The sequence below is a fragment of the Arachis ipaensis genome, chromosome B8, assembly GCF_059453495.1.
Source record: "Arachis ipaensis isolate K30076 ecotype BB chromosome B8, ASM5945349v1, whole genome shotgun sequence".
Lineage (NCBI taxonomy): Eukaryota > Viridiplantae > Streptophyta > Magnoliopsida > Fabales > Fabaceae > Arachis > Arachis ipaensis.
This window is the reverse complement of record NC_142443.1, coordinates 40,763,936-40,836,024: the sequence shown is the minus strand read 5'-3', so window position 1 is coordinate 40,836,024 and position 72,089 is coordinate 40,763,936. Positions and strand designations below refer to the sequence as shown.

General features: G+C 37.7%; 1 protein-coding gene and 2 non-coding genes across 3 annotated transcripts; 1 reads left to right on the top strand and 2 right to left on the bottom strand.

Annotated features, from left to right (window-relative positions):
* Window positions 1-16,569: 16,569 nt before the first annotated feature.
* On the bottom strand, window positions 16,570-16,677 carry LOC148547795 (small nucleolar RNA R71). Its single transcript, XR_015897990.1, has one exon. It is a non-coding gene; the product is annotated as a small nucleolar RNA R71 (small nucleolar RNA).
* A 21,639-nt stretch (window positions 16,678-38,316) lies between these two features.
* LOC148547794 (uncharacterized) lies at window positions 38,317-38,757 on the bottom strand. The gene has a single exon (XM_088495540.1). The coding sequence runs from the start codon at window positions 38,755-38,757 to the stop codon at window positions 38,317-38,319; it is 441 nt and encodes a 146-aa protein (XP_088351666.1).
* Window positions 38,758-46,148: 7,391 nt separating this feature from the next.
* Window positions 46,149-46,256, top strand: LOC148547793 (small nucleolar RNA R71). Its single transcript, XR_015898863.1, has one exon. It is a non-coding gene; the product is annotated as a small nucleolar RNA R71 (small nucleolar RNA).
* Window positions 46,257-72,089: the final 25,833 nt, after the last annotated feature.

Here is a 72,089-nt window from a genome sequence, read left to right as displayed (position 1 = left end):
CCACCTTCGTCCAGCCATAATTCAAACCTTATACCCATGCATTGTAAATCTTTGCGAGCTTTAAGATTGTCTTTTGATTTGTCGCTATCATTTAAGACAGTGAATACAACAGTGACATAGACATTTCTCTTTATATGCATCACATCAAGGTTATGACACAACATCTGATCCTTCCAGTATAGGAGGTCAAAGAAAACACTCTTCTTTTTCCAATGCGAGTCATATTCATCCGCATCCTGACCGTTGCATCTTTTTTTGGCTGTCACAATTGAAATCTTACCAAACGAAACATGCACATTTGACTGTTGCCTCAATACATCTATTCTGGATAACTTATTGGGTGGATCTCTACCTTCAACTTGCCCATCATATCTATTCCAGTCTAGTCTGTATTTGTCTCTCTGATTCAAAAAGCGGCGATGGCCCATGAAACATAAATTTTGACTGTCTTTCAGCCGATGAGGCTTAGCATCCAAGTTACACATAGGACACGCTAATCCACTGTGCTTATTCCAACCAGATAGGTTTTCCAATCCTGGAAAGTCGCTGATAGTCCACATTAGTGCCATACACATCTTGAAAGTGTTTCCCTCTTTGGCATCATACCTTTCAAGCCGTCCCATAATTGCTTCAACTCATCTACCAAAGGCTACAAGTAAACATCTATGTCGTTACTTGGCTTTTTCGGCCCAAGAATAAGCGTGGATAGAATGAAAGATGTCTGTTTCATGCAAAGCCAAAGTGGAAGATTATACGGAATAAGAATCACAGGCCAGATGGAATACTTTGTGCTCATATTCCCAAAAGGATTAAATCCATCGTCACCAAGGCTAGGTGAACATTGCACGGATTTTTTGAAAAATTAGTATACTTTGCATCAAACATTTTTCATGATTCAGCGTCCCTTGGATGCCTCAGCAAACCATCGTTATTACGCGCCTCTTTATGCCATAACATGTTAGTTGATGTCTTGCTGCACATGAATAACCGTTGCAGTCGTGGTATGAGAGGAAAGTAACGAACAGTCTTGGCTGTTATAGGTTTTCCATTTCTCTTTACAGGTACCTTGAGCCTAACAATAGAGCCCTTTTTGGTCTTCTGCTTCCATCTTAAACACCCACATCGCTTGTGTCTGGTCAAGTTTTCATCATCTCCTTGATACATCATGTAATCATTTGGACAAGCATCTATCTTATTGTATTCAATTTCCAACTTTCTTATTGTCTTCCTAGCTTCATATACCGTCTTTAGAAGTTTTTCTTATTCGAATGTGTTCTGCAGTAAATCAAGAATCATGGACATTGCCTTGTCACTCACACTGCACATACACTTAATATGATAAAGTTTCACTAAGAACAGTAATTTGGAGTACTTTGAGCATCTGGGATATAACTCATGCTCTCCATGTGCAAGTAGATTGTTAAAATTAATACATACATCTTTTAAAATTAATGTATTATTAGAACCATTCTATTCAAATTTTAAATTATAGTAATCAAATTTAAAATATAATGTTTCCATTTTTATTTTAAATAAAATAATAATTTCAAATCAATAAATATTATTTTACAATCAGCCACTTCCTAATGTAGTATAAAAGATCCAAAATGGTATCAATTGGATTTCTCAATTATTAGTTTATTATCAGAAAGTATATATTATCTTATTCTATACCATTTTTAAATATAATTTAACATATGATAAATAACATAAAAAAAGGTGATTCATCTCTATCATTATATATAACATGTATTTCAATTAATTTAATAGGTAAAGATTTAATTCTACTATATAACAAAAAATATTACAGCTTAAACAAATGGCATTGTAATAAAACTCTGGCCCACAAAACAAAAAGTATAGCTACTAATTGAAAAAATAATTACAACTTTCCCCAATACCCCTACCTTTCGTGAATTTCATTTCAATTTTCGACCTTTTAATCATTTTCACGGTATCTATTCTGATTGAAAATGATTACTAGATACACGAGTTGATAAAAAAAAGATTATAAAATCATTACATTGTTATTATACGTAACAATCAAGATAAAAATTTATATATATTTGTAAATTTATTTATTTTTTAATCAAATTAATAATTCAATGCATATATAAAAATTAAAATATAAAGAAATCTTATTCTCGCATCATTTTACTTGTTAAAAATTTTTTCTTTTAAATTTATAATCAATATCTTAAATCATCTTTAGTTTCATTATTCTTTCAGAATTTTTATTTTTATTTTCATCATTTTTTTACCATTCTCCAAACACATATTAATCATTATAATTTTTATTATGCGGAATAAAGAAAGGAAAAGTACTATATGTACTCCGTAGAATAAGAGAAAATGATGACAACATAAGTAGAAGTTATGTGTAAAAAAAATAACGTTATGGAAAAAATAGGAAAATTAACTGATAATTACATTTTTGAATAAAGAGTTATACTCAACCATAAGAAACCACTTCAATGTATCAAAAAATATTTTTGACATGTAATAAGACATAAGGTACCCTTTAGAACTAGAATGATATGGTAGATATCACCTCATTTGATACTTTTTAAATTAGAAAAAGTGTGACTACTAGTACATAAATATAATTAAATTGCACAATATGGAAATAATAATCTTTTTAAGATTTTAAGAAGATATTATTAAAAATTCTTAACCATCAAACCAATTAAGAAATGGACTATTGAACCGAACCAGGATTTGACCGGTTTGGGTAAAAAACTTTCCCAAACGACATCGTTTTGTTCAAAAGGTATTTGCATCGTCAACATTACTCCCTGAGTCTTCCTTGTAGCTCGCTTCCTGAAACCTAAAGAAACCCTAGCCTCCAAACTCCAGAGGCTGACACGGCAACCATAGCCTCCACTCAATCACTCACCATCATTTAATCGTTAATCCTAAAGTCCTCCCTATTCTCGGGATTCAACAACTCATCCTCAACATTCATCAGCCACCCACACATGAATTTGTTCCAGCACTGGGCGATTTACTCTCCTTGGGCAGAGCTCACCGTCCTCACCGGTATTTTTACTGACATAGGGTGCCGTCGCCGGTCTTCTCTACCACGCACACTCTTCTTCTCGCCAAGGAATCTCTGATTGAGATCTTCTCCCCGCAACAAGCTCTGGTCCTGGCGTCTCTCTCCTGAAACTCTCGCTCTATCCCTACGAGGTCACTATAAACTGCGTTCTCCGCGATAACACTCTCGTCGAGCTCACTCTGTCACCGCATTGACTCTCGAAATCTCTCCGATAAGCCAGTTCTTCTTTAGTTGCATGTTTATTTTCTAGTGAATTTTATAAATTATGAGCTCAGGTTGTGTTCTGAAATTGGTTCCTGAAGGTATTATATTAGTTGAAATATTATAAAATCCTAATTAATGCTTGATTCTGGTAAGATTGAAGGTGTCTCTGGTTGTTAGTTTTGATTTAACCAACTTACCCTTTCCCCTTCCAAAAATTAATGGGGAATTCTTGGTGCTGGTTAAGGTTAGTTTATTTTCAGTGTACTCCTGATTCTTTTTGGGATTAATTTTTGCCAAAAGATTGTTTACAGAAGAAATAAATTATGCATCTTTAATTTTAAAGAAAGAATACATGAATTAAAAAAGCTTAGTTGTCCGGATAAGTGGTTGTTGGTTTATTTAATGAATCTGAGAATGTTAAGTGAAATAATCTTATAATTCGGATAATTTTATAAATTTTACTTGTAATCAAATTTTGGCCTCTGATATTTGTCTTTTTAAATTTGATTGATGCATTGTATTTATAGTTTATTATAAAATCTCAATTGGAATTATACTTTTAAGTTGCATTTTTTATAAGTTATATCAGAATATGTATATATTTTTTTATACTTATATATAAGTTGTTTTATAATTTTGTTATACTTGGCCCTTTTTTTCCATAATTTTGGTTTCTTATTTTATTTGGTTTAAATGTTATTAGAAAATTAAAGTATAATACACAATACATGAAGAAATTTTAATATGTATCTTTAATTACAAGACATATACAATACCGATTTATTATAATATTAATAAATTCATATATTTTTATAAATTGTTAAGTCTTGGGTAGAAGGGGTTAAAAAAATTTAAAATTATATAAATTTATTTTTTTTATTCATTAGGTTTTATGTGCATATATGGTCTGTAATTTAAATGTGTTTTTAAAAACTATCTACGTATGTATATTTTTTGTGTTGGTATTTAAAAATTGATTAATGTTCCATAAATTAATAAATTAACAAAATATATAAAAAGATCAAATAATAAAGGAAACAACTATAAAATGGACTATCAAAAATATATGAGTGTGAGATAAAATTTAGGCTAACCTGGTTGAAGATCCATTCAACCTATTGTGGTCGACACCTTCTAGATAGTCTTGTTATGAAGTGTTTGATGTGGAAAATGAGGCCTTCAAGTACTTGATAACAAAACAAAAAATATCAAGGTGTGAAACTAAAAAAATTCTTTTGAAAAATTAACTCATGAACCACAACAAAAGAATACAGCACCGAGGTACATTGGAGGTGCCTATGACTGAATTAAAAAATTAACCTTAAAGGTAAGGATATAGAATTAAATAAAAAGAAAATTAAATTTAATTATAAATACTCTTTGAAGAAGGACACAACAGATTCAGCATCAGATAGGTCTGTAATGCTTGAGAAATAATATACTGATGATAATGTGTAATCATGCAGCTTAATAGTTATTACCAGGTTTATTACTTTGAAGTAACGTATGTATAGAGCATTTAGCAGCAAAGGTTATTATAACTGATGAGTTAAAAAAGGAATTCAAACTATCGAATCCTTTATCTTCTATTTTTAAGCACATTTAGGCTGAAAAATCTTAATTTTTGTATCCTATAATATTGCTGAAAGTTTTAAATAATATTTTCAAATTAAGTCATAAAAAAATTAAGATAATTAAAAATCAAAATTAAAGGAACACATGTGCTTCTAGTTGTTGATTTAAATTTATGAAAAATAAAAAATTATTTAATTCAAATGGTTCCATTAAATGAATAGGTCAATTTTAGATTAGCATTTTTCTTCCCAAATCTCAACAGTTTGCGTGCTCACCAGACCCCCCAATATTAGCGTAAGTCTGAAATCATTTCCTAAAGAAAATGTCAATCTCATCTCTCATTCAAACTGTTTGTTAATCTAAGCCCCAACCTTCTCAACGCAGAACCACTCTGCAGCTCCTACCATCAAACCAACCATAAACCTCCATCCATCCTCTGCAATAATCTTGCTCATTAATATCTCTCTACTGGTAGCGCTTTGTTAATCCCCCTTTCTCACCATCTAACTATTATACTGTTTCTCTGGGTTAATTTTCTCGAATACAGTTGGGTTTTGCAGCGGTCAAATGCGAAATTCTGCGAAAATTACTTCAACTGCTTATTACACTTGCTGAACTTGAGTTAGTGGATCTTATTATATCTTATTTGTGTTGAATACTTTATGTTTATACTTGTTTGTGTCTTTGTAGTGGTGAATTGGAGAGCCATGAGGAGTAGCAACTGAATCTGGTTATTCATCTTGTTGGTGGTATCAAGGTAAGTTTGGTGTGTATTATTGGTGTTGTTTACGATATATATTTTTTTACGCTAAACTAAAGAATTTTTTTGGGGTTCCCTCTTTTGCTAGAAGATTGTTACTCTTTGTCGATAACTGTCCTATAATTTTGATGAACTTGTGGTCAGATGCAAAACGTTATTAATCTTGAGTAAAATTAACTTGAAATATGTTATTGGAAAAGTTTTCTAGAGTTGATATTTGGTCACTGTGATCAGTCTCTTCTCGAAGGAATAAATTTGTCATCTTTATTTTTCATGAAAAAATACATTTTTTGAGTTAACTCGGTTGTCGGGATAATTAGCTATCGGCTAATTTAATGAAACTGAGATTGCTTTGTGTGACTAAACTAAATTTTAGATAATTTTTTAAGTTTTACTCGTACATAAATTTTGACCTATTATCTTTGTTTGTAGAAATTTGACTCATGGGTTGTATTTAGATTTGAATATAAAATTTTTTATGGAAATAATAGTTTAAGTTGTAATTTTTAATTAATATAATTCACCAAATGTTTCTGTTTTTTGTATAGTTATTTAAGTTTTAATTTCATAATTTTATTATACTTTGGTTATGAAAACTAGCTAAAGAGAAAAATCATTAATATACGGTTGTGCATTCATTGAAAATATACCTATATTAATAAGATATTTTTTTCAAAAAAATCTAATACTAAATTTAAATTACTTTCTGTTATATTATAAATTGATATCCTTTTTGGTATATCTGATAAATGGTTAAACTACTTAAACCAATTTTACTTCCTCGAATGGTTAGTGTAATGCTTATTTAAATGAATGTCGTGGTTTGAATTTTGCGTTGTGTATGTAAATAACTATTGATTAGTGACAAATTTTTAATTTGAATTCAATTTCAGTGAGAGTTAATTCGAACTGAAAAATATCATGGAAAAGATAAATAATGCTAGTTCTAAAACTCGCTTAAGTTTGGAGGAAGAGGTGATAGAAAACAGATATGATGATGATTTTATCTTAGTTGGTCGATATTAGTTTATTGTGTTACCTTACTTTTTTGTGGTTTGCACTTTCAGTTGATCTTAGTTGAGTTAGGTATCTTTTTCCAGATTTTGACAAAGTGTTAAACAACTTAATGTACAACAGAGTCAATTAAGATAAACCAAGAATAGTACATGTTGGTTTTTTTTTTCAGTATCTATTTGTAGCTGTTGAGTGTTAACTGGTTCATGCTACTTGTATGATAAAATGAACATTTTTTTTTGGATTTTTTTTGGAACATGAACTTTTTTTATAGACTTACAGTAGACAAAACCAAAATGATATACGTGCATATTTAGAGCATCAAACAAAGATAGGAGTAGTTGGGCCATCAGTGTAATGAAGCATTGAAGTGAATAAAACAAATAGATTAACATGCTAAATCTTGCCCCAACACTGAGAAATGATTTTCAATGCTAGAATTCGAAGAGAGGGATCATGTTTTCCAATTTTACTGTGACACAAAATCGATGCATACATAAAATATATTAAATTAAAGAAAACAAAAATAAAAATAAAAACCTTTCTTAAAGAAACTAGCACTGAGTACTATTTATTTATTGTTTATTTTATTGTAAAAGTTATAATATTACAATGTCCTATCTGTATAAATGAATTGTCCCATTTTGTTCTTTATGGTAGAAGAAGTCTCACAATTTTACTAGCTTTTTTTCAACAATGATGTATTAACTATATTCAATAAAAAGAATTGCCAAATTAAAACTAATTGTAGCATTGCTCACTACCATGTAATGGTTTACAATTATATTATCAAAACTTATTGCAAGAAAAATTAAGTTAACCTCGAATAAAGAAATAAATAAAGGAAAAATATGAGAGATCAGATTTTGGGTTCCAAATAGAAGAAATAGAGCAATAAACAACAAATACCCTTTGAATATGAACTTGTATTAGGCAAAACCTAGTAATTAATCAATTATTATTGTTACTTTGTTGTGAAAGCTTCTTTTGGAGCTTAGCTAAGAGGTCTTGAATCTCTTTGTACAGAAGCATCGCTTGGTTTCTCAACCCTTCATTCTCATTTAATAAGCTTTGTTCTCTTTGTAAAGTTTCAAGTTTCTCATCTTAATCTGTATCTTTACCATAGCCATCTTTATCCTCTCACTACAAGGTTTTTGTTTATTTGTGGTGGTTTTTTTTCCTTATTTGTGGAGGTTTATAACCCCACTAAATGGTTTGTGGGGGTTTCTAAAACTTCCAAAATTTTAGATGCCACGAGGTCTTTTGTAGGAGTTTTGAAAAACCCCCACAATCTATTTAGTGGAGGTTTTGTGTGTGTTTAGTGGGGGGTTTTATATTGGACTTTTGTGACGGTTTTAAATCACTTTTGTGGCAGTTCAAAACCCCCACAAATTAATTTTTTTAATTTAACAAAAATTAACTATTTTGTGAGATTTTCAAACCTCCACAAATCCTGTAATTATTTATTTATTTTTAATTTCAAATCATTCATTAATATTTTCTCATTTACATACTCTCAAATTAGAATTTATTTTTTATATCAAAATTTAAAAACTAAATCTTTTATAACACAATTCTTCAATATAAGACATAACTCTATATAAAAAAATTCTCAATATCAATGGTTCCAAACATAATTGCATATGGTATTGTTCTACATAACTATTACTGTTTTTCTTTAAAAAGTAAAATAAAACAACAGCTTCAATATTTCAATATCATCTAATTACATAAAAGTCTCAAATAGTTGTCCTCAGATATCCATTACTATCACCAGCTGATCTCCTAGCATCAAAGGGAGTAGTAGGCTCGCTTTCAACATTATTAGCCTATATGTAAAAATAAGATGTTATTAGTAATTTTCTATTTTTCATTCAGAGAAAATATTCAATCAGTGAAAGCTCCATTCAGTCGCAGCCCTGAACTAATGAAGAGGAAATTATATATGTACACTTGTTTATCTTTTGGCATAAGATGACCAAAATCAAAGGAAGATATCATTTTGAATCAAGAATGGAAAAAAGATGTCACCAAAGTAGAGATAACACTCACATCTAACATTATGCCCAACCCATGAATTCTAAGTACGAAGATAGCAAAAATGAATAAATTCTCAAAAATAAGAATCTATAAATTCAGTCATGTCAAACCCAATTCTAAGCTTATCCATCTACTTAACAAAGAATATACAAATTCATAATGCGTCATGCACAACAAAATATATATACTTTAACAATTTGCACCGCCACATATTCATTCTTTTCAAGCTGCTCACAACTACATTATACATAAACATAAATGCACTATAAACATACTGTGTAAACTCATGAAGAATATCTCTATGCCTAGTCAACTTTTGAGTTATAGAAGTAGCTGGCCCAGCAGATGCAGCACATCTGCTCATTGAATCATTTATCTCGGTTATAATTTAATGTGTTGAATTAATTTGGTCATGCTCATGTAAACTTGAATTACCAGGGAGCCAGTCTTTTCGTAAATTTACCATCCAATCAATCCTTTCCTCTGATCCTTGCATCTTATGCTAGATTTGCTAATGCCACAATTCAAAATGCGTAAGTACAAATCCTATAAAACTTTGATTAATTGAAAAATAACATAATAGATAGATACAAAGTCACGCAAATTTAATCATGTATATGTACTTATTATACGTTATTGTAGTCAACTTTGTATGCCTGGAACACTTGATCCAGCAAAAGCAAGGGGCAAAATAGTCATGTGCCTTCGAGGTGGGAAAATAAGATCGGTTGCTGAGGGCCAAGAAGCTTTATCTGTAGGTGCAGTTGGAGTGGTCATGGAAAATGACGCTTAAAGTGGAAACACAGTTCTAGCTGAGCCTCATGTTTTGTCCACTACAAATGTGCCCAAAAATAATCAGAACAAAAATGTTCATGATTATTACAACAGTACCACATAAGTAATAATTACGCATATATATAATAACTTAACAAATTCTAAGTAACATTTTGAAACACTATAGTTGCAAGTAAATTTTTGTTCGATACTTCAACTTATAGTTACATAAAAATGTTTCAGGAGCCCTACTATTAACATGTCTGCAGCAAGAACATTGCTTGGAACAAAGCCAGCTCCAGTTATAGCCGCATTCTCATCTAGAGGTCCAAATCCAATTCAACCATCAATACTCAAGGTTTATATATAGTCATTGATGCTCCTTATGACATATTATTCAAAATTTTATTTTATGTTCTAACCACATTCCCTGCTTTGTGTTTCATCCTGATATAACTGCAGCAGGGGTGAACATACTAGCTTCATATTCCTTAGCAGCAAGTGCATCTAACTTGCCATCAGAAACACGCCGTGGGTTCTGGTTCAATGTGCTACAAGAAACTTCCATGTCATGCCCTCATATCTCTGGTGTTGCTGGTAGGATGAATCATTTGTCATGTCCTATAGTTAGTAGGTGTGTGCCCACACTTCAGACATGATCACAATATGCAAAGTTCAAGATTACAATAATTTTATTTTTATAAATAAGATAAAAAATAAAATAAAATTGTACAGATTCATGTCAACCCAACAAACAAGAATAGATACTAACTAAACTTCTAATTACATAGACTTCACTTATCAAATTGCCCAAACTAAGTTACCAAGTATATATGTTAGGAATTAAAGAAGTGTATGTATACATATAATTAGCACTCAATTGTATGGAGATGGGATTGTGTCATTTAAGTTTTACATCTTTCCTTTCTTTAGGAATATAAGAAAAAGAATGCTTACCAAGTAATCAGCATACTGGGACAGTGTATGAACCCATTGAACATATATTGCTGCAGCATCTTCACTTGTCTTGTTCTTTCAAGATTGACACAAAGAATACCAGGACCAACTTTTCCACCATGTTTGACATCATTATTGGATGTATGTGAACTAGATGAAGTATCATCTAACTTCCTCTTACCATGCTGAGCGCCCAGGCACTTTGCAACAGCAACAATTCCTTGACTATTAAAGCCACTTCTATTTATAATAACACTGCACATTTAAATTACCATGATTAGAGAAACATAGATAATTAATCTAAGAATAGATACTAATAATTAATCTAACACTAAAGTAAGTACCTTATAAAACTTGTTATGGTAATAACATAAGCTATGCAAGTCCCATACAAGGTCAAATATTGAAGGAAGCCAGCCAACCATGTCCTTTTACTACCTAAACTAACACTAAACTTAGTTAGAAGCTATAACTATGATTATGATGATGGCATTGTTCAGTTGAAACCGGATCTGAAGTTTTGTAACAATCTGAAAGGAGGAATGAAGAGATATAAGTGACAGTTGCAAATAGAAGCAATGAAACTGGGTCTGCAATCCATCCTAATTGAGAAGTGCTCCATGCTAGGGATAGAACACTAGCACCAATCACAGCAGTGGTAATATGAACCACTGCACTTCTTAGAGTTCCTGGTATATTAGAATTTGATGCAAAAAAGAACAAATAGAAATTTCAAAATTTTTTCAAACTCAAGAACCTAAGTTAGAAAATTGGAATGGTTATAACATAATGGTCCTATGGTTATATTTAATTCGGTAAAACAGTTTTCTCTGTTCTCAGCATATAACAAACATGCAGATTAAACATCCATTCAAGATCTCATGAATGGAACCAGTAGATTACACAAACCTAAGAATATGTTATAAGCAAATTATATAAGAAGAAAAATTACTAATAGAATATACTACGTGAGTCATTACTGAATCAAATAATATGGAGAAGAAGAAGAAGAAGAATACCAATGCCAGCTCGAAGGAGATCTGAAATAGTAGCTCGATTCACAAGCTTTTGACGCGGCAAGTTAGGCGCCAGCACAAAGGAAAAGCCTCAAAGGAACACTGCCAAGGTAGCGCCTAATGATGACAGGTCATCTTAGCCTAGTTTCACTAGCCTTTTTCCTTTATTTTTATTGGGTTTTATGCACTTTCTTGAGCCATAAGTAAGCCATTTGGGTAGAATTTCATGTTTCCCTTAGATTCAATCAACCACCCTTTAATTGACACAAAATCATGAGGTTTAAGCAAAAATTAATTGGTTTTTAAATGAATTATAAGCTTTGTGAATTTTTTGATACTTTGATTGGTTGTTTTGATTACTTGTAGGTGAAGAAAAGAAAGAAACAAGGGAAGCGTGGCCTATGGAAGGAAAAAGCGTGGCCCATGACCATTGAATCTTGGCATTAGCATCATGAACGGTCATGCATTGATGCTTATGCATGCATACAATTATTAAGTGACCGAATGAATGAAATGAAAGCATGCATGGAACAATTAATTACTAATGCTAATGAATAAAGGCGTTAAATGAATGAATGATTTAAAGTTAAAGCATTAGCATTACTAATTAAAGCCATGCATTTCTAATGCAATTGGCAATTCATGCTTTACGTTAATGCATTAATAAAAGCATGCATTTCATTACTAATGCCCTGGAGGTGAGGCCAACGTTTGCGCCAACGTTTGCCTCAAACTTGAAGTCAAACATTGGCACAATTACTACACCAGGGGAGGCCAACGTTTGCGCCAACGTTTGCCTCAAACGTGAGGTCAAACGTTGGCGCCATAGAAGCAAAGAAGAGCACCTCTGTTTGATGCATTGGATGAGCCATGTTTGCGCCAACGTTTGCCTCAAACGTTAGGCCAAACGTTGGCCAAAGGAGTAGCATGGGAGAAGCCACGTTTGAGCTCACGTTTGATGTGATGAGCGGATAATTTATACGCTTTTTGGCATTGTTTTTAGTATGTTTTTAGTAGGATCTAGTTATTTTTAGGGATGTTTTCATTAGTTTTTATGTTAAATTCACATTTCTGGACTTTACTATGAGTTTGTGTGTTTTTCTGTGATTTCAGGTATTTTCTGGCTGAAATTGAGGGACTTGAGCAGAAATCAGATTCAGAGGTTGAAAAAGGACTGCTGATGTTGTTGGATTCTGACCTCCCTGCACTCAAAGTGAATTTTCTGGAGCTACAGAACTCCAAATGGCGCGCTTCCAATTGCGTTGGAAAGTAGACATCCAGGGCTTTCCAGCAATATATAATAGTCTATACTTTGGCCAAGAATTGACGACGTAAACTGGCGTTCAACGCCAGCCTTCTGCCCAAATCTGGCGTCCAGCGCCAGAAAAGGATCCAAAACCAGAGTTGAACGCCCAAACTGGCACAAATACTGGCGTTCAGCTCCACAAATGGCCTCTGCACGTGCAACACTTAGGCTCAGCCCAAACACACACCAAGTGGGCCCCGGAAGTGGATTTATTCATCAATTACTTACTCATGTAAACCCTAGTGACTAGTTTATTATAAATAGGACCTCTTACTATTGTATTAGACGTCTTTTTGACCATCTTTGGTCTCAGTTTTTCATCTTAGGAGACTATTGATCTCGTTTAGGGGGCTGGCCATCTCAGCCATGCCTGGACCTTTCACTTATGTATTTTTAACGGTAGAGTTTCTACACTCCATAGATTAAGGTGTGGAGCTCTGTTGTTCCTCAAAGATCAATGCAAGTACTACTGTTTTCTATTCAATTCATCTTATTTCGCTTCTAAGATATCCATTCGCACCCAAGAACGTGATGAAGGTGATGATTATGTGTGACGCTCATCACCATCTCCCCTATGAACACGTGCCTGACAAACACTTCCGTTCTACATGAAATAAGCTAGAATGAATATCTCTTAGATCTCCTAACAGGAATCTTCGTGGCGTAAGCTAGAATGATGGCGGCATTCAAGAGAATCCGGAAGGTCTAAACCTTGTCTGTGGTATTCTGAGTAGGATTCAATGATTGAATGACTGTGACGAGCTTCAAACTCGCGAGTGCTGGGCGTTAGTGACAGACGCAAAAGGAGGGTGAATCCTATTCCAGCATGATCGAGAACCGACAGATGAATAGCCGTGCCGTGACAGGGTGCGTGAGCATATTATTCACTGAGAGGAGGGGATGTAGCCACTGACAACGGTGATGCCCTTGCATACAGCCAGCCATGGAAAGGAGTAAGACCGATTGGATGAAGATAGCAGGAAAGCAGAGGTTCAGAGGAACGAAAAGCATCTCCATTCGCTTATCTGAAATTCTCACCAATGAATTACATAAGTATCTCTATCCCTATTCTATTATTTATTATTCGAAAACTCCATGATTATTTTATATCCGCCTGACTGAGATTTACAAGGTGACCATAGCTTGCTTCATACCAACAATCTCCGTGGGATTCGACCCTTACTCACGTAAGGTATTACTTGGACGACCCAGTGCACTTGCTGGTTAGTTGTATCGAAGTTGTGACAATTATGAATTAAGATCAAAGCACCAAGCTTTGGAGCCATTACCAGGGATTGTTCGAGCCTGGACATCACAATTTCGTGCACCAAGTTTTTGGCGCCGTTGCTGGGGATTGTTTGAGTTTTCGGCAAGCTTTTGGTCCGGTAATATCAGTGCCAGATTCCCTTTTGATCCGGCAACAGCACCAAGTTTTTGGCGCCGTTGCCGGGGATTGTTCGAGTTTGGACAACTGACGGTTCATCTAGTTGCTCAGATTAGGTAATTTTCTTTTTATTTTATTTCCAAAAAAAATCAAAAATATTTCTAAAATTTTCTCATCTGTTTTCGAAAAAAAAGTAAAAATGTTTTCAAAATAAAAATGTTTTCAAAAATAAAAATTTTATTCAGAATTTTTAAGAATGAATTCTAGTGTTTCATGAAGCATGTTGAAGCCTGGCTGGCTGTAAAGCCATGTCTATTCCTTTGGTAATGAGTATGTCAGGCATGTCATATCTGAATTACATGCTGAAGCTTGGCTGGCCATTGGCCATGTCTAGTGTTTTGGACCGGAGCTTTCATTGAAAGCTTGACTGGCTAGTGAGCCATGTCTAATTCCTGGACTGAAGCTTTAGACTAAGAATGCAAGATTCCTGGAATTCATATTAAAAATTTTGGAATCCTGATTTTTTCTTTTTCATATAATTTTCGAAAAAATCCAAAAAAATTAGAAAATCATAAAAATCAAAAATATTTTTCTGTTTCTTGTTTGAGTCTTGAGTCATATCATAAGTTTGGTGTCACTTGCATATGCATCTAGCATTTTTCGAAAATATCATGCATTCATGGTGTTCTTCATGATCTTCAAGTTGTTCTTGGTAAGTCTTCTTGTTTGATCTTGATGATTTTTTGTTTTGTGTCTTTTCATGTTTATCATATGCATTCTTGAATTCTTAGTGTCTAAGCATTAAAGAATTCTAAGTTTGGTGTCTTGCATGTTTTCTTTGCATTAAAAGTTTTTCAAAATTGTGTCTATGATGTTCATCTTGGCATTCAAAGTGTTCTTGGTGTTCATCTTAACATTCATAGCATTCTTGCATGCATCACATGTTTTGATCTAAAAATTTCATGCATTGCATAATTTTCATGTTTTTCATAAAAATTTCAAAAATCAAAAAAATATCTTTCCCTTTTTCTCTCATCAAATTCGAAAATTTGGATTGACTTTTTCAAAAATTTTTAAAATCAAATTGTTTCTCATGAGTCAAACCAAATTTTCAATTTGAAAATCTTATCTTTTTCAAAATTCTTAGTTATTTTCGAAAATTCCAAAAATATTTTTCAAAAATATTTTTCTTATTTTTATATCAAATTTTCGAAAATAACATAATCAATTAATGTTTTGATTCAAAAATTTGAAGTTTGTTACTTGCTTGTTAAGAAAGATTCAAACTTTAAGTTCTAGAATCATATCTTGTGATTTCTTATGAATCAAGTCATTAATTGTGATTTTAAAAATCAAATCTTTTTCAAAAACTAATTTCTATCATATCTTTTCAAAAATATCTTCTTATCTTATCTTTTTCAAAAATATCTTTTCAAAATATCTTTTCTAACTTCCTAACTTCTTATCTTTTCAAAATTTGTTTCAACTAACTAACTAACTTTTTGTTTGTTTCTTAACTTTTTCAAAACCACCTAACTAACTCTCTCTCTCTCATTTTCGAAAATATCTTCCCTCTTTTTCAAAAATTTCTTTTTAATTAACTAATTATTTTTATTTTCTATTTTTGATTTCAAAAATTTTCGAAAATTACTAACATTTTTCAAAAACCATTTTCGAAAATCACTAACTCTTTTTCAAAATAATTTTCGAAAATTATCCCTCCCCCATCTCATTCTATTTATTCATTCATATCCTAACATCTCATCTCACCTCTCTTCCATCCTCACAGTTGTGTTTCTTCCATTATATTACATTCTTTATCTCCCCCCTTCTATCTGTGTTCGAATTTCTTCCTCTTTTCTTCTACTCACATAAGGGAACCTCTATACTGTGGTATAAAGGATCTCTATTATTATTATTATTTTTCTGTGCCTTCTTCTTTGTCATATGAGCAGGAGCAAGGATAAGAACATTCTTGTGGAAGCAGATCCAGAACCTGAAAGGACTCTGAAGAGAAAATTAAGAGAAGCTAAAATACAACAATCCAGAGATAACCTTTCAGAAATTTTCGAACAGGAAAAGGAGATGGCAGCCGAAAATAATAATAATGTAAGGAAGATGCTTGGTGACTTTACTGCACCTAATTCCAATTTACATGGAAGAAGCATCTCCATTCTCGCCATTGGAGCAAACAACTTTGAGCTGAAACCTCAGTTAGTTTCTCTGATGCAGCAGAACTGCAAGTTTCATGGACTTCCATCTGAAGATCCTTTTCAGTTCTTAACTGAATTCTTGCAGATATGTGATACTGTTAAGACTAATGGAGTAGATCCTGAAGTCTACAGGCTCATGCTTTTCCCTTTTGCTGTAAGAGACAGAGCTAGATTATGGTTGGATTCTCAACCTAAAGACAGCCTGAACTCTTGGGATAAGCTGGTCACGGCTTTCTTGGCCAAGTACTTTCCTCCTCAAAAGCTGAGCAAGCTTAGAGCTGATGTTCAAACCTTCAGGCAGAAAGAAGGTGAATCCCTCTATGAAGCTTGGGAAAGATACAAACAGTTGACCAAAAAGTGTCCTTCTGACATGCTTTCAGAATGGACCATCCTGGATATATTCTATGATGGTTTATCTGAGCTATCAAAGATGTCACTGGACACCTCTGCAGGTGGATCCATTCACCTAAAGAAAACGCCTGCAGAAGCTCAAGAACTCATTGACATGGTTGCTAATAACCAGTTCATGTACACTTCTGAAAGGAATCCTGTAAGCAATGGGACGCCTATGAAGAAGGGAGTTCTTGAAGTTGATACTCTGAATGCCATACTGGCTCAGAACAAAATATTGACTCAGCAAGTCAATATGATTTCTCAGAGTCTGCATGGAATGCAAGCTGCATCCAACAGTACTCAAGAGGCATCTTCTGAAGAAGAAGCCTATGATCCTGAGAACCCTGCAATAGCAGAGGTGAACTACTTAGGTGAACCTTATGGAAACACCTATAACTCAACATGGAGAAATCATCCAAATTTCTCATGGAAGGATTAAAAGCCCCAACAAGGCTTTAATAATGGTGGAAGAAACAGGTTTAAAAATAATAAACCTTTTCCATCATCAACTCAGCAACAGACAGAGAACTCTGAACAAAATGCTTCTAATTTAGCAAATCTAGTCTCTGATCTATCTAAAGCCACTGTAAGTTTCATGAATGAAACAAGGTCTTCCATTAGAAATTTGGAAGCACAAGTGGGCTAGCTGAGTAAAAGGATCACTGAAATCCCTCCTAGTACTCTCCCAAGCAATACAGAAGAGAACCCAAAAGGAGAGTGCAAGGCCATTGACATAAGCGCCATGGCCGAACCTGTGAGGAGAGGAGAGGACATGAATCCCAAGGAGGAAGACCTCCTGGGACGTCCAGTGGTCAATAAGGAGCTTCCCTCTGAGGAACCAAAGGAATCTGAGACTCATCTAGAGACCATAGAGATTCCATTGAACCTCCTTATGCCCTTCATGAGCTCTGATGAGTATTCCTCTTCTGAAGAGAATGAGGATGTTACTGAAGAGCAAACTGCCAAGTTTCTTGGTGCAATCATGAAGCTGAATGCCAAATTGTTTGGCATTGATACTTGGGAAGTTGAACCTCCCTTGTTCATCAATGAACTAAGTGATCTGGATCAACTGACATTGCCTCAGAAGAGACAGGATCCTAGAAAGTTCATAATCCCTTGTACCATAGGCACCATGATCTTTAAGGCTCTGTGTGACCTTGGTTCAGGGATAAACCTCATGCCCCTCTCTGTAATAGAGAAACTGGGAATCTATGGGGTGCAAGCTGCTAAAATCTCACTAGAGATGGCAGACAGCTCAAGAAAACAGGCTTATGGACAAGTAGAAGACATATTAGTAAAGGTTGAGGGCCTTTACATCCCTGCTGATTTCATAGTCCTGGATACTGGAAAGGAAGAGGATGAATCCATCATCCTAGGAAGACCTTTCCTGGCCACAGCAAGAGCTGTGATTGATGTTGACAGAGGTGAAATAGTCCTTTAATGGAATGAGAACTCCCTTGTATTCAAAACTCAAGGATCTCCCTCTGCAACCATGGAGAGGAAGCAGAAAAAGCTTCTCTCCAAGCAGAGTCAACCAGAGCCCCCACAGTCAAACTCTAAGTTTGGCGTTGGGAGGCCACAACCAAACTTTAAGTTTGGTGTTGAACTCCCATATCCAAACTCTAAGTTTGGTGTTGGAGAGTCTCAACAAAGCTCTGCACATCTGTGAGGCTCCATGAGAGCTCACTGTCAAGCTATTGACATTAAAGAAGCGCTTGTTGGGAGGCAACCCAATGTTTATCTAATTCTTATTTTTATTATTTTTCATGTTTTCTTAGGTTCATGATCATGTGGAGTCACAAAATAAATATAAAAATTGAAAACAGAATCAAAAACAGCAGAAGAAAAATTACACCCTGGAGGAGCATCTGTCTGGCGTTCAGCGCCAGAACAGAGCATGGTTCTGGCGCTGAACGCCCAAAATGGGCAGCTTCTGGGCGCTGAACGCCAGAACAGGCATGGTTCTGGCGTTCAACGCCAGAAATGGCACACAGATGGGCGTTGAACGCCCAAAATGGCCACCAACCTGGCGCTGAACGCACAGAGTTGGGTACAAAGGCATTTTTACATGCCTAATGGGTGCAGGGATGTAATTCCTTGAACACCTCAGGATCTGTGGACCCCACAGGATCCACTCAGGATCTGTGGACCCCATAGGATCCCCACCTACCTCCACTCACTTCTTCTCACCACTCTCTTTCACACAAGCCCACAAACACTCTTCCCTAAAAACCCCTCACCAATCACCTCAATCTCTCTTCCCCACTAAACCTTCACCACTCACATCCATCTCCTCTTCCCCATAAACCTACCTCATAAACTCCACCTACCATCAAAATTCAAAACCAATTTCCCACCCAAACCCACCCATATGGCCGAACCTTAACCCCCCCTCCCTTCCCTATATAAAGACCTCCATTCTTCATCAATTTCACACAACACACCCCTTTACACTCCTCTTGGCCGAAACCTCATCTCCCTCTCCCTCTCCATATTTCTTCTTCTTCTTCTATTCTTTTGTTTATTGCTCGAGGGCGAGCAATATTCTAAGTTTGGTGTGGTAAAAGCATAGCTTTTTTTGTTTTTCCATTACCATTGATGGCACCTAAGATCGGAGAATCCTCTAGAAGAGGGAAAGGGAAGACAAAAGCTTCCACATCCGAGTCATGGGAGATGGAAAGGTTCATCTCCAAAGCCCATCAAGACCACTTCTATGATGTTGTAGCCAAGAAAAAGGTGATCCCTGAGGTCCCTTTTAAACTCAAAAGAAATGAGTATCCGGAGATCCGACATGAAATTCAAAGAAGAGGTTGGGAAGTTCTAACAAATCCCATCCAACAAGTCGGCATCCTAATGGTTCAAGAGTTCTATGCCAATGCATGGATCACCAAGAACCATGATCAAAGTAAGAACCCGGATCCAAAGAACTATGTTACAATGGTTCGGGAGAAATACTTAGATTTTAGTCCGGAGAATGTGAGGTTGGCATTCAACTTGCCATACATGGAAGAGAACGCACGCCCCTACACAAGGAGAGTCAACTTTGATCAAAGGTTGGACCAAGTCCTTATGGACATATGTGTAGAAGGAGCTCAATGGAAGATTGACTCCAAAGGCAAGCCGATTCAACTAAGAAGATTGGACCTCAAGCCTATAGCTAGAGGATGGTTGGAGTTTATTCAATGCTCAATCATTCCCACTAGCAACCGGTCTGAAGTTACTATAGACCGGGCCATCATGATCCATAGCATCATGATTGGAGAAGAGGTGGAAGTTCATGAGATTATACCTCAAGAACTCTACAAGGTGGCTGACAAGTCCTCCACTATGGCAAGGTTAGCCTTCCCTCACCTCATTTGCCACCTATGCAATTCAGCTGGGATTGACATAGAGGGAGATATCCTCATTAAAGAGGATAAGCCCATCACTAAGAAAAAGATGGAGCAAGCAAGAGAGCCCACTCATGGAGCTCAAGAGGCGTATGAAGCTCATCACCATGAGATTCCGGAAATGCCTCAAATGCACTTTCCTCCACAAAACTATTGGGAGCACATCAACACCTCCCTAGAAGAATTGAGTTCCAATATGGGACAACTAAGGGTGGAACATCAAGAGCACTCCATCATGCTGCATGAAATAAGAGAAGATCAAAAGGCAATGAGGGAGGAGCAACAAAGACAAGGAAGAGACATAGAAGAGCTCAAGGACATCATTGGTTCCTCAAGAAGGAAACGCCACCATCACTAAGGTGGATTCATTCCTTGTTCTTGCTTTCTCTGTTTTTCGTTTTCTATATTATGTGCTTATCAATGTTTGTGCCTTTATTACATGATCATTAGTAGTTAGTAACTTTGTCTTAAAGATATGAATGTCCTATGAATCCATCACCTCTCTTAAATGAAAAATGTTTTAATTCAAAAGAACAAGAAGTACATGAGTTTCGAATTTATCCTTGAACTTAGCTTAATTATATTGATGTGGTGACAATGCTTCTTGTTTTCTGAATGTATGCTTGAACAGTGCATATGTCTTTTGAAGTTGTTGTTTAAGAATGTTAAATATGTTGGTTCTTGAAAGAATGATGACTAGGAGACATGTTATTTGATAATCTGAAAAATCATAAAAATGATTCTTGAAGCAAGAAAAAGCAGCAAAGAACAAAGCTTGCAGAAAAAAAAAATAGGCGAAAAAAATAGAAAAGAAAAAGAAAAAGCAAGCAGAAAAAGCCAAAGCTCTTAAAACCAAGAGGCAAGAGCAAAAAGCCAATAACCCTTAAAACCAAAAGGCAAGGGCAATTAAAAAGGATCCCAAGGCTTTGAGCATCAGTGGATAGGAGGGCCTAAAGGAATAAAATCCTGGTCTAAGCGGCTAAACCAAGCTGTCCCTAACCATGTGCTTGTGGCGTGTAGGTGTCAAGTGAAAACTTGAGACTGAGCGGTTAAAGTCAAGGTCCAAAGCAAAAAAAGAGTGTGCTTAAGAACCCTGGATATCTCTAATTGGGGACTTTAGCAAAGCTGAGTCACAATCTGAAAAGGTTCACCCAATTATGTGTCTGTGGCATTTATGTATCCGGTGGTAATACTGGAAAACAAAGTGCTTAGGGCCACGGCCAAGACTCATAAAGAAGCTGTGTTCAAGAATCATCATACTGAACTAGGAGAGTCAATAACACTATTCGAAATCTGAAGTTCCTATAGATGCCAATCATTCTAAACTTCAATGGATAAAGTGAGATGCCAAAACTATTCAAGAGGCAAAAAGCTATAAGTCCCGCTCATATGATTGAAGCTCTGTTTCATTCATAGTTTGGAATTTATAGTATATTCTCTTCTTTTTATCCTATTTGATTTTCAGTTGCTTGGGGACAAGCAACAATTTAAGTTTGGTGTTGTGATGAGCGGATAATTTATACGCTTTTTGGCATTGTTTTTAGTATGTTTTTAGTAGGATCTAGTTACTTTTAGGGATGTTTTCATTAGTTTTTATGTTAAATTCACATTTCTGGACTTTACTATGAGTTTGTGTGTTTTTCTGTGATTTCAGGTATTTTCTGGCTGAAATTGAGGGACTTGAGCAGAAATCAGATTCAGAGGTTGAAAAAGGACTGCTGATGCTGTTGGATTCTGACCTCCCTGCACTCAAAGTGGATTTTCTGGAGCTACAGAACTCCAAATGGCGCGCTTTCAATTGCGTTGGAAAGTAGACATCCAGGGCTTTCCAGAAATATATAATAGTTTATACTTTGGCCAAGAATTGACGACGTAAACTGGCGTTCAACGCCAGCCTTTTGCCCAAATCTGGCGTCCAGCGCCAGAAAAGGATCCAAAACCAGAGTTGAACGCCCAAACTGGCACAAATACTGGCGTTCAGCTCCACAAATGGCCTCTGCACGTGCAACACTTAGGCTCAGCCCAAACACACACCAAGTGGGCCCCGGAAGTGGATTTATTCATCAATTACTTACTCATGTAAACCCTAGTGACTAGTTTATTATAAATAGGACCTCTTACTATTGTATTAGACGTCTTTTTGACCATCTTTGGTCTCAGTTTTTCATCTTAGGAGACTATTGATCTCGTTTAGGGGCTGGCCATCTCGGCCATGCCTGGACCTTTCACTTATGTATTTTTAACGGTAGAGTTTCTACACTCCATAGATTAAGGTGTGGAGCTCTGCTGTTCCTCAAAGATCAATGCAAGTACTACTGTTTTCTATTCAATTCATCTTATTTCGCTTCTAAGATATCCATTCGCACCCAAGAACGTGATGAAGGTGATGATTATGTGTGACGCTCATCACCATCTCCCCTATGAACACGTGCCTGACAAACACTTCCGTTCTACATGAAATAAGCTAGAATGAATATCTCTTAGATCTCCTAACAGGAATCTTCGTGGCGTAAGCTAGAATGATGGTGGCATTCAAGAGAATCCAGAAGGTCTAAACCTTGTCTGTGGTATTCTGAGTAGGATTCAATGATTGAATGACTGTGACGAGCTTCAAACTCGCGAGTGCTGGGCGTTAGTGACAGACGCAAAAGGAGGGTGAATCCTATTCCAGCATGATCGAGAACCGACAGATGAATAGCCGTGCCGTGACAGGGTGCGTGAGCATATTATTCACTGAGAGGAGGGGATGTAGCCACTGACAACGGTGATGCCCTTTCATACAGCCAGCCATGGAAAGGAGTAAGACCGATTGGATGAAGATAGCAGGAAAGCAGAGGTTCAGAGGAACGAAAAGCATCTCCATTCGCTTATCTGAAATTCTCACCAATGAATTACATAAGTATCTCTATCCCTATTCTATTATTTATTATTCGAAAACTCCATGATTATTTTATATCCGCCTGACTGAGATTTACAAGGTGACCATAGCTTGCTTCATACCAACAATCTCCGTGGGATTCGACCCTTACTCACGTAAGGTATTACTTGGACGACCCAGTGCACTTGCTGGTTAGTTGTATCGAAGTTGTGACAATTATGAATTAAGATCAAAGCACCAAGCTTTGGAGCCATTACCAGGGATTGTTTGAGCCTGGACATCACAATTTCGTGCACCAACCTCAAACACTGGCTCAAACGTGGATGACAGCATTTGGCCGAGCTGCATAATATCACACACGAAGACGTTTGAGTCAACGTTTGCCTCAAACGTTGGCTCAAACGTGAATGGTTCATGGCCCGGTTCACAAGTGGACTTCTTCCCAACACCAAGAGCAATCAACGGAGGCTACTACCAACCCAATTCCATCAAGGCCAAGGCCCACATTCAAGGCTTGAAGATTATTAGAAGAGAGTGTATAAATAGATTAGAATTTAAGTTTTTCGAGGAGTTTTTCTTTTGAGAGTTTTCTTTAAGAATTTTCATAGTATTCACAGTAGAGAGCTTTTGAGTTTTGGGCTATTTGGAGATTCTGAGTCTTGGGAAGGAGAATTGAATTCTCTTTCTCTTAGTTTCTTGTTTTAATTTTCATTTACTCTTTGTTTGAATCTTGGGTGTTAGAGAATTGAAGGAATTCTGTTTCAATCTCACCCTAAGATCCCTCTGTTTCATTTACTGCACTTTCTGAGAAATTTATATTTGCATTCCTTTCTTCTACTGCTGGATCTTTACTTTTCTTGCAATTGAATTCTCAATTTGGATCTAGGAAGGCATTGAGATCTAGACTTGGTTATCTAGTCTCTTGGGTCCTGAGATCTACCTTTTTCAATTTCAATTTCCTTGTTTCGTTGCTACACCAAGCTTATTTTCATTTTCATTTGAGATCCGGTTTAATTGAATCCATCTTTTACATTTCTGTTTGTTGAATTTTACTTTTCCTTGTTTAATTTCTGCAAATCCACTTCCCAATTCCCTTTATAATTCAAGCAATTTACATTTCTTGCACTTTAAGATTCTGCAATTTACATTTCTTGCGTTCTAAGTTTCTGCCATTTAATTTCTTGTTCTTTAAGATTCAGCTCTTTTTCTCTTTGTTCCCTTTAATTTCCTGTAAATCACCCACTCCCCTTTACATTCTATGAAATTTAATTCCTGTCCACACAATTTCACACAATCAACGCTTGTTTGCTTGACTAATTCAACCACTAAACTAAAGTTGCTCAATCCTTCAATCCTTGTGGGATCGACCTCACTCCCGTGAGTTTTATTACTTGATGCGACCCGATGCACTTGCCGGTGAGTTTTGTGTCGGATCGTTTTCCGCACATCACCTAACTTGGAGTTTCTCAAGTTAGGTGCTAAGACAAGCAGCAATGCCAAAGCAATTCGGCCAACCTCAAGTTAGGCGCCACCTCCATGAAGTTAGGCACCAGCTATAGGAATCAAAGTGGTCCTCATTCATCCATCAAGACCTACATGAGATGTTAATTGATTTTGATTTAACTTTTATTTTCTTTATAAATAAAAAAAGATATTATTTAGTTTTAGAAAATATATTTTACATTAATTAAGATTAGATATAAAAGGAAAAAGAATCAGCCCTTCGAACTCTTCTCTTCTCTTCTACCTCATTCTGCACTTTACAGTTTTACAAAACCCTAGTTTTCTCTCAGAACCATGAGCAACTAAACCTCCACTGTTAAGATTAGGAGCTCTGTTTATTCTATGGATTAATACTATTACTTTTCTATTTTAATTCATGTATTGATTTCAACTTCAAGAATTGTTTTCGTTCTTTATCTTATGAATCTGGGTGGAACGGAAGTATTACCCTTATTCTAATTAAGTTCTTAAAAAATATGGAAAAGCTCTTTGCTTGAACAACAGCTTGAAAACAATTTCTCCTAAATCTCTAATTATCTGGACTTAATGGGATACGTGATATATAATCCTCTTATATTTGGGTAATTAGGATTTCTGTGGCACATAAACTAGTTTTGAACTTAACCCACTAATTGGAATCAAGTGACCAAGGAATTGGGGGTTGATGAAGGTTAGCAAAGACTAAAAAGGTCTAAGGAATTAGGGTTTAGTCACATATAGTTTGTCATAAATTGAATCTTGCATGATTAAAATAGTTGGTAAGAAAAGTCAATCTGGAAGATAGATATCTCTGAAACCTTAACTGTTTTCTCCATATATTATTCACATCAATCTACTGCTTGCTTTCTGATCTTCTGAATTTACTGTTTGTAGCAATTGAACTCTCAACACTCTTTTCTGTTAGTCTAACTAAGTCAATCCCTTAACCATTTTTGCTTAATCCATCAATCCTCATGGGATTGACCCTCATTCATTTGAGGTACTACTTGGTACGACCCAGTGCACTTGCCGATTAGTTTGTGGGTTATAAATTTTGCACCAAGTTTTTGGTGCCATTGCCGGGGATTGACTGTGACTGACAACTATTAGTTGTTTGATTGCTTAGATTAGGCATTTTAGCTTTAATTTTATTTAATTTTCCCTTTAATTTTCGAAACTTTTAGATACTATTTTTTCTTAATTTCTGAAATTAAGTTTGGTGTTACCTAGTTAATTTTATTTTAATTTTCTTATTCATCTCTTTTTATATATTTCAAAATTTCTAGCATTATTTTTAGTTTAATTTTCGAAAATATCTTACCTTGATTGTTTAGTATTTTATTTTATTTCTTTACACAGGTTACCTCACTGGGAATTCTCTACACTCTGATGTAGAGAATCCCACTTTTCTTATTTTCTGTCTGTTTATGAGCAGGAACAAAGACAAAAAATCTCTTATAGATTTTGATCCTGAACCTGAAAGGACTTTGAGGCGGCACTTGCAACAAGCTAGACTTTACAAGGCTAGTGAAAATCTGAGTGAGACTTTTGAAAAAGAAGCTGCAGAGTTCGCCATGGATCACAATCGTGCTGTCAATGCCAATGTGGCAAATCTGAATGAGAATGAACAAAGAAGAGTGCTTGACTCATACATTGGTCCCAATCTAGATCTCTATGGGAAGAGTGTTGTGGTGCCTCCTATAGCTGCAAAAAATTTTGAATTGAAGCCTCAATTAGTCACTCTTATGCAGCAAAATTACCAGTATCACAAACTCCCGCAGGAAGATCCAAATCAATTTATTTCTAATTTCCTGCAGATTTGTGATACTGTAAAAACAAATAGAGTAAACCCTGAGGTTTACAAACTCATGCTCTTTCCATTTGCTGTGAGGGATAGAGCAAAGTTGTGGCTAGATTCTCAACCCAAAGAGAGCCTGGATACTTGAGATAAGGTAGTCACTGGATTTTTGTCTAAATTCTTCCCACCACAGAAGCTGACTAAGTTAAGGGTGGAGGTTCAGACCTTCAGGCAGAGAGATGGTGAGACCCTCTATGAACTCATCTAATAGGAATCCTATGAACTCTCGGACTCCTCAGAAGAAAGGCGTTTTGGAAGTAGAGGCTTTGGATGCTCTTCTTGCTCAGAACAAAGTTATGTCTCAGTAGATTAACATGATTACTCAACACTTGAGTGGCATGCATGTTTCAGCTGTTAATGCTCAAAATACCCCTCAAGAGGCTCCTTATGACATGACTGGTAGCTTTATGCAAGGTGAGAATTATGATTATGCTCAATTTTCCTCTGAACAGGTCAACTACATGGGGAATGCTCCTAGAAACCCCAATAATGATCCTTAGGCCAAGACCTATAATCAGAAATGGAGAAATCATCTAAATTTGGGATGGAGAGAGCAACCTCAGAGGTCACAGAATTTTAACAATAATTCTCAGGGTGGTTTTTAGCAGAATAATTATAATAACCACCAGTTTCAGTCTCATCAACAATAACCACCTCAGCAGTCGAATTCTCAACCCCAGAAGAACACTGATTTGGAAGCACTACTGGCTAGTTTTATGCAGGAGACTAGAGCTTCACTCAGAAACTTGGAGGTGTAAGTAGGCCAGTTGAGAAAGCAAGTACTTGAGAGGCCTCCAAATACACTTCCTGGCGATACAGTGGTATACCTAAGATAAGATTGCAAGGCTATTCAGTTGAGAAGTGGTAAAGTAGCTGGTTCTGAGACTAAAGTCAATGAGGAGCTAGTTGAAAAAGAAGCTCCAGAGGAGAAGAAAGAGGAGGTGGAGCACATCCCTCCTAGGCGTGCAGATAATCTATTAGTCCCAGTCTCTCTTGACACTCATCCTACATTTCCTAAATCTCCTGAGTACAAGCCTAGAGACTTCAGAAGGCTTCCAAAGACAAGAAATTTTTTAGATTTTTAGAAGTCTTCAAGAAGCTTCAAATCAACATTCTTTTTTGCTGAGGCTCTTGAGCAAATGCCTCTCTATGCTAAATTCATGAAAGAACTGTTGACTAACAAGAGGAATTGGAAGGAAAATGAGACAGTGGTGTTGACCAAGGAATGCAGTGCTATTATTCAACATAACCTTCCTGAGAAGATGCAAGATCTAGGAAGCTTTGTAATTCCTTGCACCATTGGAGATGTCATTATTCAGAGAGATTTGTGTGATCTTGGAGCTAGCATCGACCTCATGCCACTTTCAGTGATGAAAATGCTCCAAATTGAGGAGGTAAAATTCACTCGTATTTCTCTTTAACTTGCTGATCTTTCTATTAAAATTCTTGTGGGGGTTGTTGAGGATTTACTTGTAAAAGTGGGACCATTTATTTTTCCTGTTGATTTTGTCATATTGGATATAGAAGAGGATAAAAGTCCTCTATTATTCTTGGAAGACCCTTTTTATCTACAGGTAGAGCTCTGATTGATGTGTAAAAGGGTGAATTAACCTTAAGGGTCAATGAAGAATAGGTGGTCCTTAATGTGTTTAAAGCTATTAAACACCCTAATGATTCTGAGGGGTGTATGAGAGTTGATGTTGTTGAACCACTTGTTCAAGAGGTACTAGAAGCTGAGGTACTTGATGATATTCTGGATCCTCTTTCTGAGGATGATTTACTTGAGATTGATGATTCACCACCTCAGAAGGACACGGTAAGCATGCCTAAGGTGGAGGGAGAAGTTCCCAAGCTTGAGCTAAAGCCCTTGCCTCCTTCTTTGAAATATGTGTTCCTAGATGAAAATGATTCATATCCAGTGATTATTAGCTCTTCCTTGAAGCCTGATGAGGAAGAGGCATTGATTACAGTGCTCAAGAGTCGTAAAATAGCTCTTGGGTAGACCATTGGTGATTTAAAGGGGATTAGTCCAACTAAGTGTATGCACAAGATCCTTCTTGAAAATGATGCTAAACCGGTTGTGCAACCACAAAGGAGGCTAAATCCAACCATGAAAGAAGTGGTCCAAAAAGACGTAATGAAACTATGGGAAGCCGACATTATATACCCTATTTCTGATAGCCCTTGGGTGAGTCCTGTATAGGTAATTCCCAAGAAAGGAGGGATAATAGTGATAAAAAATGACAAGAATGAGCTAATTCCTACAAGGACCGTCACAGGATGGAGAATGTGCATAGATTACAAGAGGCTCAACACTGCTACAAGGAAGGATCACTTCCCCCTGCCTTTCATTGATTAGATGCTTGAGAGGTTAGCTAGTCATGCTTTTTATTATTTTCTAGATGGATATTCGGGATATAACCAAATTACAGTGGACCCTCAAGATCAAGAAAAGACGGCATTTACATGTCCTTTTGGAGTATTTGCTTACTGAAAAATGTCGTTTGGACTCTGTAATGCCCCATCAACTTTTCAGAGGTGTATGCTTTTAATTTTTTCTGATATGGTTGAAAAGTTTATTGAGGTATTTATGGATGATTTTTCTATTTTTGGTAATTCTTTTGAATCCTGCCTTAAGCATTTATCTCTGGTCTTGAAATGGTGCCAAGAATCAAACCTTGTTTTAAATTGGGAGAAATGTCATTTTATGGTTACAGAAGGTATCGTTCTTGGACACCAGATTTCAAGCAAGGGAATTGAGGTTGATAGAGCCAAGGTAGAGGTAATTGAAAAATTACCACCACCAACTACTATTAAGGCAGTCAGGAGTTTCTTAGGTCATGCAGGATTTTACAGAAGATTTATAAAGAATTTTTCTAAAATTGCTAAACCATTGAGCAACCTATTGGTTGCTGATGTTCCTTTCATATTTGATTTTGACTGTCTGCATGCCTTTGAAACTCTAAAAGCAAACCTTACCTCTGCCCCCATCATAGCTCCTCCTGACTGGGATTTGCCATTTGAATTAATGTGTGATGCTAGTGATTATGCTATAGGAGCTGTTTTAGGGCAGAGGCAAGGCAAGATTATGCATGTCATTTACTATGCTAGTCGTGTATTAAATGGTGCTCAAAAGAATTACACAACTACAGAAAAAGAATTATTAGCTGTTGTATATGTTGTTGATAAGTTTAGGTTCTGTTTAATTGGTTCTAAGATTATTGTTTATACTGATCATACTACTTTGAAGTAAATTCTAACCAAACAGGATTCTAAACTAAGATTAATCAGATGGGTGCTGCTCCTTCAGGAGTTTGATATTGAGATCAAAGATAGGAGAGGGTCAAAAAATCAAATGGCTGACCACCTTTCCAGAATTGAACCTGAAGAAGGAGTACAACCATCTACAGATGTGACTGAGACATTCTCAGATGAGCAACTTTTTGTCATTCAGTAGGCTCCATGGTTTGCAGACATTGCAAATTACAAAGCCATGAAGTTCATCCTAAAAGAGTGTAGTAAACAATAAGTGAAGAAACTACTGACTGATGCAAAGTACTAATTTTTGGAGGAACCATATCTTTTTAGAAGATGCTCAGATGGTATAATCTGTAGGTGTGTCTCAGATGAGGAAACACAGCAGATTCTTTGGCACTGTCATGGCTCTGATTATTGAGGCCACTTTAGTGGTGAAAAGATAGCTACAAAGGTCCTTCAGAGTGGTTTTTACTCGCTGACTCTCTTCCAAGACTCAAGAACATTTGTGAAAAACTGTGATAGATGTGAGAGAGCTAAGAATCTCCCTGCCAACCATGAGATGCCACAGCAGGGGATTCTTGAGATTGAGCTATTTGATGTGTGGGGTATCAACTTCTTGGGCCTTTTCCACCCTCATACTCCAATAATTATATCTTGGTGGTAGTTGATTATATGTCCAAGTGGGTGGAAGCTGTGTCTCTACCCACTAATGATGCCAAAGTGGTGATGAGCTTTCTTTAGAGATATATTTTTAGCCAGTTTGGTGTCCCAAGGACACTCATTAGTGATGGTGGAAGTCACTTCTGTAACAGACAGCTGGACTTCCTTCTACAGAGGTATGGAGTCTGACATAAAGTGGCAACCCCCTATCACCCTCAGACAAGTGGACAAGTTGAGGTTTCTAACAGAGAACTCAAGAGGATTCTAGAGAAGACTGTCAATATCTTAAGGAAGGATTGGCCTAGGAAGCTTGATGATGCTCTCTGGGCATACCGGACATCATACAAGACTCCTATTGGAATGTCCCCTTATCAGTTAGTCTATGGTAAAGCCTGTCACTTGCCAGTTGAGTTGGAGCATAGAGTATACTGGGCAATTAAGTTTCTGAACTTTGATGCTCAAGCTGCAGGAATAAAGAAGATGCTTCAGTTGAATGAGCTTGATGAATTCAGATATTTGGCCTATGAGAATGCCAAGCTTTATAAGGAGAGAACTAAGATATGGCATGACAAGAAGATTGCCATCAGAGTCTTTGAGCCAATTCAGAGAGTGCTTCTGTTCAATTCAAGGCTCAAACTCTTTCTTGGGAAGCTGAAATCCCAGAGGTCAGGATCGTTTGTGGTAACTAGAGCATCACTGTATGGTCATGTGGAAATTTAGGAAGAGAATTTTGATAGAAGTTTTACAGTTAATGGCCAGAGGTTGAAGCACATCTTGGAGGAGAGATTGATCACCAAAGGTCCACTCATCTGCTAAACTAGCAAAACTGACCGTCAAGCTAGTGACATTAAAGAAGCTCTTGTCGGGAGGCAACCCGATGTTTTCGTATCCTTCAGTTCGATTTCTTTTGCTTTATTTTTTCTTAGTTTTTTTTATTTTATTTGAGTTTCTATTTTTTTCCTTTCTTTTACGTGTATTTGGATCATTCAGAGTGTTTAGAACAGAAATAGGTCCATGAAGACAGAGTTTCGGACACCCTGGAGAAGCTTGGTTCGGATTGGGTGGCGCCTAACTTCAAAACCTCAAGTTAGGCACCACATTCAAGCTAATTTTGAAGATGCTTACTGGAGGGGTGGCGCCTAACTTCACCCCTTGAAGTTAGGCGCCAATGATGCGTACAATTGGGTATTATTCTTTGGAGGGGTGGCGCCTAACTTGGCTCCATCAAGTTAGGCGCCACATGAGGCATGCAAATTGGAATTACTCCCTGCCTGGTCCGTGCCTAACTCCATCATCTCAAGTTAGGCGCCACACCAAGCCTTAGATTTACAACACATTCGGGAGGCATGAAGTTAGGCGCCATTACACCTCAAGTTAGGCGCCATGAAGGAGTGCACCCACAAGGAGTAAGGCGCCACTAAACCCCAAGTTAGGCACTGAGTGAGATGCAAGAGCTGAAGTTAGGCACCGTATTTATGAAGTTAGGCACCAGGTCTGGCACCAACATGAAGGCGCCATGTACTTGGAGTTAGGTGCCACACTCCCCACTTGACTTCTTCCAAGACCGAATCACACTACTCCTGAAGCAAATCTCTTTTGATTCGGTCCCCACCCCTTCCAATCAATTCCAAGATACCCCCTCTTACCCAGATATCCCTTGTCCCTTTCATTCATTCCCAATTCATCCCGTGACCCAAGCCCTTCCCCATACACATCCATGAACTAGCCCTTTCCCCAAAGATCCCTCCCCTTCCCAACTCCAACCTGTGACACCATCCCCTTCCCAATACATACCCGTGCCCAACCCTCTTTTCCCCAACAAAACCTCAGCCCAACCCTCTATATAAAGCCCCGCATTCACCCTTTTAACCACATAGCAACACTCTTCACTCCCCCCTCTCTATACACTCAACACATCACAACACACTCTCTGAAACTCCCTCTTTTCTCAACCAACAACAACCATAACCCCTCACCTCAAACCCCAACCATATCCATCCCTTTAAACCCCCACCCCACCATACAAGCCCCTTCTTATATTCGACTGTGCTCCCCTCTCCTCTCCTTGTCCGTTCCTTCTTCTGTCTTTATTTATTTCAAAAAAAAAAAAAAAAACAGAGAAGAAATTTTTAAATTTGATTTTTATTTCATTATTTTCAATTTTCCTTCTTCCTTTCTTCTCTATCTTCCTCTTGGTAATTTTCTAATTTGCTCGGAGACGAGCAAAAGTTTTAAGTTTGGTGTTGTCGCTTTGCTTGTTTGTTTTCTCTGTTTTCTGTAATGGCACCCAAAACTATTGCATCCTCAAAGAAGAGGAAAGGCAAAGAGCCAGCCACCAGTTCTCATGATACCCACAGGTTCGATCCAAGCTCCATGAGGAATACTTTTAGATCAGACCTACAAGAAGGATGTGACTCTAGAAGTGAGATTTGCACTGCAACTGAATGAATATCCAGAAACTCAATTTCAAATTGAGAAAAGAGGGTGGCATTTTCTGTGCACCCCGCACACTGAGGTTGGGCAACTGATGGTCCAAGAATTCTATGAAAATCTCTAGGTCACGTACAAGGACGTTGAGGGGGTCAATGAAAAGAATTATCAGAGCTATGTAAGAGGAAAATTCATTGATTTTAGTCCAAGAAACGTCCGCCGGGCTCTCCATCTGTCAGGTCCAGATCATATGTCTGCCTGTTACAGTGAGAGGATGCATAGAGACCAGGAACTAGACCAAGTCATTGAAGAAATATGCATTTCCAGTTCTTAGTGGAGAATAGGTGTAGAGGGGAAGCCGAACCAACTAAAGAGCATTGATCTTCTTCCTTTAGTTAGGGGATGGTTAGACTTCATCTAAAGGTCTATCATGCCAACTAGCAACCGGTCCGAATGCACTGTGGACCGGGCTGTCATGATTTACTGTATCATGAAGGGAGAAGTGGTGGAGGTAGAGAAAATTATTCCAAAACAGATTTACAACATTGCCTCTAATCCTCTTAAGAAGGCTAGGCTTGGTTTTTCACATCTGATTTACCGCCTGCGTGAAGTAGCAGGGGTAAATGTGGAGAATGACTTTCTCATTCCTGTTGAAAGACCAATTACCAAGAAGACCATGGAGACTCATAGGGAACAGCACAGGGTCCCCAGAGAAGAGCAAGTTGAGGAGGAAGCTCAATAAGACCAGCCACCATTGCCTCAGAGACACTACTTCCCACCTCAAGAATACTGGCAGTAGCTCACTTCCTCTATTGAGCAGATAAAGATCACGCAGGATAACCGCTGGCAGCAGTACACTGCATCTATTGAGCAGATGAGGGTGACATAAGACAACCGTTGGGAGCATCTCACCACCACCCTTGATCAGATGGGAGCTGCTCAGGACTCTCAGTGCTAGGAGATTACCCAGCTGAGACAAGATTATAGCCGCCTCAGAGGACCATATGGATCATAGCCAAAGGAGAAAGATCCTCATCTTGGAGACTGAAGTGGCTTAGTTCCTTTCACTTCCTATTTTATTTTTCCATTACTATGTTATATTCCTATTTTCTGCTGTTTTGTCATAGTTTCTGCATGATCCTTTGTTATTTCAATTCCTAAGTTCTAGTTTGATTTGCTATTTTAATTCTATTATTTGCTTTTAATTCTGAAAGGTGTCTCATATCACTCACTGAGCTTGAATTCAAAAGAAAAAGAAAAAGATGTATTGCATGAGAAATAGAATTTATATCAAAGAGTAGTCTTATTTACTTAATGTGGTGGTATTCTTTGTGATTCTGAATGCATGACATGAACTGTGCATATTTGAATTTGAATCAAAGGATGTTGATGTATAAAGAACAGGAATTTAGAGAACTATTATGAATTCTATGAAGTAAACAAAAGCTTAATCCTTAAAGCAAAAGATACAGCAAAAAGAAAAATAAAAGCAAGGTCCAAGGTTCTAAGCATCAATGACTAGGCAGGTCAGACATGATTAAAAGTTCAAGGAGTTGTTTCCTTAGTCATATGCTTGTGGTGTAAATATGTCAAGTAATCCTTGAGACAGAGCATTAAGAGTCAAGATCAAGTGCATTTATCAGAGTGTGCCAAAGGTTTTGAGCACCACTGTCTGGGAGTAACTAAAAGAAAAATCAGAACTTAAAGAGAGTTTTCCAGTTAAGTGCTTGTGGTGTTTTTTTGTCAAGTGAAGCTTGAGACAAAGCATTTAAAGTCACGACTAGGATCAGGGTGCAAAGCACCAAAGAAAAGAGAATTAAAGGAAATTTGCTGTATTCAAGGATTAAACTGAAGTGTAACAGATTAGAGAATTCATAATATTATCCGAATTCTAATTCCGAATGATAGTGACATTCCTCTGATTCAAAGGAGAGTGAGATGCCAAAACTATTCAGGATTACAGTGTGTAAACCCCACTTTAAGAAGAGACATGATCTTAGTCGAACACTCACTTCTCATGCAAATTCACATCCTAAACCTATATTAGTTTTGGTTGCTTGAAGACAAGCAACAATTCAAGTTTGGTGTTGTGATGCGTGAGCATCTTTCATATCTTTTTCTCGTGAATTTTCATTCAAATTGTTGAGTTTAATCAAGATTTAAATATCTTTTAGCCACTATGGATGCTACTTTGAGTTGTGTGCAATTCTGTTTATTTCAGGTAGCATTCGGATGGATTTGATGGAGTTTCCGTAGAAAAAGAGAAGAAAGCGATTGATGCTGTCAACCCTGACCTCCCTATACTCTAATATGTATAACTCAAGCTACAGAGGTCCAATTGACGTGATTTTAGTGGCATTGGAAAGCTAACTTCTAGAGCTTTCCAAAAATGTATAATAGTCTATACTTCTTCTCCAGCAATCTGGCAAGGGTGGCGCCTAACTTGGGATTCTCCAAGTTAGGCGCCAAGACAAACTCCACACATCAAGTGCATGCTGCATAGGTGGCGCCTAACTTGGGTTTCACCAAGTTAGGCACCAGGACAAAGGAAAAGCCTCAAAGGAACACTACCAAGGTGGCGCCTGACTTGGAGTTTCTCAAGTTAGGCACCAGTACAAGCAGCAACGCTAAAGCAATTTGGCCAACCTCAAGTTAGGCGCCACCTCCTGAAGTTAGGCGCCAGCTATAGGAATCAAAGTGGTCTCCATTCATCCATCAAGACCTGCACGAGATATTAATTGATTTTGATTTAACTTTTATTTTATTTATAAAAAGGAAAATATATTATTTAGTTTTAGAAAATATATTTTACATTAATTAGGATTAGATATAAAAGGGAAAAGAATCAGCCTTTCAGGCTCTTCTCTTCTCTTCTCTTCTACCTCATTCTGCACTTTACAGTTTTACAGAACCCTAGTTTTCTCTCTGAACCATGAGCAACTAAACCTCCACTATTAAGGTTAGGAGCTCTATTTATTCTATGGATTAATACTATTACTTTTCTATTTTAATTCATGTATTGATTTTAACTTTAAGAATTGTTTTCGTTCTTTATCTTATGAATCTGGGTGGAACGGAAGTATGACCCTTGTTCTAATTGAGTTCTTGTAAAACTTGGAAAAGCTCTTTGCTTGAACAACAGCTTGAAAATAATTTCTCCTAAATCTCTAATTATCTAGACTTAATGGGATATGTGACCTATAATCCTATTATATTTGGGTAATTAGGATTTCTGTGGCACATAAACTAGTTTTGAACTTAAGCCCCTAATTAGAATCAAGTGACCAAGGAATTGGCGGTTGATGAAGGTTAGAAGAGACTAAAAAGGTCTAAGGAATTAGGGTTTAGTCACATATAGTTTGTCATTAATTGAATTTTGCATGATTAAAATAGTTAGTAAGAAAATTCAATTCGGAAGATAGATATCTCTGAAACTTTAACTGTTTTCTCCATATATTATTCACATCAATTTACTACTTGCTTTCTGATCTTCTGAATTTACTGTTTGATGCAATTGAACTCTCAACACTCTTTTCTGTTAGTCTAACTAAGCCAATCACTTAACATTATTGCTTAATCCATCAATCCTCATGGGATCGACCCTCATTCACTTGAGGTACTACTTGGGACGACCCGGTGCACTTGCCAGTTAGTTTGTGGGTTATAAATTTCGCACCAACTATTCACACTTTCCCATATGTGAAGAGAGTTGGAAGCACGTAAAAAAAGCTATGAAGGAACATGCATACGACATGATTAAGGTACATCTTTTAGTTTCAACATATTAAGCAAATTTAGTATTCAATTTTTTTTAGGTAAGAACTTTTGCATGGGTAAATTATATTGCTGGTTAAGTTTCCATATTTCATTTTTCCATGTTTATGTCAGCATTTCTATATCATACGTAACTGCGACTTCTTGTACTAGATTTGAGTGTTATACTTTTTCAATTTAAAGTAGCCTATTTTGGTTGTGGATATTCTTCAAATTACCAGTATTATGCTTGTTAGTTGGTTTTGGTTAATGACAATGGCAACTAATTGCAGCGGGTCTTTCACTATGAGGACGATGCCATAGGAAAAATAAAGCGCGAAATTATGCAAAGGATATGAAAGAACTGGAAGGATATAAGACACAACTTTTATTATAAGTATTACAAAGAAACAAGGACTTTTGAGAAAAATCTTAAGCATCACCCGTCAGGAATAGAAGAAAATCACTAGAAATGGTTCCTTGAATATCGCCAAAAGGAAGAAATAAAAGTAAGCCTTGGTATTTTTCATTATTTCCATAAAAATATACATGTGTATATATATTATACTACTTATATTTTATATTCAACATCCCATTCTCATTTATATTTGTTCTGTTATTTGTTCATAAAAAAAGTGTAAAAAAAAACACTTTAAATCGGAGCAAGCAACTTTACACACATACTGGGGGCTCCAAAATATTGGTAAGAAAAAAAGACGAAGTGGTAATAAGTAATTAATTGCATTGAGATTTTGATTAATCTTCCTGAATATGGTGTTATTATTTACATAATTGTGTCGACATCAATGTTATAGGAAAAAGACCAAAAAAGGCCCGTTGGTAGAAGAGAGTTGTTTATCATCACTCATAAGGAAAAAAATGGCACGTATGTCCATCCCGATGCGCCTGTTGTTAGTCTAAGTAATGCCCGGAAATTTTAAACTTAGCTTACTATATATATCATGCTAATTTTAAATCATGCCTTTCCAATTCTTGTATATTTGTAGGAAGTAATTGTGAATGTTGAGAGGCAGGATGAATCCTCTAAGCACCTTTCACAAAATGATTCGCTAGCATAAGTTCTTGCAAAGGAGGAACCAGGACGATTTTGTGTCTTAGGTGCTGGACCATGTTCCACCCAAGTATTTGCTAACACTGCTGGACAACCGTCGGGTTTTGATGAGCCAAATGAAGAGTATGAGAGGAGGATTGCAGAATTAACAACTAAGATAGAAGAAGAGCAGGCGAAGAGACAGTCGATAGAGGTGTTGGGATATATAATCCAACAGCAAGGAGGTAACTTGCCAGCTGACGTTGCTGCAGCGCTAGATTATTTGGGCAGTACACCAACCTCGTCGCGCGCAAGACCATCTTCATCTAGCAATCATGAACTGCAACAAAAATAATGACTTTCAATCAATGTTATTAGATTCTATTGAATTTAAGTTGGTTTAGTGCTTTATGTTTATTTTCTTTAAATTATCAAATTTTATTTTATATTGAATGATGCACTTATGACAATCTCATTATATATGTTATGTTTGCATATATATAATTCTGTTTGCTATGTTATTTAGTGATTTTATTTGGTTGGAAGTTCTTTGAATTAATCGATAACTAAAAAATTAAAGTTGAATAAACATACTATTTTAAAAGAGGAAAATAATAAAAAAGGTAAAATTTTAATGGAAACTGAATTTGGTGGCCGTTTCTAACTGCTGTAAAATAGGCATATTGTTCGTTTCCCCGGCATTTGCGGCGGTTAAACGGCTATCGTTTTCAATTCTCTGCCATTTAGCGGCGGTTTGTAACCACCACAAAATTAATATACCTTTTTCGAACCCCCTATGACAGTTGGTGCAAACCGCTACAAAACCATTTTTATTTCGCGACGTTTAAACCGCCGCTAACCGTTTATCCGTGGCCTATTTTCCAATAAGTTGTTAACCGCTGCAATATGTTTGGCGACAGTTGAAAACCGCCGTAATATGGCCCCAGAACCACCGTAATCTGCCGGTAGCGTTGTAGTGACCTCTTCATATTGGAGTCTTTTGCCTGGTACTCTCCATTTATTTGGGAGGTTACTATTTGAGAATCACTGAAAACTACCACTTTGGTCGCTCTCACTTCTTTGGCGAGTTTCAGTCCTGCAATCAGGGCTTCACACTTAGCTTGATTATTGGAAGCAGGGAATTCAAACTTCAAGAAAAGCTCTATTTGTGTCCCCTCTTCATTAACCAATATGATTCCTGCACCACTCCCGACTTTATTGGAGAATCCATCTACATAAAGATTCCAGGTCGTGGAGTTTTCATTTTGTCTCCTGTGTACTCTGCTATGAAATCGGTGAGACATTGAGCTTTAATTACTGTCCAAGTTTCATACCTTAGGTAGAACTCGAATAGTTCTATGGCCCACTGTACCATCCGTCTTGCTATATCTGTCTTCTGTAGGATCTGTTTCATGGGTTGATTCGTCTGGACTCTTATGGTGTGCGCCTGAAAGTAAGGTTGGAGTCTCCTAGATGCCACAATTAAGGCATACGCAAATTTCTGTATTTTTTGATACCTTAATTTTTGGTCCTTGTAAGACTTTGCTAGTGAAATAAATAGGATGTTGCCTAACCTCATCTTCTCGTATCAGTGCTGACGCCACTACCTTCTCAGCGACAGCTAAGTACAACACGAGCTCTTCTCCTGTTTCTGGCCAGGTAAGGATGGGTGGTTGACTTAAGAATTTCTTGAATTTTTAAAAGGCTTCTTCACATTCAGAAGTCCACTGGAATTGGCATCCTTTTCTAAGTAGTGGAAAAAATGGCAAGGATCTTAAGGCTGACCCTGCCAAAAATCTTGACAAAGCTGCAAGTCGGCCGTTCAGCTGTTGGACTTCTTTTAAAAAATTCGGACTCCTTATTTCTAGGATTGCTCTGGACGTATCGGGGTTAGCCTCAATTCCCCTTTGTTGTGCATTAAAGCAAAGTGCTTGGTGGGAGACAACCCACCGCGGTATGATCGTTCTTTTCTTCACTTTTAGTTTTTCTTCTTTCATAACTCTTCTCTTTATTAGTGCTTTCGTGCTCTTTCATTTACATGTCTTTATATTTCATCAAAGAAAAAAAAATTTTTTTGCCACGCGACGCGATTGCATCAGCGACGCATCCGCGTCGTAAAGGGGGTGGAGAAAACAAAAAAAATAAACAGAGAGTCCGGCTGGAGCGTGGCTGGAGGCGTGCCAATGGCACAAATCGACCCACGCGACTGCGTCCCTGACGCGTTTGCGTCGCATGGGAATCATGGCCTCCCACGCGACTGCGTGCCCCACGTGGCCGCGTGCCCTGAATTTTCGACGTAAAAGGGTGCACACTGAAATATTGTGCAAGAGTAGTGCTGGATTGGTGCTAGAAGCACAATCCTTTTCACGCGACCGCGTCGCCGACGCGGCCGCGTCATCTATTTTCTGATGCACCCTCACGCGGTCGCGTGACCCACGCGATCGCGTCACCCCAATTTGGCAATTAAATTAAATTGAACAGAGAGTTGTGCTAGAGCGAGGCTGCACTCGCGCCAGCAGCGTAACATGGGTCACGCGACCGCGTGACCGACGCGATCGCGTCCCCTTACCTGATGCACACCCACGCGAATGCGTGCCCCACGCGGCCACGCCGCATGCGCCGCATAGCTCAACCTAAAATTGCCACATATCTTATCTTCCTCTCCCCCGGGGTGTCTGGGTTTTCTTCAGGTCTGTGGTTTCCCATAAGCAACTCCTTGAGGTATGTGAATCCGCACTTGTTACGACGCTCCCTTAGCTTTGCTTTTTGTTCTTGCCGATCCAACCTCTAAAGTATCTGATGGAGCAATTGGTTTGTTGAAGGTGCTTGTGATGTAGAGGGTGAAGGAATATCTTCGTCCGGTTCTGCAGGCCGGCTAGTGGTGGCTGCTGGAGGTCTGATGTACTTCCCGTTAGGGACGTACTGATCATCCCATGAAATCATGGCCTTGGTGTCCCCAGCTCTGTAGGACACTCCGGCTGCTGAGACTAGATCTGAAACCAAGGCGGAAAAAGGTAAATTGCCCGCAATTTGTACGTGTCCCATGGCATTCCGGATGTGTCTTGGTAAGTTTAGAAGCTGGTCTGTAAGGATACATGGTATGCGAAATTGTTACTCAGGTTGTAAAATTTGTTGCTCGTTCTCTCCCTGGCAATGGCGCCAATAACTGGTGCATAATACCATGGTCCAAACATAACTTCACAACTTCGCACAACTAACCAGCAAGTACACTGGGTCGTCCAAGTAATAGAACCTTACGTTAGTAAGGGTCGATCCCACGAAGATTGTTGGTATGAAGCAAGCTATGGTCATCTTGTAAATCTCAGTCAGGCGGATATCAAATGGTTATGGAGTTTTCGAATAATAATAATAAATAAACAGAAAATAAAGATAGAAATACTTATGTCTATCATTGGTGAGAATTTCAGATAAGCGTATAGAGATGCTTTTGTTCCTCTGAATCTCTGCTTTCCCGCTGTCTTCATCCAATCAGTCTTACTCCTTTCCATGGCAAGCTTTCTGTAAGGGCATCACCATTGTCAATGGCTACATCCCATCCTCTCTGTGAAAATGGTCCAAATGCTCTGTCACGGCATGACTAATCATCTAGAGGTTCTCGATCATACTGGAATAGGATTTACTATCCTTTTGCGTTTGTCACTACGCCCAGCACTCGCGAGTTTGAAGTTCGTCACAGCCATCCCTTTCCAGATCCTACTCGGAATACCACAGACAAGGTTTAGACTTTCCGGATCTCAGGAATGGCCATCCATGGGTTTTAACTTATACCACGAAGATTCTGATTAAGGAATCCAAGAGATACTCATTCAATCTAAGGTAGAACGGAAGTGGTTGTCAGGCACGTGTTTATAGGGAATGATGATGACTGTCACGATCACCACATTCATGTTGAAGTGCGAATGGATATCTTAGAAGCGGAATAAGTTGAATTGAATAGAAAAATAGTAGTACTTTGTATTAAATCATGAGGAACAGCAGAGCTCCACACCTTAATCTATGGAGTGCAGAAACTCTACCGTTGAAAAATACATAAGTGAAAGGTTCAGGCATGGCCGAATGGCCAGCCCCCATGATCTAAGAACTAGACGTCCCAAGATGATCCGAAGATTTAAAGACAATAGTAAAAAGTCCTATTTATACTAAACTAGTTACTAGGGTTTACAGAAGTAAGTAATTGATGCATAAATCCACTTCTGGGGCCCACTTGGTGTGTGCTTGGGCTGAGCTTGAAGTTTACACGTGGAGAGGTCATTCTTGGAGTTGAACGCCAGTTTGTAACGTGTTTCTGGCGTTCAACTCTGGTTCGTGACGTGTTTCTGGCGTTTAACTCCAGATTGCAGTGTAGAACTGGCGTTCAACGCCCTTTTGTGTTGTTTAAACTCGGCCAAAGTATGGACTATTATATATTGATGGAAAGCTCTGGATGTCTACTTTCCAACGCAATTGGAATCGCGCCATTTTGAGTTGTGTAGCTCCAGAAAATATACTTTGAGTGCAGGGAGGTCAGAATCCAACAGCATTAGCAGTCCTTCTTCAACCTCTGAATCTGATTTTTGCTCAAGTCCGTCAATTTTAGCCAGAAAATATCTGAAATCACAGTAAAACACAAAAACTAATAGTAAAGTCTAGAAATGTGAATTTAACATAAAAACTAATAAAAACATCCCTAAAAGTAACTAGATCATACTAAAAACATACTAAAAACAATGCCAAAAAGCGTATAAATTATCCGCTCATCACAACACCAAACTTAAATTGTTGCTTGTCCCCAAGCAACTGAAAATCAAATAGGATAAAAAGAAGAGAATATACTATAAATTCCAAACTATCAATGAAACATAGCTCCAATCAGATGAGCGGGACTTGTAGCTTTTTGCCTCTTGAATAGTTTTGGCATCCCATTTCATCCATTGAGGTTCAGAATGATTGGCATCTATAGGAACTCAGAGTTCAGATAGTGTTATTGATTCTCCTAGTTCAGTATGTTGATTCTTGAACACAGCTACTTTATGAGTCTTGGCCGTGGCCCTAAGCACTTTGTTTTCCAGTATTACCACCGGATACATAAATGCCACAGACACCTAATTGGGTGAACCTTTTCAGATTGTGACTCAGCTTTGCTAAAGTCCCCAATTAGAGGTGTCCAGGGTTCTTAAGCACACTCTTTTTTTGCTTTGGACCTTGACTTTAACCGCTCAGTCTCAAGTTTTCACTTGACACCTTCACGCCACAAGCACATGGTTAAGGACATCTTGGTTTAGCCGCTTAGGCCAGGATTTTATTCCTTTAGGCCCTCCTATCCACTGATGCTCAAATCCTTGGGATCCTTTTTATTTACCCTTGCCTTTTGGTTTTAAGGGTTATTGGCTTTTTGCTCTCGCCTTTTGGTTTTAAGAGCTTTTGGCTTTTTCTGCTTGCTTTTTCTTTTTCTATTTTTTTCGCCATTTTTCTTCTTCTTTTTTTTCTGCAAGCTTTTTGTATTCACTGCTTTTTCTTGCTTCAAGAATCATTTTTATGATTTTTCAGATTATCAAATAATATTTCTCCTTATCATCATTCTTTCAAGAGCCAACATATTTAACATTCTTAAACAACAACTTCAAAAGACATATGCACTGTTCAAGCATACATTCAGAAAACAAAAAGTATTGTCACCACATCAAAATAATTAAACTAGTTTCAAGGATGAATTCGAAACCATATACTTCTTGTTCTTTTGTAATTAAAACATTTTTTATTTAAGAGAGGTGATGGATTCATATTCACTACTTTAAGGCATAGACACTTAGACACTAATGATCATGTAATAAAGACACAAACATAGATAAATATTTAACATAAGAAAATGAAAAATAGAAAATTTAAGAACAAGGAATGAGTCCACCTTAGTGATGGTGGCGTTTCTTTCTTGAGGAACCAATGATGTCCTTGAACTCTTCTATGTCTCTTTCTTGTCTTTGTTGCTCCTCCCTCATTGCTCTTTGATCTTCTCTAATTTTATGAAGGATGATGGAGTGCTCTTGATGTTCCACCCTTAGTTTCTCCTAATAATTGTGTAGAGAAAAATGTATCCCCTGAGGTATCTCAGGATCTCTTGATTTGCAGTCAAATGTTCTACCACTGAGCTATAGACCCTTGAGATGAATCTCTCCATCTCCTATGACTCGGAGGTGAAAGTTTTTGTCTTCTCTTTCCTCTTTCTAGAGGTTTCTCTGGCCTTAGGTGCCATCAATGGTTATGGAAAAACAAAAAAAGCTATGCTTTTACCACACCAAACTTAGAATGTTGCTTGCCCTCGAGCAAAAGAAGAAAGAATAGTAGAAGAAGAAGAAGATATGGAGGAGATGGAGGGATGTGTGTATTCGGCTATATGGGTGGGATTGGGTGGGAAAGAGATTTTGAATTTTGAAGGTAGGTGGGATGTATGGATGGGAGTGGTGAATGGAAAACAGAAGGGATGACTGTGAATGGAGGGAAAGAGGGTGATATAGGATTATGAGGAGGGAAGGTGAGTGGAGGTATGTGGGGATCCTGTGGGGTCCATAGATCCTGAGGTGTCAAGGATTTACATCCCTGCACCAATTAGGCATGTAAAATACCTTTGCATGCATTTTTGGCATTTAGACGCCGAAGTGATGCTTGCTCTGGGCGTTCAACGCCTATATGCAGCATATTTCTGGCGTTGAACGCCAGCTTCATGCTTGTTTCTGGCGTTCAGCGCCAGCTTTCTTCGGTGTGCATTCCTGGCGTCTAAACGCCAGGATGCTGCTTGTTTTGGGCGTTCAACGCCAGATCCATGCTCTGTTCTGGCGTTGAACGCCAGTCAGATGCTCCTTACTGGCGTTTAAACGCCAGTAAGTCCTTCCTCCAGGGTGTGATTTTTTTTTCTGCTGTTTTTTATTCTGTTTTTAATTTTTCTATTTATTTTGTGACTCCACATGATCATGAACCTAATAAAACATGAAAGAACAATAAAAATAAAAATTGGGTTGCCTCCTAACAAGCGCTTCTTTAATGTCAATAGCTTGACAGTGGGCTCTCATGGAGCCTCACAGATGTTCAGAGCATTGTTGAAACTTCCCAACACCAAACTTAGAGTTTGACTGTGGGGGCTCTGGTTGACTCTATTTTGAGAGAAGTTTACTGTGCCTCTTTTCCATGTTTACAGAAGGGTGACATTGAGTTTTAAACACAAGGGAGTCCTCATTCAATTGAAGAACTAGTTCACCTCTGTCAACATCAATCACAGCTCTTGCTGTGGCTAGGAAGGGTCATCCAAGAATGATGGATTCATCCTCATCCTTCCCAGTATCCAGGATTATGAAATCAGCAGGGATGTAAAGGCCTTCAACCTTTACTAACATGTCCTCTACTTGTCCATAAGGCTGTTTTCTGGAATTGTCTGCCATCTCTAATGAGATTTTAGCAGCTTGCACCTCAAAGATTCCCAGTTTCTCCATTACAGAGAGTGGCATGAGGTTTATTCCTGACCCAAGGTCACATAGAGCCTTCTCAAAGGTTATGGTGCCTATGGTACAAGGTATTAGGAACTTTCCAGGATCCTGTTTCTTCTAAGGCAATCTCAGTTGATCCAATGCATTTAGTTTATTGGTGAACAGGGGAGGTTCATCTTCCCAAGTTTCATTACCAAATAAATTGGCATTCAGCTTCATGATTGCACCAAGGAACTTGGCAACTTGCTCTTCAGTAATATCTTCATTCTCTTCAAAGAGGAATACTCATCAGAGCTCATGAATGGCATAAGGAGGTTCAATGGAATCTCTATGGTCTCTAGATGAGTCTCAGATTCCTTTGGTTCCTCAGAGGGAAACTCCTTATTGATCACTGGACGTCCCAGGAGGTCTTCCTCCTTGGGATTCACGTCCTTCCCTTCCTCCTTGGATTCGGCCATGATGGTTATATCAATGGCCTTGCACTCTCCTTTTGGATTTTCTTCTGTATTGCTTGGGAGAGCACTAGGAGGGGTTTCAGTGATCTTCTTACTCAGCTGGCCCACTTGTGCCTCCAAATTTCTAATGGAGGACCTTGTTTCATTCATGAAACTCAGAGTGGCCTTAGATAGATCAGAGACTAAGTTTGCTAAATTAGAGAGATTTTGTTCAGAGTTCTTTGTCTGTTGCTGAGTGGATGATGGAAAAGGCTTGCTATTGCTAAACCTGTTTCTTCCACCATTATTAAAGCCTTGTTGAGGCTTTTGTTGATCCTTCTATGAGAGATTTGGGTGATTTCTCCATGAGGGATTATAGGTGTTTCCATATGGTTCACCCATGTAATTCACCTCTGCTATTGCAGGGTTCTCAGAATCATAAGCTTCTTCTTCAGAAGATGCCTCTTGAGTACTGTTGGATGCAGCTTGCATTCCATTCAGACTCTGAGAAATCATATCGACTTGCTGAGTCAATAATTTGTTCTGAGCCAATATGGCATTCAGAGTATCAATTTCAAGAACTCCCTTCTTCTGAGGCGTCCCATTACTCACAGGGTTCCTCTCAGAAGTGTACATGAACTGGTTATTAGCAACCATGTCAATGAGTTCTTGAGCTTCTGCAGGCATTTTCTTTAGGTGAATGGATCCACCTGCAGAAGTATCCAATGACATCTTAGCTAATTCAGATAGACCATCATAGAATATATCCAGTTTGGTCCATTCTGAAAGCATGTCAGAAGGTCACTTTTTGGTCAGTTCCTTGTATCTCTCCCAAGCTTCATAGAGGGATTCACCTTCTTTCTGTCTGAAGGTTTGAACATCCACTCTAAGCTTACTCAGCTTTTGAGGAGGAAAGAACTTGGCTAAGAAAGCCTTGACCAGCTTATCCCAAGAGTTCAGGCTATCCTTAGGTTGAGAGTCCAACCATATTCTAGCTCTGTCTCTCATAGCAAAAGGGAAAAGTATGAGCCTATAGACTTCAGGATCTACTCTATTAGTCTTAACAATATCACATATCTACAAGAATTCAGTTAAGAATTGAAAAGGATCTTCAGATGGAAGTCCATAAAATTTGCAGTTTTGTTGTATCAGAGAAACTAGTTGAGGCTTAAGCTCAAAATTGTTTGCTCCAATGGTAGGGATGGAGATGCTTCTTCCATGTAAATTGGAATTTGGTGCAGTAAAGTCACCAAGCATCTTCCTTGCATTATTATTATTTTCGGCTGCCATCTCCTCTTCCTTTTCGAAAATTTCTGTAAGGTTGTCTCTGGATTGTTGTATTTTAACTTCTCTTAGTTTTCTTTTCAGAGTCCTTTCAGGTTCAGGATCTGCTTCAACAAGAATGTTCTTGTCCTTGCTCCTGCTCATATGAAAAAGAAGGGAACAGAAAATAATAATAGGGATCCTTTTTACCACAGTATAGAGGTTCCCTTGTTGTGAGTAGAAGAAAAGAAGAGTAGGAGAGAAAAGAAAGGAGAATCCAAACAGAAGAGTGAGGAGAGTAGAGATATGAGATGAAGAGAAGTGTTAGCAAATGAATAAATAAATAGAAGAAGAAGAGGGAGAGGGAATTTCGAAAATTAATTTTGAAAAAGTGTTAATGATTTTTGAAAATTAAGATAAAATTAAAATTAAAATTAAAAATTGAAACAATTAATTAATTAAAAAGAATTTTTGAAAAAGAGGGAGGTATTTTCGAAAATTAGAGAGGGATAGTTAGTTAGGTAGTTTTGAAAAAGATAAGAAACAAGTAAAAAGTCAATTAGTTAGTTGAAAAAGATTTGAAATTTGTTTTTGAAAAAGATATGATTGAAATTTTAAAAGATATGATTGAAACAAAAAGATAAGATTTGAAAATTAAATTTGAAAAGATAAGAAGTTAGAAAAAGATTTTGAAATCAAAGTTTTTGAAAATGATTTGATTTTTAAAAATCAAAATTAATGACTTGATTCACAAGTAATCACAAGATATGATTCTAGAACTTAAAGTTTGAATCTTTCTTAACAAGCAAGTAACAAACTTGAAATTTTTGAATCAAAACATTAATTGTTGATGATATTTTCGAAAATTATGAGATAAAATTAAGAAAAAGATTTTTGCAAAATATTTTTAAAATTTTCAAAAATAGATAAGAGAAATGAAAAAGATTTGATTTTTGAAAAAGATTTTGAAAAAGATAAGATTTTTAAATTGAAAATTTGATTTGACTCATAAAAACAACTAGATTTTAAAAATTTTTGAAAAAGTCAATCCAAATTTTTGAAATTTATGAGTGAAAAAGGGAAGGATATTTTTTTGAATTTTGAATTTTTAATGATGAAAGAGAAAAACACAAAATTGACTCAATGCATGAAGATTTTGGATCAAAACATGTGATGCATGCAAGAACACTATAAATGTCAAGATGAACACCAAGAACACTTTGAATGTCAAGATGAACACCAAGAACTTATTTTTGAAATTTTTTAATGCAAAGAAAACATGCAAGACACCAAACTTAGAAATCTTTAATGCTTAGACACTATGAATGCAAGAATGCATATGAAAAATAAGAAAAGACACAAAACAAGAAAATATGAAAATCAAACAAGAAGACTGGCCAAGAACAACTTGAAGATCATGAAGAACACTATGAATGCATGAATTTTTGAAAAATGCAAAGAATTTTTAGAAAAAATGCAATTGACACCAAACTTGAAATTGACTCAAGACTCAAACAAGAAACACAAAATATTTTATTATTTTTATGATTTTATGAATTTTTTGGATTTTTCGAAAATTAATGTGAAAAAGAAAATAAGAATTCCAAAATCTTTAAGAAGAATTCCAGGAATCTTTCAATATTAGCCCAAAGCTCCAATCAAAGGGTTGGACATGGCTTAATAGCCAGTCAAGCTTTAGTATGTAACTCAGATATACTGCTCATTAGTCATCAAATTAACTTGCCTCTATGCTGATGGTTTGGAAGCCTTAGTCCAAAAGATTTTAGACATGGCTTTACAGCCAGCCAGGCTTCAACATGCTTCATGAAACGCTAGAATTCATTCTTAAAAATTCTGAAGAAAAATATAAAATTTTTTTGAAAAGATTTATTATTTTTTTTTCGAAAATTTATTTGAAGAAAAATGAAAACAAAGAAAAAATTTTTAAAAAAAGTTTTTGAAAACCAAATAAAAGTTGAAACAAGAAGAAAATTACCTAATCTGAGCAACAAGATGAACCGTCAGTTGTCCAAACTCAAACAATCCCCGGCAACGGTGCCAAAAACTTGGTATGCGAAATTGTTACTCAGGTTGTAAAATTTGTTGCTCGTTCTCTCCCTGGCAATGGCGCCAATAACTGGTGCACAATACCATGGTCCAAACATAACTTCACAACTTCGCACAACTAACCAGCAAGTGCACTGGGTCGTCCAAGTAATAAAACCTTACGTGAGTAAGGGTCGATCCCACGGAGATTGTTGGTATGAAGCAAGCTATGGTCATCTTGTAAATCTCAGTCAGGCGGATATCAAATGGTTATGGAGTTTTCGAATAATAATAATAAATAAACAGAAAATAAAGATAGAAATACTTATGTATATCATTGGTGAGAATTTCAGATAAGCGTATAGAGATACTTTCGTTTCTCTGAATCTCTGCTTTCCCGCTGTCTTCATCCAATCAGTCTTACTCCTTTCCATGGCAAGCTTTCTGTAAGGGCATCACCGTTGTCAATGGCTACATCCCATCCTCTTTGTGAAAATGGTCCAAATGCTCTGTCACGGCATGGCTAATCATCTGGAGGTTCTCGATCACATCCATCCTTTTGCGTCTGTCACTACGCCCAGCACTCGCGAGTTTGAAGTTCATCACATCCATCCCTTCTCAAATTCTACTCGGAATACCACAGACAAGGTTTAGACTTTTCGGATCTCAGGAATGGCCATCCATCGGTTCTAACTTATACCACGAAGATTCTGATTAAGGAATCCAAGAGATACTCATTCAATATAAGGTAGAACGGAAGTGGTTGTCAGGCACGTGTTCATAGGGAATGATGATGACTGTCACGATCACCACATTCATGTTGAAGTGCGAATGGATATCTTAGAAGCGGAATAAGTTGAATTGAATAGAAAAATAGTAGTACTTTGTATTAAATCATGAGGAACAGCAGAGCTCCACACCTTAATCTATGGAGTGCAGAAATTCTACCGTTGAAAAATACATAAGTGAAAGTTTCAGGCATGGTCGAATGGCCAGCCACCATGATCTAAGAACTAGACATCCCAAGATGATCCGAAGATTTAAATACAATAGTAAAAAGTCCTATTTATACTAAACTAGTTACTAGGGTTTACATAAGTAAGTAATTGATGCATAAATCCACTTCTGGGGCCCACTTGGTGTGTGCTTGGGCTGAGCATGAAGTTTACACGTGGAGAGGTCATTCTTGGAGTTGAACGCCAGTTTGTAACGTGTTTCTGGCGTTCAACTCTGGTTCGTGACGTGTTTCTAGCGTTTAACTCCAGACTGCAGCGTAGAACTGGCGTTCAACGCCCTTTTGCGTCATCTAAACTCGGCCAAAGTATGGACTATTATATATTGCTGGAAAGCCCTGGATGTCTACTTTCGAACGCAATTGGAAGCGCGCCATTTTGAGTTCTGTAGCTCCAGAAAATCTACTTTGAGTGCAGGGAGGTCAGAATCCAACAGCATCAGCAATCCTTCTTCAACCTCTGAATCTGATTTTTGCTCAAGTCCCTCAATTTCAGCTAGAAAATACTTGAAATCACAGAAAAACACACAAACTCATAGTAAAGTCTAGAAATATGAATTTAACATAAAAACTAATAAAAACATCCCTAAAAGTAACTAGATCCTACTAAAAACATACTAAAAACAATGCCAAAAAGCGTATAAATTATCCGCTCATCAATACACCAGAGTAGAACAATCATGTCTGCAGTGAAGGAGGACTCGTGAGTGCTCGGAAAGATGTAATGGGTCATAATCTTTGCCCATACTCGAGCCTCCAAGGTGAGTGCTGAAGCCAATATGCCCTTAGGTCGGGATCGATGGTATCCGTAGATCCATCTGCTACCAGGTTATGCGATAACTCTGAGAACGGCGTCTCAGTCAAATTGGTATGTCCGGCGCTTGAGTGAGGCTTCTTGGAATGCGTCCAATCCTTCTAGAGCAGGGGGAAGATCTAAAGCTCGCTGAATGGCCTCTTCAGTAATGGGGACTTGCTTCTGACGGACATAGACAGACTGCAGGGTTGGCATGTGAAAATTGAAGTAGAATTCAACTACCCATGATAGGTTAACCTACCGTGACTGTCTCTGTAGGAATTCCCATTGTCTTCGCTCAATGCGGGGCTCAATAATTTCAACAATGCGAGTTGGGAGGATAAGTAGGTGCTCATTGTTATAATTCCTCTCAGCCAGGATGGGCAACATCTGCTCACAGTAGCGGTTAGTGAACCGCGCAGTGTCCTTTGCTGGAAAGGCTTTCTCTTTTTCATCGACCTTGATGATCCTCTTGATTCGCTTTGTTGAGGGCTTTACTGCTGTTGAAGGTGTCTCCGCCACTAGTGTTCTTTTTGTTCCTCTCCTTGCTGGTGGTTTGGGAGTAGCTTTCTCCTTGCCTTTCTTGGTGGCCATCCTGAAAAGGGAAGAAGAAAGTAACATGTAAAGCTAATCGTTAAAGCAAGGAAGGGGACAGGATAAGTGATAATCCATGCACAGTAAAGAAGGATGTCGTTAACACATGGTCATGACAACATGTGAAAAGTTCATCAATGGAAATATAGCAAGTGCATGTGATGGTAATTAAATGCAAGATGTTTATTGGCATGCCGGCAAAGGCATGAGTAGCATAGATCAAGCATTAAATGTCCAAGTTGGATTATCAACTCTTTGAAACTAACAATCTATTTGTATTGACAACTATATTTAATCAATAAAATATAAAAGGGGTTTTGTGAAAAACAGGCATTAGAATAGTAGAAATAGAATAATTTAAAAAGAATTCACAATACCATACGGACTTTTTCACAAACACGTAGCATGCATAGTAAATATGTTGTTGAAAGTATTAAATTGAATATGCAAGCAACCCTTTAAGAAGTAATATTTAATTGTCAAACAATTCCTTAATAATCCACAAGCAAGATGTAGAAGAAAACAATCACGTCATTAAATTTCTGACACCAATCAAAAGAATAAAAAGAAAAAGAAAACATATATAATAAAAGAAAAGGAAGAAGAAATCATAAATAAAAATAAAAATAATAATGGAAAAGGAAAGAGGGAAGAAGAAAAGAAAAGAACCTTGATGATGAATGTAAAAAAGAAAGAAGGGGGGATAAAGTGAAAGTAAAAAGTGAGAAAGAGTAAAGAAGAAAGAAGAAAGAAGAAAGAAATAAGAAGGGGGAAGAAAAAATTAGGATTGGAGAAGAAAAGATAAGATATCTGGCGCTGATTTGGATAAGCTGTGCGGTGCAGGTGACGCGGACGCGTGGGTCACGCGTTCGGGTGGGTGGCGCTATTCTTAAGTGATGCGAGCGCGTGAGGCACGCGTACGCGTGACTTGATTTGTGCTAGTGGCGCGAGAGCAGCCTCGCATTCGCACGACTTTCTGTTTCGTTTACATATTGCCAAAATTTAGGGTGATGCATGCGCGTGGGTGACGCGCACGTGTGAATGGCCTTACTTTGAAAAATGATGCGGACGCGTGGGGGACACGTTCGCGTGGTAGGGCTCGTGCTTCTAGCACGATTCCAGCCCTACTCCCTCGCAACTTGCTGCCATACACCCATTTACGTCGATTTTGCGGGGTCACGTGTGCGCGTGGGTGACGAGCACGCGTGGAAAGCTGGTTTCGCAAATGACGCGGATGTGTCAGGGACGCGTTCGCGTGGGCGCGTTGGTGCCTAAGGCACGCCTTCAGCCACGCTCCCACGTGACTTTCTGTTCAATTCTCTTTTCTTACGAATGCACGTATGATGTGGACGCGTTAGCGACGCTTGCGCGTCGCATGCTTCCCCCTTATATATATATGCAGAATGCAAATGCAAATGTAAATGCAGACTATATGCAGAGATTATAAGAAGAGTCATTAACAAAACAAAATAGAATAAAGTAAAATAAAACTAATGACTGAAACGAAATGATCATACCATGGTGGGTTGTCTCCCACCTAGCACTTTGCTTTTACGTCCTTAAGTTGGATGGTCTTCAGGCTTATTCTGCTTCTGTTGGTGGGTCTTCCAAGAGGAAGACCTCTAGTTCTTTGTGATCCTTCATTTTCTCACCATGATAAAGCTTTAGGCGATGTCGATTGACCTTGATGAATTTGGAGCTAGAAGGATGACGCAGGTGGAAAACTCCGTATGGCTCTGCCTTTTCTACTCTGTATGGACCTTCCCATCTTGATCTCAGTTTACCTAGCATGAGTCTTAGTTTGGAGTTATAAAGAAGAACTAACTCCCCTGGTCTGAATTCTCTCCTTTTATGTGCTTGTCATGGACAACCTTCATCTTTTCCTTGTATCGCCTGAAGTTTTCATATGCTTCTAGGCGAAGGTTCTCTAGTTCTGCTAGTTGCAGCTTCCTTTCAGCACCAGCTTCCTCAAATTTCATGTTGCACTCCCTCACAGCCCAGAAAGCCTTGTGTTCCACCTCTACTGGAAGGTGGCAAGCCTTTCCGTATACTAAGCGGAAGGGGCTCATCCCAATGGGTGTCTTGTACGCTGTTCTATATGCCCAGAGTGCATCTTGTAGCTTGGCACTCTAGTCCTTCCTATGAGGCTTTACTATCTTCTCCACAATACGCTTAATCTCTCTGTTAGAGACTTCTGCTTGCCCATTGGTCTGGGGATGATAAGCTGTTGCTACTTTGTGAATTATCCCATGCTTCTTCAATAATCCTGTTAGTCTCCTATTACACAAGTGAGTGCCTTGATCACTCAAGATTGCTCGTAGTGATCCAAAGCGACAAATAATATGGTTTCTAACAAAGGAAACAACAGTGTTAGTGTTATCAGTACGGGTAGGAATTGCTTCCACCCATTTAGAAACATAATCTACAGCTAACAGTATATAAAGGTAACCATTAGAGTTTGGAAATAGACCCATGAAGTCAATGCCCCAAACATAAAAAATTTCACAGAAAAGCATAATCTGTTGAGGCATCTCATCCCTCTTGGATATATTACCAAACCTTTTGCAAGGAGAACAAGATTTACAAAAGGCAGCGGCATCCTTAAAAAGAGTAGGCCACCAGAATCCATAGTCTAAGATTTTTCTAGCTGTTCTTTGAGGGCCAAAATGTCCTCCACTCTCAGATGAGTGGCAGGCTTCTAAAATGGACTGGAATTCTGATTGAGGTACACATCGTCTAATTACCTGGTCAGCACCACACCTCCATAAATATGGATCATCCCATATATAATATTTGGACTCGCTTTTCAGATTGTCTCTTTGATGCTTAGTAAAATTTGGAGGGAAAGTGTGGCTAACTAGATAATTAGCTACAGGTGCATACCAAGAACTACTTCAGATACTGCATGTAATCTATTAAATGGGAAAGTATCATTGATAGGAGTGGAGTCATCCTTAATGTGCTCAAGACGACTCAAGTGGTCTTCCACTAAATTCTGGTTACCACTCCTATCCTTAATTTCTAAATCAAATTCTTGCAACAGCAGTATCCAACGTATTAGCCTTGGTTTGGACTCTTTTTTAGCCAATAAATACTTTAGAGTTGCATGGTCTGAGTACACTACCACCTTATGTACCAAGTAAATAGGCTCGGAATTTATCCAGAGCAAAAATAATAGCAATAAGCTCTTTTTTAGTAGTAGTGTAATTAGACTGAGCAACATCTAAGGTTTTAGACGCATAAGCAATTACAAAAGGATTCTTACCTTCGCGCTAAGCCAACGCTGCTCCCACTGCATGGTTGGAAGCATCACACATAATCTCAAAAGGCTGGCTCCAGTTTGGTCCTCTCACAATTGGAGCTTGAGTCAGGGCGATCTTCAGCTTATCAAACGCTTGCATGCAATCCTCACTGAACTTGAACTCAAAATCTTTCTGCAGCAATCTGGATAAAGGCAATGCTACCTTACTGAAGTCCTTAATGAATCGCCTGTAAAAACCTGCATGACCAAGGAACGAACGGACTTCCCTCACAGAGGAGGGGTAAGGTAAACTAGAAATGACATCTACCTTTACTGGATCTACAGAAATACCAGTATTAGACACAACATGTCCTAGTACAATTCCTTGTTTTACCATAAAGTGACATTTTTCCAAATTCAATACAAGATTTGAACTAACACACCTGTCTAATACTCTAGATAAACTATCCAAGCAAAGGCTAAATGAATCACCATATACGCTAAAATCATCCATAAAAACTTCCATACAGTTCTTAATAAGATCTGAAAAGATGCTCATCATGCATCTTTGGAAAGTAGCCGGTGCATTACATAAGCCAAAAGGCATCCTTTTATATGCATACGTTCCAAAGGGACATGTAAAAGTAGTCTTTTTCCTGATCTTCAGGAGCTATATGAATTTGAAAATAGCCTGTATAACCATGTAAAAAGCAGTAATGGGATTTACCTGATAGGCGATCAAGCATCTGATCAATAAATGACAAGGGGTAATGATCCTCGCGAGTGGCTTAGTTGAGACGCCTATAGTCAATGCAAACTCTCCATGAATTCTGCACTCTAGTTGTCAGGAGCTCTGATGCGCGCTCATGGACTATGTCGTTAAAGAGTTTCTCAATAAAGTTGCATTGCAAGTATAGCTCTGCCAACAACAATCCTTGAGGATCAAATTTAGAAAGGGATTTGGTTGTCACAAGTTCAACCCGAATAAAAATAACCGAAGTATTCAAACCTCGGGTCGTCTCACGAAGAATGGGCAAGCATGTGCTTCAACATTGGTTAGAAATCCGAGGTTGTGAGTTATGAGCAAGAAATTAAATGAGAAATCTTAACAAGCAAGTAATCTTAGAATGCAAGAAACTAATTCAAATGGCTAAACAAGATGTGAGCAATACCAACTAATGAAATAACATTCAATATAATTCTACTCTAAAATTAAGCAATGACTATAACTAAGGAAAGACAAGTAGGAATTTGGGTTTTCAAATATGAATAATAAAAGCAACTCTTGGCTAGGCATGGGAATTGGAGTCACTATCCTTGTCTAATAACCATATCTTGACAATTATGAGGAACCAAACTCATTAAGTCTACTTCTATACTTGAAGTACATTAAATGGCTTGGTCAACATCAACCCATAAGGTCTAACCTCACTACTAATTAACCTAGTAGTAGGCTAGTGTCAGTGGCTATCAAATTGACCACTAAGGGTTCCCAAATCATCAAATCTATTAGACCCAATAACTCAAGTTTACCCAATTCCCTTAGCCTAGGCCAAGAGTGAAAAGAACTACTCCATAATCAAGGTAAACAATTTATCAAACACATGGTAAGCATTAACAAAAGACATGTTCAAAATGCAATTAAATTGAATCTAATAAATACCCACTAACAATTATCAACATACAATCACTCAAATAACACAATTAATCATATAAATCATCAATGTAACATTAACAAAGCAAGATTCACAACACTCATGCAATGGGTAGAAATTGACAATTGACAAGAATTCATAAAACTAACACAAGATCTAAGAAAAATTATACTAGAGAATTCAAATTAAACAAGTAAAACTAGTAATTAACAAGATCCAATTCAGAATTCAACAAGAGAAGATCAAATTAAAGCTAGATCTAGAGAGGAACAAGGGTTTCTCTCTCTAGAAAAATAAAGAACCAAAAACTAGATAAAAATGTGTCTAAGTGTAAAATGAATGATCCCCCCTTTCACCCTTGCATCCTTGGGTCTTTTCCATGCAAAAACAGCTTGAATTTGGGCCTCATGAGCCTCAGAAATTGCCAAGCACAATTTTCTTGAATGAGGTCACGTGCAGCTTCCCGCGCGTGCGCGCCATGCGTGCGTGCGCGCCGATTGCTTTTGTGATCCACGCGTGCGCGCCAAGTGCGCGTGCGCGTCGGTTGGAATTCTCTGGCCCGCGCGGATGCGTCCATCCTTGCACGCCGCTTCTAGCTATCCTCATCCACGCGTGCGCGTGGAGTGCACGTGCGCGTCGATGCTGAAGTTCCCAAAATCCAAATCTTCATGTTCCTTCCTCTTGTGCATGCTTTCTTTCTCTCTTCTAGGCCATTCTTACCCTATTAATCCTGAAATCACTTAACAAATACATCACGGCATTGAATGGCAGTAAAAGAGGATCAAAATATAGCAATTCTAAGGCAAAATAAGCATGTTTTTCATCATGGAGCAATATTAGGAAGAGAACACAAAACCATGCATTTCTTGTGAATAAGTGCGGAAAATATTGACAAAACCCCCAAATTCTACACAATATAAACCACAAAATTGGGGTTTATCAAGCTCTCCATGCTAATTCTTTACTGTTGTGACTCCAGACTTCTTGGACACCAGTTGTACTGGACTGACCCATTCACTATCTGAGATGGGATAAATGATATCTGCTTCAAGTAGCTTGGTCACTTCTTTCTTGACAACTTCTAAGATGGTGGGATTCAATCTTCTTTGGGGTTAACGGATAGGTTGTGCTCCCTCTTCTAAGAATATTCTGTGTTCACAAACTTGAGGACTGATGCCTACTATATCTGCCAAACTCCATCCGATTGCTTTCTTATGTTTTCTCAGCACACTAAGCAGCTGTTCTTCTTGTTAGGAAGTGAGTTCCCTTGCAATGATAACTGGGAACTTCTGCTTATCCTCAAGGTAAGCATACTTGAGGTGTGGAGAAAGGAGCTTTAATTCTAATTTCTTCTCATGGCTAGGTTCTAGATCATCTGGGGCTGGTGATAATGACAAAGTGTCCTCATTGTGTTCAGAGGGTGTCCCCACACTTGGACCTTGCTCCATGTGCTTATCTTCTATTTCTTCTTGGTGAACTTCAGCTACAGTTTCATCAATGATGTCGCACTAGAAGATAGAATGATCTTCCGGAGGGTGCTTCATAGCTTCATTTAAACTGAATTTTACTGCTCTGCCATCTATCTCAAAGGAGTAAGTTCCTGAGAGTGCATCCAGCTTGAACTTCGAAGTTTTCAGGAATGGTCTTCCAAGCAGAATTGATGATGGTCTTCCTGAGTCATTAGGGGGCATTTCCAGGATATAAAATTCAATGGGAAATGTGAGCCCCTTAATGCTCACTAATACATCTTCAGCAATTCCAACTACTGTAATAATGCTTTTATCTGCTAACACAAAATGAGTTGTCGACCTTTTTAAGGGAGGGAGCCTCAAAGTATCATATATAGACAATGGCATTATACTAACACACGCTCCTAAATCACACATGCAGTCAGAAAATATTACACCTCCAATGGTACAGTTAACCATGCATGGACATGGATCACTACATTTTTTAGGTATACCTCCCATTAAAGCAGATATAGAACTACCTAAAGGAATAGTTTCTAACTCATTAGTTTTATCTTTATGTATGCATAAATCCTTTAGAAACTTTGCATATTTAGGTACCTGCTGAATGACATCAAAAAGGGGAACAGTTACCTTAACCTTTTTGAATATTTCTACCATTTTGGGATCAAGTTCCATCTGCTTTCTGGTCTTCCTTGCAAGGTGTGGAAATGGGATAGGAATGGCGTCTTTTACAGCTTCAGCTTCCTTTGTTTCTCCATTCCTTGGTTGAACTTCTTCTTCTTCAACCATGTCCTGTACGTCCTCTTCCTCTTCAGCATCTTCCGCTTCTACCACATCCTCAGTTGGGGCGTGTTCTGGTGGGCTTGGCTCCTCATAGTTCCTCTCTTGCAGTGTGGTTCTGGACCTCAAAGTGATGGCATTGATGCCACCCTTGAAGGAATTACACTAGAGCTTGAAGGTTGGTTGGTGGAATTAGGTAATGAATCTATCCGGGAGACGAGAGCTTGTAAAGTGGCATTCAGACCATTTAAAGTAGAGTTTAGCTGCGTCTGCATGTCTTGTTGTCCTTGTGCAAGAGAACGGAGCATCTCATCATTTAATGAGGAAGTAGGATAAGTGATCTGAGGAGCTTGTTGTTGGTTATATTGGGGTCCTTGGGGCTGTCTTAGGTGAGGTGCTCTGTAAGGTTGGTTCTGATTCTGCTATCTGTTGTTGTTATTCCACCTCTGGTTTCCATTGTTGTCTCTGCCTCCTCTGTTATAGTTATCCCTCCAGCTATGGTTGGAATTATCTCTCCAGCCTGGTTGGAGTTGTCCTGCCACCCTTGGTTATAGTTCCCACCTTGGTTGTAGTTGTCGCCTTGTTGATTGTATCATTGATTCGGGCAGTCATAGAAGTTATGAGTGGCTGCCACAGTATTGTCTTCTTGTTGGAGCTATGGACATTCATCAGTATAATGACTATAATCAGCACAGATTCTGTATACTCTTTGTGGGATCAACTGTTGGCTTTGTTGTGGTAGGGGAGGCTGAGCTTGTTGTGCTTGTTGTTGATTTAACTGCATCTGCTTCGGTAGGTTGGTCATTTCACATATACTCTGTGTGAGAGCAGTAGTCTCAATGCTAGAGGAAACCTCTACAACAGCTTTTGAGTGGCTGTTCCTATGCCTGTGATTCATAGTGGACTCAGTTAAGTCGCTGATCAGTTGCCATGCTTCATCTGCGGTCTTGTACTTTTTTAGAGAACCATTACTAGCATCATCCAGTGTAGTTTTATCCTGAGGCTTCATGCCTTGAGTGAAGTAGCTGATCAACACTAGTCTGTCAATCATGTGGTGGGGGCATGCATCCAGCAGACTCTTGAAGTGCTCCCAATACTCATAAAGGGTTTCTGATTCTCCTTGGATGATGCAGGAAATCTCTTTCCGTAGTCTGTTTGTCACTTCAGCCGGAAAGTGTTTTTCCAAGAATTCTCTCCTGAGTGTATCCTAGTTGGTAACAGTTGCTTCAGGTTGGGAGTAGTACCACTCTCTCGCCTTTCCCTCAAGAGAGAACGGGAAGGCGGTTAACAAAATAGAAGTTTCATCGGCACCATTACGCCTAACAGTTGAACAGGCTGTCTGGAAATCCCTAAGGTGCTTGATAGGCTCCTGAGTAGGTAAGTCATGAAACTTGGGCATCAAGTTGATTAGTGCAGTCTTCAGCTCAAAATCTGCAGCCAGAGTTGGATGATACACTTGATACGGCTGTAGTGTAAAATCTGGGACTCCAGCCTCCTGGAGAGTAATCCTCCTAGGTGCTGCCATGTTACCTGCATGTGAATCAACCGAATTAGTAGTCAAGGAGCTTGTTTCACTCTTAGATGGCGGTTCAGATTCGCCCTTAGATGAGACTGGTGAATCGATAATAATCACTTCACCACCCTCAGAGGCTAACCGTCGTCGAGCTCGCCTAATACGTGAAAGAGTTCTTTCAATTTCAGGATCAAATGCGGCTAAGCTCGGATCAGGCAGTGAATGCGTCATTCAATAAGAAAAACATATAGCTCATGGTAACAAAATAAAAATAAAATATGCAAATAAAAATAAATATATGTACACTAATTAATAATCTAGCACATTATTGTAACTCCCCGACAACGGCGCCAAAAATTGACGAGAGGGCAAAAGTCGGCTAATTAAGAAATCAATATAGGGAATACGTTGTGAGTATAGTTCTTAACCAGCTAAGATCCACCTCATCAATTTAGAAAAGTTGTCACAATATTTAGAAATAAAAATACTGGAAGTATGAGTCCCATGTTGTCTCCTAACGAGTTGCTAGAAAGGGTGCTAATCTATTAATTAGGAATTTTTGAGAGATTTTTGAGAGTTGAATAACAGAAAAATAAATAATTGTAATTAATAGAAAATTAATATATCCTAATTAAAAAGCCTTGACCGGGGGTATGATTAATTAGAAGTTCTATCTTTGTTGGAATCTTCTCAAATGTAATATAAAGAGGTTGTTGTTTTCACTTAGTTAACCCTTACTAAATAAAGGAAAGTCAAGTGATTGAGCTAACTCTTATTCGCAAATCCTAGTCCTCTCCCTTGGGAAGGTCTAGCGTTAGTAAATACAGAATTAGCCAACAACGTCCAATTTAACTAAGCACTTGAGCATTCCAATTCAAGTGTCTCCTTTTAATCAACCCCCATGTAAATTTTGGGAATATACTCCATTGACATGAATATAATACTGAGATAAATATAAAAAGAAGACATAATAAATTAAATAAAATAAAATAGAGATTTAAAATTAATTAAAAATATAAGTGATCCTTTGCATCAACAATCCCATGAAAATAATCCAATTGTAACTCTAAACAAAGCAAATAAGGATATGGAAGAGTAAGGGACAAAGCAAACAAACTAGAATAGTATCTTCAATGGAGGTGATGACTCTTCAATATCCAAAAGCAAAAGCATGAAAATAACAAACTATGGATGTAAAGAGAACCTAGAGGAAGAATAGTTTCTCTCTAGATTCAGATCTAAAACTAAAAATAATCCTAATATCAATGTATGTGAATGTGTATGAATGCGTATTGAGTCTCTGCATGTTCCCTAGCTTTATTCTGTGTTTCTGGACCGAAAACTGGGTTAAAACGCGGCCCAAAATCATTCCCAGCGTATTCTATTATTTCTGCAGATCGCGCATGTCACGCGTACGCGTCGTCCACGCGTGCGCGTCATTCAGCGATTTTCCTTGTCATGCGTACGCGTCGTCCACGCGTGCGCATCGTCCACGCGTGCGCGTCGTCCACGCGTGTGCGTCATTTGTGCAGACTCCAATCTGCGCGTACGCGTTAGGCACGCATACGCGTCGCTGCAATTTCTTCATATCGCGCGCACGCGTGAGCCATGCGTGCGCGTCGATGCTCGCTGGTCATCTTCTTAGTTTCTTGTGTTCCTTCCATTTTTGCAAGCTTTCCCTCCATTCTCTAAGCCATTCCTACCCTATGAAGCCTGAAACACTTAACACACAGATCACGGCATCGAATGGTATAAAGGAGAATTAAAATACACAAATAAAAGATCTCTAGGAAGCAAGTTTTCAACCATAGAACCAAACTAGGAAGGAATTGTAAAATCATGCTAATCATATGAATAAGTGGGTAAATACTTGATAAAACCACTCAATAAAACACAATATAAACCATAAAATAATGGTTTATCAAGTAGCATCTGAGGCATCAGCCAAGTATATCTGACTTTTGAAGTTACTTAGGTGGTGCCTTGGGTTGGTCGTCCGGTCATACAAGTTCATGTCTAGGCTTTTGAAGTTTCTAGAAACTCTTGCCTTTATAATGTCTTCGGTGAAAGGATCTTCTCCTCCCAACGGTGTGTCTTCCCGAGTTGTACGCGAATTCCTGTCTCGGAGGTCAGATTCTAACTTTGAGAGCTTTTTCTCTAGCTCTCTTTGCCGTTTAATCTATCTTCAGGTTTTTCTCTGCCTCCTGCTGTCGCTCTAACTCTTGCTCTAGTTGTTCAAGTCGGCCGTGATGTCCATGTAGCAGCCCCATGAACTCAGTGGAATGGGGTTCGTTTTCTTTTTCCGGGTGGTGAACTTTGGAAGGGATTCTTCGGTGGTGATCGCCCGACGTACCTTCACCATGTGGCCCCTCCGTCCTTGGAGGAGGTACCATGAGGGCTTGGTCGTTGTTGACCATGTCTTGGTACTCTGGGTTTTATTCTTATGCTATGCGTCCGTCTTCAAGGTGATCGCCCGCCATGGAGTGTCGACTTTCAGGTCCCCGGCAATGGCACCAATGTTTCGAGGGTTACCTGAAACGTTGATTTGCGCCTGAATGTGAGGTCCTGATCCCTTTGTATGGTAGCGTCCGACTTGTTGATGCCGAGGTCCCGCCTGTCCGAGTTCCTCGTGAGGAGGTGGAGGTAGTACCTGCAAGAGACTCCGATGCTTAAGTTAGCAAGGGCTTTAGGCAGGTTTTTAGTAGATTAGAACATAAGTATATCTGAGAGTGTCAGTGTATTTATAAGGAATGAACCAATAACCACCGTTGGAGTAGTTCCACTTCTGGTGGTGGATAACCATCCCTTTATCTTAGGGTTGTTGATATTTCTCTTCTAGAAGTGGGTGAGGGATATTAGGGGTAAGTTATAACTCTTTTGGGAGTGAAGGGGTTACCATGCAGCGCTTTGGTTCGATCTGTGAAGAAGTCAGTTATGGGCAGCTGCATTTTGGGCTTTCCATAATTTTGGGTCTGGCTTATGCTTTGGGCTAGGTATGAACAAAACCATTTTTTGTTTGTTTGTGTATTGATAGAGAGGTACTGAATCTCTAAATCGGTCTAACTAAGAAACGTTAATAATTCATAAAGTGTCTTATAGATGAAATCATCAAATAAAAAAATGTGTTCTTGACGGAGGTGCCAATCACAAAGGCGCTTTCTTAAGATGGCGTGAAGTGTAAAGACATCTCTGTAGATGTGTCAAATAAAAAAAAGATGATTTATATAATAAAATCAATAATTAACTAATTTTAGATTTCTTTTATTATAATTTACAATGTTATATTTAAATATATTTAACAATATAACTGTTTTATCGATTTTAGTAAATCGGGAGTGGTTCGATATGTAGTGGTCTAGGAGTGAAACCTACTCCTCTATGAGTACTTGTTTTCTAAAGTGCATCAAAAGTTCTTTCGATCGAACAAAATAAAAGAAGGTCTGAACAAAAAATAAAATAAACTTTGAAAATAAATTGACTGGAATTGAAATAGATTGCATTGAATTTAAATGAAAGCAGTAAACCGCCTTCGATGAAATCAAAGGACTTTTGAAATTAGAAACAAAGTGCTAAACCTTAAAGGAAAACAAAGAAAGTAAATTTGCTTGAAAGGTAAATTTGCAAATAAAATAAAGATTACAAGAAACATAAATGGAATTTAAAGACATGAAAGGAACCCTACAGAAAAGTAACTCGAATGCAGACTCAGAAAGTCATTGGGATATGAGTGTGCTTGAGTGTTTTCTAGAGCAAAGTTCCAACCCTTTCTTCATCAATCTTCTATCTATTTATAGAAGTCTTTGACCAATCAGATTCAAGAGTAACTTTCATGTGTGCTAGTCTTCGAGTAATCATTCCCGTTCTTTTTGTACAATCGTGTGTAAGCGCAAAAGATTAACTTCAAATAACCTTCATTCCTCGATTGAGTACATCGACTGGCTACTGTTTCGCGTTTCTTGACAAATTTTTCTCGATACACCTTTCATTCTTCGGAATAGAATTTCATTATATTTCGAGCTCGTTATTTCTCGAAATGAATATTTTTTATCAACAATAACTAACCTTAATAACAAAAATATGAAAATATTATTAAAATTTTATTATAGTAATATTAGTTACAAATAAATATATATTGTATGTATTCTAAAATAAAGTATAACGAAATACATAAATGTGATTTGAAAAAAAAACTCATGATAATGTCAAAAAGGTGTGAAAATTTGATATAAATGGTATGTGTATAGGAATGAAAATGGAAACGACAATCTGGTAATGACACTAGGGGAAGTCCTCGCTTTCCCAGCCTAAGAAGGTAGGAATGGAACTAGACAATATCATAGAACGGGAACTGTTGCGGTGGTGGCTAAGGTGGCAGTACACTCAATAATGGAGTGAAGGTGAAAGAAGAGTAACTAAAGGAAAAACTTAGTTCCTTTAGGTGAAGTCTGGATCAAATGGCTACTAGGCTAGTTTCTTGTCTTGAAGATCTACTTCTATCTTATTTAAAATCGTCATGTGGTGGCTAAATCATTATCTGTGTAGCAAAGTTTAGTTGTGTAAGAACCGCAGTTAATTAACCGCTTAATTAAAATAATTTAATTGCCCAAAATAGGTTCCAAAATTTTGGAATATTAATTAAAAAATTTAAATATGATATTTGGACTCAGTAGGTTTTTCTGAGTTAGAAAAAATATAATTTTCGGTGGAAATTTGGGTAAAAATGCATACTAGTAAATTAGCAACAGTACTGGCTTAAATCTGTCCGGTACTGTGTGAGAGCAGTAAAAACTGTAAAAAAACTTAGGAAAATAACTAAAGTTAAAAACTAGGTGCTAATTTTAAAGGTTTGGCTTGAAAATGGGGCCAAACGGGCCAAAAAACACTAATGGATTGGACCGAGTCCAAATACAATATATATAAGTGAGTAAATGAACCCAAATAAGCTCATAACACACTTGAAACCAAACCCTAGCTGCTGAAAAGAAAAATGAAGGGAAGAGAGAAAATACTATTCAGAATTACATTCAATTGATCATAACTTGAGCTATGGTGCTCCGATTCACAAATGGTTTACGGCCACGAAAAGCTCTCGCCAAGCCTGTTAGTTTCATCTAACCAAAGTGGTAAAATTTTCGAAAATCCTTGCCCAGATTTCAGCCTTAAGAAATTCAAAATTTTACGTTTGAGTATTGTGTAGATTTTGTGTTTTTGATTGATTAGGTGGTATTTAAGGTTGGGCTATTGGTAATTGGTGCCTCCAAACACCATCAAAAAAGGTAAGAAAACTCTTTACCTTTGTGGATTTGTGAATTTGATAAACTCTAGGTTGATTTATAGTGATTTATATGATTCTAGCTTGAATGGAGTAATTTGTGGAATTGTCTTAGCTATTTGGGCGCATTTGGACTTGAATTGGTGGCTTGGTTTTAGTTGAAAGCTTGAATGGAATCAAATTTGGTGTTTTATGCATATTGGAGATCGGCCAAGGTATGATTTCGGTTTCCTCTAGATGACTGCGCATCATGTTATGTTTTTCTATACTTTTTCATACCAAAAATTTGTTTATAATGCCCAATTATTGAGTATTTGTTGTGCTTAAGTTGTATATTGCTTTGATCTTGTGATTTGATCTATTTTGTAGAAAATGATAGAAAAAGAAGCAAAAAGGCACAAATTAAGCTCAAAAGAAAAAAAGAAGAATTTTTGAAAACACTTTGGAATTTGAGCATATTTTGGAGCCATAGGCCACGTTTTTAAAAAGCGTGGCCCATGATTAAATCAAGAAAGAGCGCTCTTTGGCGCAAGCGCTACGCTCTTCATCAATGAGCGACTACGATAACTTTCAAAATTGATATTCAAAGTTTGGCCATCGACGCGTATGCGTCAGTGACGCGTACGCGTGGGTGTGGCATTTGTGATGGGTCACGCAAACGTGTGGATATAGCGGCAATGTGGAATTGATGTTTTGAGGACCATGCGTACGCGTGGGTGATGCGTACATGTGGGAGAGCGCTCTTGGCGTGAGCGCTACGCTCTCAAAAAAAAGCTGCAAGGGACGCGTGGGTGTGCGTCACGCATACGTGTGACAAGTACTGAACCAGTCACGATGCGCACGCGTAGAAGACGCATGCGCGTGTGTGTAAAAGCGCTCCACTCTCCAAAATAACGCTACGTTCTCCTGGGAGCAGAATTTTGGTTCGTTTAATCTGATTCCAAGCCCATTGAAACTTCAAGCAAGCAGAGCCCATTGACATCACTCAATCAAAGGCACAAGAAGCATCTAGAATAGGAATTTTTATTTAATTGTAATTTCATTTCAATTTGTAATATAGGAAAGCCTATATAAAAGCTTTAGTTTCATAGTTTAAAGGGGGGTTTTGGTAATGGCAGTAGGAGTAGGAGTAGAGGCTGGAAGATTAGCGACTCCAGAGCTCTCTTGGAGGATTAGAGACTCCAGAGAGCTTAGCTTAGAATTTTAGTTTGATACACATTTTCTTTTATGCACTTTTACGTTTCAGCTATATTGAATTCAGTTTAGCTTATGCAATTTCAATTTCTTACACTTATCTTCTGCAATTTTCCTTTCTACTAAGTTTACATTTCCGTTCCTATTGAGCTTGATTTACTTTCATGCAATTTAAATTTCCTGCAAGTTTTCTTAGAGAGATGATCAATTAAACCCCAACTCATTAGGGGGAGGAGCTCTATTGTGATTCATATGAATTGAATAAAATTCTTCTTCTTCTAAGTCTGCTTGGGTAGCTAAGAGATTACTTCTGTTTTGATTTGATCCATTCACTCCAGAAGGGGGTTTGGATCCATTGAATTTCTATGTGAGCCTCAGAATGAGAATCATGGAAATTAGAACTGAAGCTCTATCTCTCACAACTCTCTTGATCAACACTATTCGGGAGGAATTGAGATCTTGAGAATTTGTGTGGCTTATGGATGAGAGAACATGCTTAACCTCTTCTCATGACAATTAGATCAAGGAATTGGCAATATTGATTGTGATTAGAGAGATTGGATTGCCAAGGAATTGGGATCTAATCAATTTCAATCTGCCATAGATCTATTCATATGATTGAGAGGGAAGTTGAGACCCATTTGATTCATTGTGGATTATGATATCTCCAATCCCTGATGAGTCTTTCTTTCTGTTACTTGTCCTTGGGTTCACTTTAATTGCTTTAATTTACTGCTTCCTTTAATTTTCCAGCACCCAATTCCCATTTACATTTTTAGCAATTTACTTTTCATGCAATTTAAGTTTCTTGCCATTTAAGTTTCTTGCCATTTAAGTTTCTGTCCATTTACATTCAGCAATTTACATTCCCTGCAATTTATATTCTGTTAATCAAATGTTGCCAAATCTTTCAATATTTTGCTTAACTAGACATATCACCTCACTAAAGTTGCTTGATCCATCAATCCTCGTGGGATCGACCTCACTCTCAGTGAGTTTTATTACTTGATGCGACCCGGTATACTTGTCGGTTAGTTCATACGTGTGAAATCTAATTTTCATGTATCAAGTTTTTGGCGCCGTTGCCGGGGATTGATTTAGATCGACAATGATTAAGTGGGTGATAAGTCTAGATTAAGTATTTTCTTTATTTTTGTCATTTAAGTTCTTTTAATTTTCTATTTTCTGCTGATACTAAGGTGTTCGTGTTATTGCCTCACTAAGAAATTCTTATCTGTGACATGAGGAATTTCAATTTTCCTTGGTGATTGTGTTTTACAAAAATTCAAATGGAGTTCACCTCATCTTTTGATCAGGAAAATTTCATGGGATATTGCCCACCATCACAAAATGACTATTCTAACGGTGGCTGGAAGTATCACCAGGAAATGACAGATTATAAGCAATCCACCCAGTGGGATATGCTCTAGGGTCACAAAATGATCAAGACAATTTCATAGGATATTGCCCACTACCACAAAATGATTCAAGTCATTATCCTAATGGTGGCTGGGAATATCACCAAGAAATGACAGATTATGAGCAATCCACCCAGTGGGGATATGCTCCAGGGTCACAAAATGATCAAGACAATTTCATGGGATATTGCCCAACACCACAAAATGATTCATGTCCTTATGCTAATGGTTGATGGGAGTATCAACAAGGAATGGTGGAGTATGAACACCTCCTAGAGACACAAAATAAACCATATTTTGATGAATCTAACAACTACCCATGTTGTGGCTGGGAAGATAAAAATCAAAGAGCATTCAATAGTCCATACTCCACTTATCAAGAGCCATCATCACTTGAGTGTACTTTCAATTCATTTATGTAAAATTGTCCAACCTCACCTCCCAGTTTTCATATAAAAACTCTTCATCACTTAACTATGCCTCAACACAAAATCCATTCCAAAACTCACAACCCACACAAACTTTCCTGAACCAAAGACTCTCAAAACTTGAGTCCATGCTTGAAAGATATGAAGAGGAGATGAAGAAATCTTGGAAAGAACAGGAAACCACTTTCAAAAACATGGAAGTACTTTTAAACCAGATGTTGAGTGCAAAGGAGGAATTAGAAAAGCAAGTAAAAGAGGTTCTGATAACAAGTGAAAGTTCAATGGAGAAGTAGGCTGTGGAGGCATTTGAACCCATGATTTCATATCCACAAAAGCTAATTGAGGTGACAGAGGAACATGAAAATTCACTCTCAAAGGACTCAATGGAACATCATGTAGAAGAAAGAGAGGAAGTAAATCAAGGGAGTCCACACTCAATTGAAGCAGAGAGTTGCATGAATGATGGTTTCATTGAACCATCAATCCAAGAAGCTTTTGATAAAGAGAACACGCCAACAATCACACAATACCCAATTCTTGATATCCAAGAAGTGAAGACAACCAACAAGAGCACCAAAAAGAGGATTGTGACCAAGCTACAATTGAACATATCAAGGAAGAAGAAGATGTCAACCACAAGCAATCTAACCCCTGATCCAACAAGTAAGTTCAATCAAGCAACTGACAAAAGGAATTTTTCTGGAAAGAGGCTAAGACAGGGGACACTGACTAGCTCTTCTTTCCCCCTGAGGTCATTCCTCTTAACAAACTGGAAGAAGAGAAAGAAAGTCATGAGCATGTCAAGCTAGTGACACTAAAAGAGCGCTTGTTGGGAAGTAACCCAACCGTAGGTAATATTTCCTTTCTTTGCTTTGTTTATTTTCAATAATTTGGCATATGATTGCATTCTAAGTTTGGTGTTGCAATGCAACAATTTGATTTTCAATCTTCACTGGGTACTTGCATCATTCTAAAATGAAAGTGTCACACTAAGTTTCTATGTTTGGTGTGCCACTTAATTTTCTATGCAATGAATCTAGTAACACCACTTGTTTGTACAATCATAATGCCTTTGCTTCTTAGGCGTGCATTGTTATCTTTGTTTTGGTGTGACACTTTTTCTCTCTCTTTGTTTTAGTCATTCCTTTGTTTTTAATACTTTCTTTTATTTTACTCCTTAACTATTTTTTGTTAATACCTCACCAAGAAATCCTTACTCGTGACAAATTTTTCTCTTGGTGATTGTGTTATTAGCATAGAACAGTTTCTTTTGTTTAGTTTTAGTTCAAATAAATTGACATGTGATTCCATTCTAAGTTTGGTGTTGCTATGCAACAAAATTTATTTCCAATCTTTACTGGATACTTGCATCAATTCCAAGTGAGAGTGTCACATTAAGTTTGGTGTGCCACTTATCCTTCATGCAATGTATCATGCACAACCCACTTGTTTTTGCAATTACAATATCTCTGTTTCTTGTGCCTTCATTGTTATTTTTCATTTTGCTTGCTTAAGCACATGTACTACTGACACTCCATTGTTTAAGACACTCATGACCCATCATAGACCCCATCACCACTGTTTTAATTGTTACTTGAGGATAAGCAAACATTCTAAGTTTGGCGTGGGAAGGGGAAGAATAGGAGAAAAAGGACAACAACAATGAAGATGAATTACAAGGTGGTAACGTTCTTTTTTCCTCTTACTTGTTTCCAGCACTTTAAATTGCATGATTGTCTTCTATTTTCTCTGTATGCATGTGTTTTGTGAATAAGCATAGCTTGATTGATGAATTGTAACATGTTGCTGTGACATTAGGATTACCATCTTGAGCTTTTGTTAGTCAAAGTAATTAAGAATCATGATCATAAACAAACAAGGTAATTAAAGAAGAACATAGCAGGAGCTTATAAATACTGGGAAGCTAGCATGACTATTGTTGCTCAATTGCATTTGAATTTGTTTAATTGAAGTTTTCATCTAGGACATTTTATGAAATATTTTTGAAATCATAAAAACCTTGAAGAAAGCAAATGCAAATAAGGCAAGAAAAGAAAAGGGAAAAATGAGAAAGCTGAAGGCTCTGAGTATCAATGACAATTCATTTGTTAAGTACTTGTGGTGTTTATGTATTAGGCAAAAAGCTTGAAAACAAAACACTTAGAGTCAAGGCTAGGCTCAAGAGCAAAAGCACTCCCTCAAAGCTCAAGGCTCTGAGCATCAATAATTAGAGAGTAAAGAAAAGAAATAAATGAGCTTAAAGAAGTCCTCTAATTAAATGCTTGTGGTGCTTATGTATCAAGTGGTAATACTTGAAATAAAGCATTTAGAGTCGTAACTTTGTTTTCAACTCATGATGCAAAGCACACAAAAGGAGAAGCTAAGAAGAGAATGAAAAGCTTGTTTCAAGGAAGAAATATAAAGAAAAGACCTCATAAAATGAGCTAGATAGAAACATCAATCATTTGAATTTATTTTGTGATTGTTGCATGCATAGAAAACTAGCTAACCATGAACAGCAACTTGCTATTCTTCTCACCTTGGGTTGTCAAAAGTTACTGCATGATTCTATGTTTGCTTGAGGACAAGCAAAGTCTAAGTTTGGTGTTGTGATAACTGCGCATCATGTTATATTTTTCTATACTTTTTCATACCAAAAATTTGTTTATAATGCCCAATTATTGAGTATTTTTTGTGCTTAAGTTGTATATTGCTTTGATCTTGTGACTTCATCTATTTTGTAGAAAATGATGGAAAAAGAAGCAAAAAAGCACAAATTAAGCTCAAAAGAAGAAAAGAAGAATTTTTGAAAACACTTTGGAATTTGAGCACACTTTGGAGCCTTAGGTCATGCTTTTAAAAAGCGTGGCCCATGATTAAATCAAGAAAGAGCGCTCTTTGGCACAAGTGCTACGCTCTTCATCAATGAGCGCCTGCCAAAACTTTCAAAATTGAGATTCAAAGTTTGGCCATTGACGCGTACTCGTCAGTGACGCGTATGCGTGGGTATGGCATTTGTGATGGGTCACGCAAATGCGTGGATAGAGCGGCAGCGTGGAATTGATGTTTTGAAGACCACGCGTAAACGTGGTTGACGCGTACGCATGGGAGAGCGCTCTTGGCGCGAGCGCTACGCTCTCAAAGAAAATGCTGCAAGGGACACGTGGGTGTGCATCACGCATACGCGTGACAAGTACTGAACCAGCGACGACGCGCACGCGTAGAAGATGCGTGCGCGTGGGTGTAATAGTGCTCCACTCTCCAAAAGAATGCTACGTTCTCCTAGGAGCAGAATTTTAGTTCGCTTAATCTGATTCGAAGCCCATTGAAACTTCAAGCAAGCAGAGCCCATTGACATCACTCAATCAAAGGCACAAGAAGCATCTAGAATAGGAATTTTCCTTTAATTGTAATTTCATTTCAATTTGTAAATTAGGAAAGCTTATATAAAGGCTTTAGTTTCATAGTTTAAAGGGGGGGGTTTTGGTACTTGCAGTAGGAGTAGGAGTAGAGGCTGGAGGATTGGAGACTTCACAGCTCTCTTGGAGGATTAGAGACTCCAGAGAGCTTAACTTAGGATTTTAGTTTGATACACTTTTTCTTTTCTGCACTTTTACATTTCAGTTGTATTGAATTCAGTTTAGCCTATGCAATTTCAATTTCTTACACTTCTCTGTTGCAATTTTCCTTTCTGCCAAGTTTACATTTCTGTTCCTATTGAGCTTGATTTACTTTCATGCAAATTAAATTTCCTGCAAATGTTCTTAGAGCGATGATCAACTAAACTCCAACTCATTAGGGGGAGGAGCTCTATTGTGATTCATATAAATTGAATGAAATTCTTCTTCTTCTCAGTCTGCTTGGGTAGCTAAGAGATAACTTCTGTTTTGATTTGATCCATTCACTCTAGACGGGGGTTTGGATCCATTGAATTTGTATGTGAGCCTCGGAAGGGGAATCATGGAAATTAGAACTGAAGCTCTATCTCTCACAACTCTCTTGATCAATACTATTCGGGAGGAATTGAGATCTTGAGAATTTGTGTG

What these genes read in the sequence shown, in the direction of transcription:
- LOC148547794 (XM_088495540.1), bottom strand. Translation starts at nt 38,757, where the DNA reads ATGTCTCACCGATTTCATAGCAGAGTACACAGGAGACAAAATGAAAAC.